The sequence below is a fragment of the Sebastes fasciatus genome, chromosome 1, assembly GCF_043250625.1.
Source record: "Sebastes fasciatus isolate fSebFas1 chromosome 1, fSebFas1.pri, whole genome shotgun sequence".
Taxonomy (NCBI): Eukaryota; Metazoa; Chordata; class Actinopteri; order Perciformes; family Sebastidae; genus Sebastes; species Sebastes fasciatus.
The window spans coordinates 25,186,100-25,251,777 of record NC_133795.1 but is presented as its reverse complement, the minus strand read 5'-3'; the positions used below and the strand labels follow the sequence as shown (position 1 = coordinate 25,251,777).

The window sequence follows — 65,678 nt, the reverse complement described above, 5'->3', positions numbered from 1 at the left end:
GTGCCATCAAAGCGTCGCTCGCCCTGACACCACCGACATCAAGTTGCTCATCAAACACATCACTTCAACCTCTCTGAGCGGCGTGCTGTGACAGCTCGATGCTTTCCATTTCACCCCGTCTTTTTCTCCACCCCCCCCCCCCTTTGATTTGGCCACTTTTACTTTGAGTGATGATGTTTTATATCAATCAATCTCTCTATTTTTATCAGGGCCCCTTGCTTCAATCTGTGTCATGATATCCAGCTCTTTGATTCACTGTGGGCATGGCTGAATAACTGGAGGGGGAAAAAAAAGAAAAGAAGTGTGTTGGAATTCAGAGCCTCAGACAGATCAAACTAAGAAAGCAAGGCATGGCTGACAGCTACGGGGCTGCTGTATAAAAGGAGCAGTGAGGCTGCAAGAAGATGCTAATTCTCCCCTTTTCAAAGCACAGATCCTTCTCTGGGCAAAAATGGAGTCGATGACCCTCCTCCTTTGGGTTATCTAGTTCAGCTTTAATAACACACACAATGATCCACAGCCTGATTCACTGAGCTCATACCTCATTTTGATGAATTTGGATCAAATGTTTGGTATTCGTTTCACTCGCTATACATTGGATGCTATGCTGAATACTTTTGTCATTCCCTCTGCATATTTCTGGACCTGTTCATAATCTCATAGTCTCATTGTCTTAATCGCCTTTCTCTATACACCCCCGAGCTCCCATCAGCCCACCGAGGGCAGCCAGCATGAGGGCTAATCCCTCTGCAGCTAATGAGGGCCGACTGCACATATTTCCATTTGGTTTCTCCAATTCTCCTCTGCACAGCCTCGCAGTCATGAATGTAAGAGCCTGAAATGCCCCCCAAAATGTGCAGGGACTGAAGACTGCAGGAAATGAGAGAACTTGAGAGTGCGACCAGCCATTGTGGACAATTTTATGGAAGGTGAAAATTTGACGTCAGGGAGGGATGTGCAGGATAAATGGGCACACTAATTCAAAGCAAGGGCAACCAAGCATTTAACTTTACACCAAAAAATCCCACATTATCCATAACAGTTTGAATCCTTTTAAGGTAATGACATAAGCCATAATGACTGTCATTACAAATTAGACACACATGAGTGTTTTAGGTTGCGGCATTTAGTGATACAAAGCCAGAAGTCTTTGGTTTGTTGGCGTGCTGGGAAATACATGATGGAGCAGGTCGATGAGTCAGTGATCGGGGACTAGATTTCCACTCTGTAAATGTTAAGAGTGACTTCTTCGTGTTGTCTGCGTGTCAGCCAAATTCGCTTCACTCGCTGTGTTCACCAACTGATAGCCACTGATGAGGTAACGCCTTTATTTTCTGCTCTGCTGTCTCTTATCGTTCTGTCACAGGATGCACATAACAAGATGGATGGCTTCCTGATGGATGGCATCAAAGATTACTGTTTCCAACTCTGAGATAGACTTTTGCATGTACATAAACATCAGTAATAAAGGAGAGTATGTTCTCTGCTTCACATTCTTTTGGACCCACGAGAACAGCTGTAGATTTCAGGTAATGGGTTTTTGATCTGCCAGCCTCCCTAAGTGGCGTTGTGTTGCTCTTTATACTTCCTGGTTCACAATTACATTACATACATCATTACATACGAAATGATTTTGTGGAATATATACGAATTACAGTGCAATACTTTTTGTAGGTATACAGTAGCTACGAACAGTTCGTGAGAACAGCCTGGACAGGATGTGCATAGTCGTCTCTTTTCAGACATTAATACACAATCGTCTACCAGTTGGAGTTAACCTTGGTGAATATGGAGAAGTTTCTTTTTCCCACCAAAAGTTATAGGTGTTATACACATTCTTTCAGCCTGCACTTCAACCTGCTGCCACAGAACGTATCCCCTCTCTATAATGCACAGTCTCTGCCCCACCATCAAGTATTTTATTTGGTATATACTTCAGATCACACCATCGTGATGGCAGTGCAGCACCTGTGAATTACAGATAGGAGATACATTTTTTGGCAGACAGAAAATGCAATCTGAGGAAATGTGTATTCCATTATAACTTTTGCTGTGAAGGAAGAAACTTCTCCATATTAACCAAGGTTACGAGGTATGATCTGAATATACAGAATAAAACACTTGAAGGTGGGCAGAGACTGTGCAATATAGAGAGGGGGCTACATATTTTGGTATAATGCATGTCCAGCCTGTTAGGACAAGTACCTGTTCAATTTTGCCTGTTCTGTTCTGTGTTTATTTTTTAGATGTGCTAAATGCGAGATTGGGAGTACTTCTCTCAACATGGCAACGGTCGAGCCGGCGGCTTGTAGCTAACGTTGCTAACAGCACTAACAGTGGAAACAAAGGCAAAAGTGCTGACAGAGATAACAGTGTTTTCCTGAGGGGGAACCGGAGGGTGGGCGCTAGCTTCTGCGATGACGCCATTGGTAGGGATGGTGTCATCAGCTGTAATCGCCTATGAGAGCAATGCAGAGTGGCGGCTATGAGCAAGCCAGTGGGGCACGCTCACATGCACGAACATGCACTAAAAGGCAGGCACGGCCGGGCCCAGCTACGTCAACAAAGCATGGAGAAGCTCTGATTACAACACACACAGAGGGAGAGCTACTTCATTCTCTGCTCAGGTAGACATTACTCCTCTATATCTTTACATAGCAAATAGTTGTTTGCTGCTATATTAATGCTCTGGATATCGTATAGAGAATCTTTGAGTTTATTCGGAAAGTTTAGGAGGCTTGCACTGCTTGCCCCAACATATGTTGTTTTGCCAGAGTCCATATTCTCCCAATCCTTCCAATGGAGATGGCGAGTGGGATGGGTTAGGTATGCAGGTATTGCATGTTTACAACTTGCAAGCATTCATCTCATCGAACAACTCAAGGCGGTATTATGATTAAAAGGTTGGTCGGCTGAAGGTTAAACATACTGTGTATGATAGCAAGATTGCAGTATATGCATTAAATATGGGTTTAAATACCCAGAATGACTGACTGGTGTGGGGCGTCCCTGTTTGCTGACCTTTCCAGTTGCTTCTGTATTGCTAAGCAACAAGTTGGATACTGTAAATAATGACGCTTTCAGAAAAATTTGAGTTACTAATTTGTATTTACGACTTGATTTACGTTTTACAAGCTTGAAACTGATGATTGTAATGACTCCAATGTGACATGAATGAACATGTTGCATTCTGGTTTACTGGCTGCTGATGTAGAAACTGATATCTCTGCCTCTTCATCAAAGTATTCTCCCAACTTTGATGCCAAATTGTGAGTGTAGAAATCAGGTTCCTCGCTGTGTTACAGTAAATGTTGATTAAGCCATAAACAATAAAAGGAATGAGGGGTAGCTTTCACTTAAAGGCACAGTGCATTCAGGGACATTTTGTTCAGAACTGACTGTTTATTATGGGAAATACAATACCAGGGCAAAACCCAAAAAATTTGGAATTATTGTTCCAGTAAAAAATATAAAAAGGAAATGAACATCTGATAAAACATATGGCTGGATGAAGTTAATGTCCTCTTGGTCTCTATCAACTGGCCCTGAATGTCTCTTAGGGAATATGTGCATTGGCCAAAAACAACTTTTTCCAAGTATAAGATGGACAGAGTATATTTGGAGGTTGGGCTAGTGACTGGTGCCGTCATCACCAGAAACTCCAGAAAATCTTGGCTGTTTTCCTGATATACATGGTGTTGTGGGAATAATGATTTGAAATAGGAAAGGTGGGAGCAGCACAACATTGTTATATGGCCACAAAATGAGGGCTGGATGGATGTGTGACTTTGACAGTGGAAATTGGGGTTTGCATCCCGTCTCTCACTAACTAACTTTTTTTTTTTTTTATCAACATTGTATTAGTTGCCTAACTTTAAACATAACCAGTGTAGAAGGAGCACTTGAGAAAATACACATATGAGGCATTTTGGGTCATATTAGAGCAGTGGGAAACCTCCGGGTCTGAAAAGTTAAGCCAATACAAAAGTGCCTTAAACTTGCATTCTTTCTAACAGCCAGCAGGGGGCGACTCCTCTGGTTGCAAAAAGAAGTCTAATTGTATAGAAGTCTATGAGAAAATGAACCTACTTCTCACTTGATTTATTACCTCAGTAAACATTGTAAACATGAGTTTATGGTCTCAATCACTAGTTTCAAGTCTTCTTCAATACAGCCTGATGTTCATTTAGTAAATTATGGTCCCATTTAGAGTCAAATAGACCATAAAGCAGGGGATGCTTTAGGACGTGACTACCTTGTGATTGATAGGTCGCTACCACGGTGTTGTCTGTGTTTTCGTCATAGAACTTTTAACTTTTTCACAGTGTGTTTTCTGTTCATGAAAGTTAATTATAACCTTTTTGGTCACCTAAAAATGTCTTTTTCAGTGTTCGATTATTCTTAGCTCCACCCTCTCGTGTTACTTCTGGTTGCAAAAGACCAAGATGGCGACGGCCAAAATGCTGAATTTGAGTCTACAAAACAGCAGTCCACAAACCAGTGGGTGACGTCATAGTGACTACGTCCACTTCTAATATACAGTCTATGGTCTCAAGTACTCGCTGCCTTGATAACCCAGATGCACACGGACCACAGAGAGATGTGCCGAGGCTTTTCAGATCAGGTAGAACTCAACGTTAACGTTGTCTCTGTTGATCCAGTTCGCTTGCTTGCTTCCATGGCTGCAGAAGGCTGTTTACGTGCCAATTTGTTTCATATGTGGCAAAGGGGTGTTGCTGCGCCGCTGCCCAATAAAGACAGAAGCGTTGCGGCTACATTTAGTACAAGCGCAAGTTCAGGAGTGTTGAACATTTATTACCACTAATTGTAATAATCAGAACATATTATAAAGGCATGCACCACCTTTTCAAGACCATGAAAGGAAATACTTTACTTTTAAGATGGTGACTGGCTAGTAAATCTTCACTATCCTTTAGTGCAATGTGTTGAGCAGCTGTGAGCAGAACGTCAATGAAATTTTTCTGCATTTAAAAAAAAAGTTTTCTTTAGATTCCTTTTGACAAAGATGGAAATAAAAAAATGGAAAATGAATAGTTTATGTATAAAATAAAAAAAAAAAGACAGAATGGATAGACGCAGTTAAAATTTGGATTAATGAGAATACCAAAGCTGTAACAAGATTACCAAAGTCACCCATGTCAAATTGAAAACAACTGCTCAACAAAACTTGTTAGCTCCTCCAAGACTTCTTTCTGTTTGGTTTGTATGCTTTATGCCTGCGCCGACTTTCTTTCCTCTTACGTTTCCTGAAAGCAAAGCTTTGAATGAGAGCAGATCTCTTTTCTAGTCTCCTGGCTCACACACATCCCCTCTGCCCTCTCTTTTATAGCGGTCCCTCACCTCCCCCACCCAGCATCTTGACTCCTCCACAGCACCACAGCTGCATGCATAAGTTGATCCACACAGTGAGCTAAGTGCTATTCCCTTCCCTGTACCTTGAAAAACCCAGTGGGAGAGAGGATGCCAAGTTAACCTTTAATGAGCTTTTTAAGCCGGATAGTGGTCACTGCAATACATTAACCAGGACAGATAGAAATCTAATGAGACTTGTTAGAGTCTTGTGTATGAGCTCAGGGAATATCTATCACATGTGCAGGAAGAAGGATTTCCTGCTGGAAGGAGTTCACATTCCCAGGAAAGCCTGGCGATTTATACTAAATTCACAAAGATCATTACCATTCTGTTGCATACACCATCAGTACAATAACATACCATGTAATTACACACTGTAACACAAGGCACAATGTAATAAAGCCAGCCTGGTCTCCTAAAAATTACATTACCTTACAACTAAACTGCATTGTGAGGGAAACGTATTTTGCGTATTACGTTTGTTTTTGACGTATCACAAATATGTTTGTAATGATTGTCCGCGAAGGAACTCCGCGTAGACACCCAATGCGACTGTTATCAGGCCATTAAATAGGCGTTATCAGTCGCTATAAGCACCATAGATGTGGGTCATTGGGGGCCTATTACGCTGTAAAAGTGAAAGCGAAACTTAAAAGCAGCACGTTCTAACATGTTATAAAACTGCATAGGCTTCTTTAGGTTTAGGCAACAAAACCACTTAGTTAAGTTTAGGGTGAAACATTGTGTTTTGGCTTCAAATAACTACGTTTCAAAAGTGAAACTTAACGCTTGTGAAGACAAAGACAACTACACGTTATTGGTTTCCCATGTGTTTTGTGTCCCATCCATCGTTCCCAACCTCCAGCCCATAGTGTTTCATACTGTCTATACTACAGCGCCTCACTTCCACTTCTGCTTCTGTCATAATTACTACAGTCGCTATAGAGGTCGCTGTCGTGTTCTATTTCTTCTTTTGGTGATGTACCATATCAATAGATGATAAAACCTATTATTGTGTGTAGAAGGCCCGTACTGGCTCACATCTATGGGAGTGATAGCGACTGATAACGCCTATTTAATAGCCTGACAACAGTCTAGTCGGCTGGCATAGGGAAGAGGTCGGGGTGGTGCATGGGTTAACAAACACCGGGCTTTCGCCCAGGAAACCGCTGTTCATGTCCCGTGTGAAACTAAAAGTCAACGTTCACTTTTTTAAGTCAAGATGTTTTTTACCAACCAACCTAACCAAGTAGTTTTTTGCCTAAACCTAACAAAGTAGTTTTGGTGCCTAAGCAATGAAGTCATTTTGTTGCATGTTTTGTTTCACTTTACGACATTAACCATGTGTTTAAAACTGTTTAAAAGTGTGACTGTAATCCAGAAGAAAATATGTTTCTCTCGAAACGTAATTAAGAATGCAATGTAGTTGCTGGGAACAGCATTTTGTAGGAGACAGGGTTGAATAAAGCAGTTTAATCTAATGAAACAGCAATACTAGGGTTTGCATCATCACTTTGGTAATCTAAACCGTGTAAACTATTAGAATGGAAATGAAAAACTAAACCTATAAATCACTGTCTCCACTGTTTAGGTGAATCAACATGTTTTTCCACTACACCTATCCTACATGAGTCAATGCCTGCTGGCAACACTCTGTTGTTAATCAATGATTTTATTATTGAGCACAAGCTTGATTTTATGTTTTTAACTGAAACTTGGTTAGACCAAAATAACAGTGCAGCTGTTCTTATCGAGTCAACTCCTCCCAACTTTAGTTTTATGAGCGAAGCTAGAATGCATAAGAAAGGAGGTGGAGTTGCCATATTGTTTAATGATTCTCTCCAATGCAAACAGATATCTTATGGACATTTTGCTTCTTTTGAATATGTCGCTCTTCAGCTGAACTCCTCTTCTCGAGCTTTGTTTCTCAATATCTACAGGCCACCTAAATACTGTGCAAACTTTTTTGATGATTTTACTGAACTGCTGTCTGTAATTTGTGTTGACTTTGACTGTGTAGTCATTGTTGGTGATTTTAACATCCATGTTGACAACCAACAGGACAGAGGGGCCAAAGAACTGTGTCAGGTTCTTGATAACTATGGAATGAGTCAGCATGTGACAGAGCCCACACACAATAGGGGACACACTTTGGACTTAATCATATCAAAGGGCCTGAACATTTCCAAGGTTGTAGTGATGGATGTTGCTCTGTCTGATCATTCATGTGTATTCTTTGAGAGTACTCTTCCTGTGCACAGAAATGATAAGACAGAGGTAATCACAAAAAGGTATATCACTGAAAATACCAGTGATCAATTTGTTCAGGCTTTCTCTTCCACACCCACCCTCCCCTGGACCTCTGTCAATGAGCTTGTAGATAATTTCAATTCTAAAATGACAAATGTTATTGATACCATTGCACCCAAAACGGTGAAGATTGTCTCTGGTAAGAAAAAATCTCCATGGAGAAATACCATGTTGGTAAGAAATGAAAAAAGAGAGTGTCGAAAAGCTGAACGCCAGTGGCGGAAAACAAATCTACAAGTTCATTATGACATCTATAAAGAGAGACTTTGCATTTATAATTCAGAACTGAAAAATGCAAGGCGGTCCTTCTTCTCTGACATCATCACCAAAAACAATAACAATGCACGTGCCCTGTTTGCTACTGTCGACAGGCTAACAAACCCTCCTGTGTCAGTAGCCTCTGAACTTTTATCCTCCAGGGCCTGCAATGAATTTGCTTCCTTTTTTACAGAAAAAATTCACAAAATCAGACAAGCAGTCACTTCCTCCATAGCAGGTACAGGATGTTTGTTTCCCCTGCGTCCACTTAAACCTGGCGCAAATACCATGACACAGTTTTATCCAATAAATCAGACATACCTGGAGGAAATCATACAACATCTAAAATCCTCCTCATGCTGCCTTGACATTCTGCCAACAGGCCTTTTCAAAAAAGTATCAGATTGTATGGTCTCAGAGCTTTTACAGATTGTTAATGCATCTCTTGTTTCAGGAGTCTTCCCACAGGCCCTGAAAACTGCTGTCATCAAACCACTCCTCAAAAAGAACAATCTGGACTCATCAGTAGTAAATAATTACAGACCGATATCAAATCTTCCATTCTTGTCTAAAATAATTGAAAAAACAGTTTTTCAAAAATTAAATAGCTTTCTGGCACTAAACAACTCTTTTGATGTCTTCCAGTCAGGTTTTCGACGAAACCACAGCACTGAGACTGCTCTTGTTAAGGTCTTCAATGACATCCGATTGAACACAGACAGTGGTAGAACTACGGTTTTAGTTTTACTGGATCTCAGTGCTGCATTCGACACGGTTGACCATAATATATTACTAGACCGACTGGAAAACTGGGTGGGTATTTCTGGCATAGCACTCAGCTGGTTTAAATCCTACCTAAAAGACAGGGACTTCTTTGTGTCTATAGGTAATTGCAAATCTGAGCTGAACAAAATCACATGCGGAGTTCCCCAAGGCTCCATCTTGGGGCCTCTTTTGTTTAACATCTACATGCTCCCACTGGGTCAGATTTTTGAGAACAACAAAATAAATTACCATAACTATGCAGACGACACACAAATTTATATAACTCTATCACCAGGAGACTACAGTCCAATACAAGCACTGAGTGAGTGCATTGAACAAGTCAATAATTGGATGTGCCAGAATTTTCTTCAGCTGAACAAAGACAAAACTGAGGTCGTAGTTTTTGGAGCCAAAAAAGAAAGATTAAAGGTTAGTGCTCACCTACAATCTGTGATGTTAAAAAGCTCAGACCAAGCCAGAAACCTTGGTGTAGTCATGGACTCAGACCTGAGCTTTAACAGCCATATTAAGACAATTACAAAGACAGCCTTCTATCACCTGAAGAATATAAGAAGAATTAGAGGACTGATGTCTCAGCAGGATTTGGAAAAACTAGTCCATGCATTTATCTTCAGCCGACTTGACTACTGTAACGGCGTCTTTACCGGTCTTCCTAAAAAATCGATCAGACAGCTGCAGCTGATTCAGAACGCTGCTGCTAGAGTCCTCACTAAGACCAAGAAAGTGGATCAAATCAGTCCAGTTCTGAAGTCTCTACACTGGCTGCCTGTCTCTCAGAGAATTGATTTCAAAATACTGCTGCTGGTTTACAAAGCACTAAATGGTTTAGGGCCAAAATACATTTCTGATCTTCTGCTGTGTTATGAACCATCCAGACCTCTCAAGTCATCTGGATCAGGTCTGCTTAGTGTCCCCAGAGTCAGAACTAAACATGCAGAAGCAGCGTTCAGTTTTTATGCACCAAATATCTGGAACAAGCTCCCAGAAACCTGCAGGACCGCTCCAACTCTCACTTCTTTTAAAACAAAGCTTAAAACTTTCCTGTTTGCGGGTGCCTTTTATTCTGACACTGCACTATAACTTTTACTCTTTTGAGTTTTATGCAATTTTAGCTTCTATCCTAGCTTTTATTTTTAGCTTGTTTTTATTTTCTAATCTTTAATGTTTTAATATTTTTATGTTTTTATAACTGTTTTAATTATTTCTTGAATGTTTCTGTAAAGCACTTTGAATTGCCCTGTTGTTGAAATGTGCTATACAAATAAAGCTGCCTTGCCTTGCCTTGTTGTTTTCTTCTTCAGCCCTTGTATGTAACAATCAAGTGAACATACCGCAGGTTGTGGCTTAGTGGTTTTATCCGGTATAGATGAAGTGACCTTTTGGTCTCATCCAGCTTTACCGTAACAATCCTTTAGGGGTTTCTAGAGAGGATAAACTAAAACAGGACAGCATCTTTTTTAATTTTGCACATGACATTTTCTGGCAGTTTGTCAGATGGGACCGCCGGATCTGGCTTCAACCAGCAGCAAGGTGGTCACAGAATGAAGAGTTGTTCATCATGACCCAACATTGATGTGTCCTATGAACTGATAAAACATAGCAATTCCCTTGAGACAGGCAGGGCTAAAAAACAATCATATAAGCGCCCCCTCAACACCTCTGTTTTCCTCTTGAGTAATCACACGTCACAATCCGGATCGCTGGCTTTTAGATTTGTTTTGTGGCAGAGCCGACTTCAGCTGAGCGTCATACTACGGCTGATGTCTCAAAACTGCCGCATTCATCTGATGATCGCAGAAGAGAATTACTTGCCAAGTACAGTTAATATCCAATTAACCTGATTGCTGAACCCAAATCCCTTCGCCAACAAGCTGCTACAGTTGATAATGCCCCCAATTAAAACGCAATATTTGGGGCCTTTGCCTCGTTACATGGCAATTAACAGAAGGTCTGGTTACTCTTCGTTAGAGCAGATAGCTTGTTGTCATGCTTATTCACGATTGCAGCATATGAATGGCTGCTTGGTATCTTCTGAAACACAGGACTCTTTGATGTGTGGTAATGAATGACTGTTGTGATCCACTTATTCTGGAAAAAACCTTGAGGGTTAATAATTACGTATATCCTTCCCTTCAACTGACTGGCTCCATCAACGACAGCATAGAAACTCAATAACCTCTGGCAGACATCTGCTCGTAATTAACCACTCGGCCCCTGAAGATTTCATTTTTTTGGACACTGCAAGATTATGGTTTTACAGACTTCATCAAGTCTGTGTCTCTCTCATCAACTTAATTTCCTACAAACTATTGTGTCTTCGTCTTCTTCTCATCCAGCTCGTCAAAGCAAGAGTGCGTTGGAAAATAAGAGGCCATTATTAAAGGTGCTATACGCAAAATTGAGAGCATATCTATTGCCTCTCAACGGCTCTCAAGATGGTGACGGCTGAGCCGGTTGCTCACAGGTAACGGTGCTCACAGCGCTAAGAGTGCAAACAACGGCAACAGTGTTTACCTGAGGGGGGAACCGGAGGGTGGGTGCTACGCTTTTGCGAAGCTGCCGTTATCAGTGTTAACTGCTGTATGAGAGCAGTGCAGAACGTAGCCAGTGGGGCACGCTCACATGCATGAACATGTACTAAAAGGCACGCACGGCTGGCCCGGCTATGTAAACAAAGCGCAGAGAAACTCAGATTACAACACAAATAGAGGGAGAGTGACTTCAATCTTTGCTCAGATAGACATTACTCCTCTATATATTTACATAGACAATAGTTTTTAGCTGCGATATTAATGCTCTGGATAATGTATAGAGAACCTTTAAGTATCAGTTACAAAACATGTTTCTGATCAGAAGGTAATCTAATCAGAAGGTAATCCCACGCTGCTGAACCCAAGACCTCCTATCTCTCCATCTGACTACAGTGAAAAATAGGGGTGGAGGGAAACAGAGCCAGAAACGGTGAGATATAGAGATAGTAAATATACAGAAAGAAAGAAGCGATTTCTTTGAATTCCTTTCTTTAAATTGTTTATATTTTTACGTTTTCAAAGATTAGAACCATGGGAACCAAATTTGTAGCAAATAGCTAATTCAGCATATTATTAATGATGCCAATTTGCCAAAATAAAAACAAATATAGGCTTCAAAACAGGGCTCAAAAGAGAATACCAGAATGAGGTATATCTACTGACATTATTACAGCCCATTTATGAGCTTTTATGGGTCTTGCTCTCCTGATGGCTTTAAGTTATTCTGTCATCATATTGGTTCCAAAACAGGCATATGTGTTTGTGATGTCAACATGTTTATGTCTGTGAGGTTAGCACTTTTTTTTCACACCATTTTCACACAAAAATCTAATTTCAAAAGACTTCCACTTTAAAATACAAGGACGTCGCTACGGATGGGAATTAAATTACAGGAGGACCAGCGATTTTGCTGAAAAGCAGTGCGGCTGTAAACATTACCCCATCTCGCTAATGTAGCTAAAAACGAAAGAAAGAAAATGGAAAGTCATTCAGAGATATTACCTCAGTTTCTACCTCAAACTGATACTTGTTTGTCTGACTGGTGGGTTCACCTCATGTTAAACACAAAAGAGCTCTCTCTGTCTCACTTTGTGTCCTTATGTCATCTCAGATGTCTTCCCAGTCACATCATGTTCTGGGAAGAAAATCCCCTGTTATTGAAACCTCTGCCGGAAAAGAGAACAACTGTTTATACTGGGAGAATTTGGGTGGTACTGATTCCAGCGTATGCAGATGCTTATGTTTCCTTTTCTTGTGTTATGTCCTTGAAACTTGTGTACTGTAGCAGTACGTTTCAGCCGGCCAAACGAAACAAGGGTTTAAAGGTTGCTCATGACGATCATTGCCAGGGTGAAGTTTGTTTGTCTGTCATGTCTGTTGACCTGACACATTATGTGGATGAACTGGGTTCAATTTCTAACTTAAAGAAACATGTTATTTAATGTCTCCAAAGCAAGGACAATCTAGTACGTGTACATCTTTTTATTCGAACAGGGAGCAACATTACAAAGTGCAATAAGCTGTATTGATTTTGTGTAATTAATATGTATTCACAGATAGAGTCCTCCAAACAAGGTGATCCAGCAGGATAGAATTTCTTTAAAAGGCTTATTTGCTATGATTTAATCAGTGGATGTTAAAAGTCAAATTTTTTTATCTTAAGCTGTAAACTGTCACTTTCTCACCTTCACTGCTTTTATTCATGACTTCATTTTTCAGAGTCACAATACATCAAGGAGAGATCTCTGTGTTGTGTTTTGTTATACCTTGGGAACCGATAGGAACAAATGTCTTTTTGAGGATTATGCTGCTGCTCTAGTAATAAACAACCTTCATGTCAGTTAACATTTCCAACACGGCTAGACATGTCAGATGAATGTGATAGCAGCATTTGTCAGACAGCTCTGATTATTATTCAAGACACAAACATCCTCCTCCAGACTGGGTGGTGGTTCTGTTGCAAAACTTTCCTTTGGATAAATCTATTAAGAGCGAGGTACGCTCCCAAAGAACAAAGTTGGCGCTTATTTACTATGTAATAGAGGTTTGAAATTTCAGTGTTAAACCTGCAGTCGGTAACTTATGATAAAAACTTATTTTTATAAAACGGTCACTATATCCTGACAGTAGTGCATGAGACAGATAATCTGTGAAAATAAATCATGTTCCTCTGTGTCCTCCTAGCTCTCCTAATGGTATCTGCAAGTTTCCATCTCACCCGAACAAAAACAACCAATCAGAGCCGAGCATTGTCTAACGCATTTGTCAATCACTGCCCACAAAAAACTGATTAAACGGTCAAACTAGGCAGCGCTGATCAAATATGAATCAATATTCTGTTACTGTTATGTCTACTTCTTGCCTCAAATATATTCAGAAACATATTTTAGTGTACTGTTTAGCTGTAAAATGAGAAAACAGTTGCGCCATAACCAAACCCCGCCCACCGGCCGGAACAAACTTTCTCATTTAATCGATTTCTATCTTTAATCAGCAGATTAATTGATAATGAAAAGTAGCAGTAGCAGCCCTATCGACATCAGACTCAGAGCTGAAGGGTTAACGACTGAAGCTTAGAACAATAATTTCACATTGAGTTCCCTGGAAAGTAATGTGGTGAGTACGCTTGACTGATTCACTTTTTCTTTGGAACACTTAACTGTGCCTAAGTTCACCGCAAACCCTTAAACTCCCTAAAAAACTTATATGGCAAGAAAAACAAAAAGAAAACCTTCAATACCAAAACGTGGCAGTTGAGCATAAATGGAATTTAAACACTAAAGAACTAGAATCTTCTGTTATTTGATTTAGACAATTTGAAATTGAAGAGTGTAGACGCTGGCCTATTGGTGATGACCACCAGAGTAAATCATTGAAATGATTTGAAGGCTGCTGTGTAGAGGCAAAGTTTACACTGGGAGGTATACAGTATGTAGTCTCGCTCAGTCAAACTGTCAGGCAGCATTCAGGTGGAAGGCGATTTAGTAATTGCATGGCCCATATAATTCACACTCTGAATTTGACATTTCCAGAACAGCATGTTTTTCCAGTTTGTAATTCAGAAACAGAAATCAATGAGCGCTCAGTGAGTGGTGCTTTCATCCAGTCAGGTTTAGGTTTGTTTTGATATCTAAGTGAAGAAGAGAAATCTCTATCATCTATTTCAACAACCTACTTGAAATTAAGCCTGTCAAGATAATTCATCCATGACCACAACGGGTGCCAAGGTAAGAAAGACGTTGATCAGGCCTGTCACTGTGGATTTCTAAACACCTTGAAGCTGTGAAAACTCAGGAGCAAAAGTGTAAAGAGGGTGTGTTTATCTGCTCTGATTTAAGATGCAATTGTTAGCATGTCTGCTCCAGTAATTGTTACTTCCAATGGCAAAGTACATTTCATTACCTAACTGTATTAGTGTATGAGTGTATGTGTGATTACCATAAACTGTATCAAAGAAGTGGACGTAGTCACCGTGACGTCACCCTTTGGTTTGTGGACTGCCGTCCTGAAGCCTCAAGTTCTGCATTTTGGTCGTCGTCATCTTGGTATTTGGCTGTCACCATCTTGGTTATTTGCAACCCGAAGTGACACAAGAGGGTGGAGGTGAAGTACAAGTGAACGCTGAATAACTTTCATGAACTGAAAACACCCTGTGACAGGGTTAAGGTTCTAAGACGAAAACACGGATAACTCCCAGACCGAACAACGCCGTGGTAGCGACCTGACAATCACAAGGTAGCACCGCTCTAAAGCATACCCTGCTTTATGGTCTATTTGACTCTAAATGGGACCATAATTTACTAAATGAACATCATGCTGTATTGAAGAAGACTTGAAACTAGCGATTGAGATCATAAACTCATGTTTACAATGTTTAAGGCACTTCAGCACTGACTTCACTATTCACACCCGGAGGTTTCCACTGGTGATTAAACAGGCTACGTTTTTTCTGATACCTTAATAGATGAGAACTGTCAATAAAGATACTGGAACAATAAATGTCTTTGTCTTATTTATTGTTGCAAGAATGGTTGTTCACACAGAGCATATACAGTCTGCAAGTCTGTTCAGAGAACAACACCCGCAAATAACGGTGACGCTTCTATTTATCCAAACAAAGCAGGATGCGGTTACTTAGCTTACAGAAGTGAGTCGTACGTTTTTAAGAACACTTATGCGTACAGAAACTAGTCTAGACCCGTCTGCAAGACAGGTGTGAAAGCAAAAATACACATACATGATAAAAATGGCGAAGTGTGCTTTCGGGGTGAGCTCACCACATTTCCATTACAGAGGAACAAGGTCGACATGTCACACATGCCAGTATATTTTCCATTACAATTGGATCAGTGCAAGTTTACACTCCAGCAACATCTGCCAACGTTGTCCGAGATAGCATTACATTCACAAAACACATTGGTTAGTCCTCATCCTGAGAGTCTTTTCTCTTGTAAAGTGAAAGTCTACACAGTAAGACTGACAGTCTGATCTACATTCTTCCTTTCCTATGATATTATGACTCACTACATGGATAATCAACTGGTGAGGATGCTGACTTTTTGCTTGAGACATGCAGCTTTAGCCTCAGTCTCACTTTTTTTTAGCACAATACCATACTGTATGTAGCCATTAAGAGCATATTTAAGAGCCCTTTTACAGGATTTGTATTTTAAAATTAGTCTAGTAACATTACTAGTAACAATATGAATACATCACCTTGGGCTCTAGCAAATGCTGATGAGAATTTTTCACTGACATTTCTGACATGTTATAAACCAAACAGTTAATCGAGAAAGTAATAAACACATTAGCCGATAATGAAAAGTTGCTAGAAATGAGAAGCCTGCTTTATCCACCTCTGTCTGAAATCAAGAACCCATTCAGGACTCAACAAGAAGGATTGCCCACTTTCCCGGGGCAAGTCAAATGCCACGTTGGGCTGGTAAATCTATGACGATGGAAATAGCTAAGCTCATCAACCCATCATGTCCTCATGTCCCCGCCTCAACCAGAGCCTGCAAGAAACAAAAGAGACCAGCGAGCCAACACACACCTAGTGGTGGGGAGGGGTCGTCACACAAGATTGACTTTCAGTTTTGATGGATTTGGTGCAAATGAGTGACATCAGTTTATGAGTAAATCCTGGGAAACAATAAAACATAACTCTATCAATGGATGTACAGTAAGTCCTTCAAAGGAGATAAGCGGGGGTGACGGAAGTGGGGGTCCAGGCGTTCAGGGCTGTGTAAATCAAAAGACTTCACACAGGATTTCACTTGATCTCCCTTATCGCCTTACAACAAAAAGTCTGTGGGTTTGAACCCACCGGGCCTTTCTGTGTTGACTTTACATGTTCTCCCACAGTCCAAAGACATGCACGTTGGGTGACGCTGGAACTAAATCTTCGGTGTGAATGTGATTGTCCGTCTATATGTTTGTTGGCCCTAACATAGACTGTCAACATACTTCTCTGAAAGTGCGTACTGGGATAAGCTCCAGCAGCTGAACCCTGAACAGGATAAGTAGCCAAACAAGGGATGGAGGGACGGTTTCCCTGCAGACAAACTGTAAAAACAAATTACTCCTCTTTCAGAAGAAGAAGAGATTAGTTTAGGAAATGTGTCCCAGGGAATCTCACTATTTATCATAGCTTCTTGGGGAAGGGAGCAGGACAAGGGTTGTCATGAACTTTGCAAGTATGCATTGTCAAGTTATACGCTTCTCAAGATGAATACATCATAAGTTAAATCTTTGCAACATTACATGAAAATAATATATTTATGCAGAGGGTATATCCATATGCTACCAGCATGCCATGAAGTCTGCAGAATGTAGAAAAAATGGTTTAGTGAATTGTGCCCTCTGGTGGGTATTGAGAGGAATGAGCACACTGGACTGAAGTACACAAGTATTAAAATGTATCAAGGTGTCAAAAGTACTCATTTTGGAATAATGATCGTTCTCATATAGGTATATTAGTATATATGTCATTGTATTATGATTATAAAGGGCTTAAGGGAGATTTCAATGTTGGAGCTGGTAAAGGTGCCCTATTTTAACTACTTTATATAGTGCTGGTTAATACAACATATGACAATGCATCATATTTCATTTAACGGCAGATCATGTGTTTTGTATTAGAAAGTCTTAATCTGCAAAGTAACTATTGCTATCAAATAAATATATAAAAAAGTACAATATTTTCCTCTGAAATATATGAAAATATACGGTAAGTACCCTACTTAACTGTAACTGTACTTATTTGTTTTCCACAAAGTCATTTTAGGGCAATGATTACTTTTGTCATTAATAAATCTGTGTAGTATTTTTCCGATTTACAGCTTAATCATGTATTCTATAAAATGTCAGAAATGTGAAAATCTTCACATTGAGGAGCTGAAAAATTAATGTTTTGCATTTTTGCTTGATAAACGACTTTAATTTACTATCAGAACTGTTGTTAATTGAATAATCAATTTATCGCCGGGGCCACCACTGTAAAGAATCTTAATGAGTTGCCTGGTTAAAAAAAAAAAAAAAAAAAGAATCGACTAATCATTTCAGAAACTTTCTTTTCTTTATTGTTTGTATTCATGTACCTTACTTCCTATTTTAGGTATATTTTTGGATGCATTGGGCAAAATGCCATAATAACCTTTCAGCATATTGTAACAAATATGGAACAAATACTGGAACAAATATACATGAGATACTGCTTCACAGCATGCTTTTAGCAAAGTTAAAGCTACTTAATGGGAAATACCAGGGGAAATCTTATGGGATTAACAACAATTTTACCATGGGCTTTAGCATTAACGGTCAATTAACACATCTGTTGGCGATTTCACTAACCTGTTGAAATGTATGAAGATTGGCACACAATGGAGAGAATTGGGGAAGTGTAAGAGGTTGAACGCAACATGTTGAAATCAAGATTAACTTTCAGTTTTGTGATGATGGATTTGGTGCAAATGAGTGACATCAGTTTATGAGTAAATCCTGGGACAGGCATGCATACAATAAAACATAACTCTATCAATGGATGTACAGTAAGTGATTGTCTTGTGTCTGGGGTTTGAATATTTCACTCAAACATCATAACTTCAATGAAGAGCTGGAACAAATATACATGAGATACTGCTTCACAGCATGCTTTTAGCAAAGTTAAAGCTACTTAATGGGAAATAACAGGGGAAATCTTATGGGATTAACAACAATTTTGGGATTAACAACAATTTTACCTGTATACTCAGATTAGTTTACCTACCTTTACATTCATACTATATGTTTGCTTTGGCACTGCATATGAGTATGTTGGTTTTGAGAGTTAATTTATCGCCAATCTGCACCATTCCCTTGTTTGAGCAAACATAATTTTTTTTTTTAAACAATATTTGTATTGAATTTTACATAGACATATATACATATATATATATACACATACAGTCAGACTAACAATATTCATAATTAAATTATACAATGAAATGTTTAGTCAGAATTTTAAAGAAAGAGACATGACATTTCATGTATTTCACATATCTAACAAAGAAAACAAATAAAATAAAAGATAAGACAAAATGAATGAATGACTTTATTTCGAACATAAAATAAATAAAAACAGATAAAAAATAATAACAAACAAAACAAGAGTAATAGTGTCCAAAAAATAGTAGGTAGAAGTAAAACTTATGTTTCCCTACCCCTTTCTCACTTCTCCTCTAATAACTCATATATCATAGAATGATAATATAATATAATATATAAGCTATCCCAGATTTATTTACATCCCAAATTAAATATATTTAATTTGGGACAAATGATGGAGAAGACATAATCTGGCAGAAGGAAAACTTCTCTCTTGTGCACACAGACACACAACGTTTCCTGTCTGTCCACAAGAATAACATGTATATCCCTGTGATATGTAATCAACCATACAACAGACCTTGGTATTGCGTGTGAAGAATTTTCTAAGTGTACTTGAAGGCACCGCGTGGCTCGTTGGTCTAGGGGTATGATTCTCGCTTAGGGTGCGAGAGGTCCCGGGTTCAAATCCCGGACGAGCCCAAGCTGGCTTTTTCAGAAAAAAAAGTTAGTTTTTTTCTTCAAGCATGCTTGCTCAGTGTTGCTGAGTGCTGTTGTTGAAATTGTTGTGTTTTTTTTTTGTTTTTTTTTGTTCTTCCTCTTTGAGGTGTTTATTTATTTTGTGACAGGAAGGGGGGGTTATAATTTAAGAGGATAATTTAATTTTAAAAAGCCTTTTGTTCGTACAACAAAGAAGAGTATGTGTATTTCAGTCTATGGGGTGAATTTGTGGAATGGGTTTAAGCGGAGCACAAATATAAATCACTTTAAAAAGCTATACAAGAAAGATATTTTTGGGAGGTATATGGTTAAGGAAGAGTTGTGATTAGTTGTGTTAAGGGTTATGTGGGTTGTAAATAAACTTGGGATGCTGTTCATATGAACAGCATCCCAAGTTTATTTACAACCCACATATCCATCCGGAGTTAAAAAGTAGATATAAACCAACCCTTAACACAACTAATCACAACTCTTCCTTAACCATATACCTCCCAAAAATATCTTTCTTGTATAGCTTTTTAAAGTGATTTATATTTGTGCTCCGCTTAAACCCATTCCACAAATTCACCCCATAGACTGAAATACACATACTCTTCTTTGTTGTACGAACAAAAGGCTTTTTAAAATTAAATTTTCCTCTTAAATTATAAACCCCCTTCCTGTCACAAAATAAATAAACACCTCAAAGAGGAAGAACAAAAAAAACTCAAAAAAACCCAACAATTTCAACAACAGCACTCAGCAACACTGAGCAAGCATGCTTGAAGAAAAAAACTAACTTTTTTTTCCTGAAAAAGCCAGGTGGGCTCGTCCGGGATTTGAACCCGGGACCTCTCGCACCCTAAGCGAGAATCATACCCCTAGACCAACGAGCCACGTGGTGCCTTCACGTACACTTAGAAAATTCTTCACACGCAATACCAAGGTCTGTTGTATGGTTGATTACATATCACATGTGGACAGACAGGAAACGTTGTGTGTCTGTGTGTCTGTGTGCACAAGAGAGACGTTTTCCTTCTGCCAGATTATGTCTTCTCCATCATTTGTCTCATTTAAAGTTATACTGCAGTAGGACACCCTGAATGAATGGACCAAACTGTCTTTAAACTGCAGGCTGAATGGAAACAACAATTAACATGAAAACATTTGAGCAAAATTACTGTCCGTCTTGCCACAACTTAATTTATTTACTTGCCTGACGTTGACTCACATCGAGCCTGTTGGTCTAGGTCAGGGGTCAGCAACCTTTATTATCAAAAGAGCCATTTTAGACAAAAAAATAAATAAAAAATCTGTCTGGAGCCGTAAAAACATTTAAGCATTGTGATGAAGGTAACACAGTTTATAGTCTAAGTATATAGTATTTAAGTCTAATGCAGAGAGGGCCAAAGAGCAAATGTACGACCGAGTATTAGAGTCACATTGAGGGAAAAAACATCTAGATTTACAGAATAAAGTCATAATATTACGAGAAAAAATTCGTAACATTACGAGATTAAAGTCATAACTTTACAAGAAAAAAATAAAATAACACATAAAATCTAAGACTTTGTTCTCGTAATATTACGACTTTATTCTCTAAATCTCTGATTTATTTTTCCCCCTCAATGTGACCCTAATACTCCGTCATCGTACCATAGACCTACAACAATGATAGATAAAAATGAAAATGTAAACAAAAAAAGAGTTATTCATTTCATTTTTATAAATCCACAGGGAGCCACTGGAGAGGAGCTAGAGAGCCGCATGTTGCAGACCCCTGCTTTAGGTACATATTTACCTGTAATGTATGAAATCCTTCGACAGTTCATTAACGGTGGCGTTGGACACCTGGTTGTTACGTCACTTGACAACCACCAGAGGTCGTCATCCGTTGTCAAGAAGAGTCTGAGTCAAGAGGTCTCCCTCCCTCTACTGCAGCCTTCGTTTTAATGCTGTTGTGTCTCTCTGTCACTGTTTCTCTGTTTCTGTTTAGAAAATTTCATCTTTTTAAACATAGAATTGTTTCACCATTTTTTGTTATTGTGCTTCATCCAATTTGTCCTTAGTTGTTGTTTTTTTTATTGTGTTTTGTTCAAGGATTTTTTAACTACTCACTTTTTTTTTTTAAACTTTGTTTATTGAAATTTTTGGTTGCACTTACATACTTTATTTTTCCCCTTTTTTCAAGGTTGTTTTCATATATGCAATTTGCAGTTCGTAATAACAATAGTTTATAAACCAATTTTTAAGTAGAGGAGCTTATAGACAAACTCATTAAGTACACTAGAGAAAACAACTTCAACATTCAAAATTGAAATAAAATTAAGAAAATAAATAATAATAATAATAATAATAATGATGAAAAGAAAGAATAGTGTTAAAAAAACAAAACAAACAAAAACACACATAACAAAAAAAAAACAATAATAATAAAATAAAATAGTTGCACTTGTTAAGTATTTAGTAGGAGTATAGAACAACACATCAAAACAATAAAACAAAACAGGGTAGTAACAGAGGGGGAAAAGTTAAAACAGAAAAGTGAATAAATATGTTGGCCTATATACATATATAGCATATACAAATATATAATAGTAATTATAAAAAGAAAAGGAAATTATTGTTTTATTTCTAATTATGTTAATGCACATCATGGAGGGGAAACACACACATCAGCCACCAAGGATTAGTGTTTGTTGAGTTTGTGCCCTTTCATTAGACCAGTCCATTAACTGATTCATTAAACTCACATCATTTAGGGTTTATAGATAAACACAATGCAGGCAGTAGAGCAATGAGTGATGACCATATCTGCTACCTGATGGCTGTGAAGTACAGAGGGTAGGAAAGCAGGTCACTGACGTCATGCATATTGATGTCTGATGTCAGTAATGCACATTCCTGATGGCTCTTCCATAAATTAGCTGCTCTGTTTGACAGTCCTGCCAGATGACATTTTCCTACATATCATATTAGAGCCATGTGAAAGGTTACTGAATATAGCCATCGTCACTACACTGGCAACACAAACAACCCCCTCCCGCTCTGCCACTACAGATCAGAGCTGGTTCATTTGAATCATTATAATGAATCGGATGTATTGAGTGTAGCCTACACAGATGGGTTGTCGGCTTTGCAGCCCAGTGTGTGAACCTTTTTTTTTTTAATTCAGTGATTCATCTTCTTAATAGACAATATTTTATTTGAATAATGACAAAAACGTTGACTTTTAAGTGGGCTATTTCAATTATATGTAGTCTACATTTTCCATCTAATTTAATTGCTTGAGTTCAATGTAAAAGGTCACATTTAATGGAATCATGTTGAGTCAGAGTGAATAAATTAAAGGTGCTATATTCGATATTGTGAGCCGAGGGATTGCCTCCCCATGGCTCTCAACATGGAGACAGCTGGGCTGATGGCTAACGGTGCTAACAGCGCTGACAGGTAAACACTGTTAGCTCTGTCAGCACTGTTGCTGTTGTTTGCACTGAGGGGAAACCGGACGGTGAGATCAGTCGGGTCGCGCTATCAGCTGTAATCGTTGTATGAGGGCAAAGAGCTAGCCAGTGGGGCACGCTCACATGCACGAACATGTGCTGCCAGTCTTATGTAAACAAACCACAGAGAAGCTCTGTTAGGACACATCCAGATGGAGAGTGACTTCATTCTCTGCTCAGGTAGACATTACTCCTCTATATCTTTACATAGCAAATAGTTGTTTGCTGCTATATTAACGCTCTGGATATCAAATTTAGCACCTTTAAATAACTGTCAGATTTACTCTTGCACATACAAATAGCCCACTTTTAGGATCTAGTAAAATAAAGTTTACTCGATTTGTTTACATTCAGTTCATGATAAGCATATTTACGTTATGTTTAATATTTTGAATAAATCAACTTTTGATATCATATATTTTAGTTACATTTGACTTAAAAATGTTGATTCTCATTCATTTGTTATAGACTCAATGTCCTTTACTTTATTTATTTATTTTCCCATTCAGTAGCTTTGAAACAGCATACTCCGTTTGTGTGTGTGTGTATGTGTATGTGTGTGTGTGTGTGTGTGTATTCTTAGAACTACAAGAAAAAACTGCTTTCAAGGATGCAAAGGATTCATATTTTTATTATCAAGAAGCTGCATCAGACGCAATAAATTAAAACTTCAATATGAAAGAAAGTTGAAGACAACAAAGTAATATTCAAACACGACAGAACTTCTGCTTTGACCCTTTACTGACAAAGGGACTACGTAGCCTACAGCCTCTACCAAAACGTATAATAACCAGTGAATAAGTTTTATGTATCTATTAAAATGTACATGAGTATGTTGACCTCTAAGCCTTGAGACCTGTGTGGCTTGGTTGCTAGGTGACAGGATGTATTTTGCCAGTGTCCATAGATGCCTCATACATATAAATGTGGAAGAACTATGGAGTACGACGGCCCCAGAGGCTCTCAGTCGATGTGTTTGTGTGTTTAGCAGATGGCAGCCTCAGTTCAGACACCCAGAACAGGAGGGGTTGGCACATATTTCACAGGGATCCGAAGACGTGATGATAAACACTGGAAAATGCAAGGAAAAAAAAGAAACATAAATATTCATCTGACCTAAAATGTGTTTTTGTACCACCCACGGGCCAGCCTTTCAGTTTCATGAAATGCTGCTAATACTGATAATGGGATCTGTATCCGTATCCGTCTCAGTACAGCAACAAGGGTGCCGTCTGTGTCTAATGAGCTTTAATGGCCCCTAAAGACTATTTGAACAGCCTTTCATAGGCCTCTTGTCTGGCATTATCATTCCAGAGCCACTTTATGGTGCAGCAATAGCAGGACGTGTATAATACAATGTGTACACAGTGGATGTGAGGAATCCATTTGAGCAAAAGAACTGAAGCCTGCGTCTGTTGTTAGTTTGTCTTTAATCTCGAGTCAGAGAGCAAGCGCATGTTCTGAATAATAAAACTGTTGATTACATAGCGTCTCTGAGAGCCCGTCTGAGATTGTTTGCTGTTTGGATTTGACAAAAGCCAAATGTTGACATTGATGCTCACTGAACAGGCAGTTCAGTAGGTGGTAGAGCAGGTTGGTCATCAAAAGAATATAAGACATTTGCTTATTTGCTTTCTTGCTGAAAGTTCTCCGATCCGACTCACATGTCAGTATGGATTGTTGGCAAATTAAACAAATGAGATATAACTCATTGATAAGCGAGCTTTAAGGGTGTTTTTTGGGCACATTGTATGACCTTTGAGAAGATCCAGGCTAACAGTTTCCCCTGTTTCAATGCCTTTACACACCGTGGGCGTGACGAATAAACAACACGAAAATGCAAAATACTCGCCTGCGAATATTTTGCAACAAACATATTCATACCGGCAGCGACGCGAATTTGCGACAGTTGCAACACTTTCAGTAAAAGGTCTGAATAGATTCGGTTCCTTTTAGCGAAATGCTCGGAGTGAATTTGCACACAACAGTTACGCAGTGTATATGTCTAGGACTTTTATTGTGAAAGGTAAGAACGGAAGGAGTGGATCTGGTATGCTCTGCCTTTGTCAAGGTTGAAAGGAGTAATAAAGTTTGCTGTCTTGGTTCGGATTACAGAGCCTCCTTGTTGTTGAAGTCTTTATTGTACGTATTGAATATATCCATACAATGTGATTGGTTGAAGCCTTTGTTTGTGGTGTGAAAGCTCAGAGCAAAATGGCGGTGCTTTTTAGCCGCAGCTTCTTAGTTAAAAGATATGATTGGTGATATTCTATGTTTTATTATTATTGAATCCGATTAAAAGACCAAAACCAACAATTAATTGACACAAGTTTATACACCAATGGACTGTGTGACATGTTCCTTCATTATAACGAACATAATAAGTATTGCACCAAATGTGTATTAATCCACCTGAAAATAGGCCCAAACAAAAGCACTATTTACTCCGGCTTGGGTTTGAACGTTTCCTAAAAACTACAGAGCCCAGCTGTTTTAAGAAATTATTTAGCCCTTTTAAAAAATTAAAATTCATATTTTTGACCTGTTTGTAAAGATGTATGTCTTCATTAGGAACCAATGTCTTTGGGGCTTAGTGCAGTTGGAAAATATTACAAGTTGTTGTTGTTGTGTTTGATGTTTTCAACTTAATAGAAGGAGATGTGAGAGGACCACACTGTGATATGATGCCTTAATGTGTTGGTGCGGAAATAAACCTGATGTCCTACAACATTTTCATATTTGTCCTTTGCTAATTTGTCCTTTGCTCAGTCTTACCCAGTTTGGAGAAAACAACGCCCGCTCCTCTCCCTTGACACACTGGCCGAAAGACCTGCGGCAGGACAGGGTCGGCGCAGATGGCTACAGCGCTGGTCTCAGCGAGGCGTGGGTTAACGGTGTGGTCTAAATCCATCAGCTCCTTCAGCTGCTTCACGGCCTCCAAGGGGAAGCTCCTGTCTCCAACCTGGTGGAAGAGGAACAAGAAGAGCTGTTAGGAAAGACAACAATCCACAATCAAGTGGCGGTGCTCCAGACTGAGAAAGAGAGCGTGTCGCACTAGTCATGTAATGGAAATGGAGAGGTACAATGCACTTGAATCAGAAGAGTATAAGTAGTGTTGAAATGCATCTTTTAAAGGCCTTATTGATAACATTTTATTTTTATTTTTTTAAATAAAGCATCAGACTTGGCTTTTCCTGAAAAAAAATATTATGATTGTGAATTAATCATTTTTAAAAATTTGGCGGGTCCAAAATTAATGTTTTGTTTATCTCTTTAGAAGATATCTGCCGTTCAGTTCCCACTTCTAACAAGACTTGTGAGCCAATAGTAAAATGGCGTTGGTATATCTCTGGGTCATCAGTTAGTGTGGAATAAAACGCATAAATGGCTGAGATTGACGGAGAGTGCCTGGCAACCACTTGTTGTGAAGTAAATGCAATGGAACGGGGAAGGAGAATGTGACATTTAGTGGCTGAATGTTAATAATGTTACCAGTAGCACCTTTAAGATAGAGGAGGTGAAACACATCCTCAGATCAGTCTGACAACATGCAGATTTTCCCTCCAAAAATGATCCCTTGGTGCCTGTTACTACTATTTCTAAGATGCATTTAGAAAATACAAAAAAAGAGAGTGAAAAGACAGAAACAAAAGAAGCAGTCTGGTTTGAAAAGACAAACACATGTAAGCAGTATTTCCAAGAGCAAGTGATACTCACTTTAACCTGCACACCCAGAGCTCCTCTGCACACACACAGCACCACGACAAGGACACTGACTCCGAGCACTCTCATTTTCAGACGATGCAAGATGCTTCTCGTTTTAGAGGAGAGTTTCTTCTGTGGTCGCTGTATATCTGCTCTGCCTCTTATAAGGTGTCTGGACAACTTAGTGAGTGATTTATTAACAAAGGCAGCTGGAGAGTAAAGGTAGGGGGTACACTGACCAGTCAAAGATAACCAAAGGCTTGCACTGTAAGTGCCCTCTAAGATCCTCTTTTTTAGTTTATAGCCACTCTCCTCTAAATTTGTTTATTACCTCTATCTCTGTTGTTTCCCCCGTCAGCGCGATATTTCATTATTGACTTTGGGTTTCATACTAACGCATCCGATGCCTCAGTGCCACCTAATAAATCTCACCCCTTGTTTCTCTCCCACAGATATTCGTCACAGGGCTGCCTGATAAGGAAGAGGCCATATACGTGCAGAGCGGATCCGTGTAGGTCACTTGTTTCCACGGCTGTGATATTCGCAAGTTATGACGCTTTCCAGATGCCAATGGAAACTTATTTATTTGATTACACAGTCAGAAATATGCACCTTATTGCACCTTAATGCAAACCCTTTTTTTCCCATAAACTTGAAATGCGGAAACAGTCAGGTATCACTTCAATTCAAAAGATACTTTACTTTATTTAAAATGTACAATTTCAAATCAATGAAATAGGAAGTTAGATATTAAGGGATAGTTCAGGTGTTTTGAAGTGGGGTTGTATGAGGTACTTATCCATAGTCAGCGTATTACCTTAAGTAGATGAGTGTCGGCACGCCCCCAGTTTGGAGAAACAGACAGGAGTTACCACACGGAAGCAAAGCAATGTACTGCTGTGGACGGGGGCAACAACAAAATGTATTTTAGCCACCTAAAAGAAAGGCCCATCTAAAAAAAATCATTATCAGTTTAATTGTACGCTATATTTAGAATATTTTAGCTGGTTTATCTTGCCGTGAGGCAGCTATACAGTCTATGTTTCTGACGGGGAACTGAAGCCGTTATCTATGCTCTTGCAAAAGCAACCAGACTCCATTAAAAGAAACAGTAATTTTACCTCGCAGAACCGCTGCCTCGATCGGTAAGTTTGTTTGTGTTATTGTGTGACTTTGGTTAGTTCGGATTCCCTAAAGTCACTCAATAGCACAAACAAACTAACCATTCAAGTCCATGGTAGACCAGCAACTCCCATGTTCTGCGAAGTAAAATTACAGTTTTTTTCAATGGAGTCTGGTGGCTTTGGAGAGAGCATATGGATACAATGGCTTCAGTTCCCCATCAGAAAGGACTACCTAAAGGCGATGTAAAGCGGTGAAAAAAAATTCTAAATATAGTGTACACTTAAACTGATATTGATTTTTTTAGGTGAGCCTTTCTTTTAGGTGGCTAAAATACATTTTGTTGCCGGCCCCGTCCACAGCAGTACATTGCTTTGGTTTCGTGCAGTAACTCAAACTGAGGGCGTGCCGACACTCATCTACTGAAGGTAATACACTGACTATGGATAAGTACCTCATACAACCCCACTTCAGAACACCTGAACTATCCCTTCGTTGAGAAGGAGCAGCTCTTTCCCAAAGTTTTACAACAGATAAGAGTCAAATGTGTGACGTCATTGTGAGTCACAGTCTGGAGCTCCTTTATCAACAATGAGTTGTAGCCTGACTGTGTGAACTCAGGGACATTGTTTCAGGCGCCAAATCAAAGTCACAATATCAAACAATTTTAGCAGGTTTTACTCTGCTGAGTTAAAATAGGAAATCAAGGCTTCAACTTTCTTGTTTATGTCTTTTTTATAGCTTTGAGACTGACTTTGTTTGTTGGTATTTTGGGCCAAACTGTCTGGCTAAAGAGACAGGAGATGAAATGAACTATTGGTACCAAAGAAACAAAGCATGAAAACATTTACTTGTAGACTCTCAAAATATAAATATAAACCTAGAGAAGTGCATAATATCTGAGCTTTAACTTTAAAGTACAATTTGTAGCATTACAATATTCTGCTTGTAATAAAGAAATGTCACTCAAAAACACAAAAAAGACACAAACAATAGCTGTTAATGAGAAACTATAAAGTAACTACAGTTGTATTGTTTGGAAAATCAATAAAGACTAGAAGATTTTCATTGATTTTCATTGAATATGCATCATATAACGCTTATCTTTTATGAAGGTCCAGGAGGACATGTAAGTGAAGCTTAACTGATGTTGTCTCAGGGAAACAATTGGGTTTAAAAAGATCAATGGCACAAAAGAAACGTCTGTTCTATGTTTCCCAGACACTGAGTGATATAACATGGAATTTGAACTTACCAAACTGGTGTATGGAAAATAAATATTAAAAGTGGAAGTGTAAAAAGGAGAATGAGAGCACTATTTGGACCGTTGCAAGTCCCAAACTAGACAATTAAAGGATGTGCAGGATATAAATCTATATATAATCTTAATCATCACTAAAGGAAAGGTCCAGTGTGGTTTGTGACACACAAATTTCCCCAAATTTAGCTCTTCTGACGTTTTGAGCGTGTATGAAACTAGAATTATTGTCTGCCTCCGCCAACCAGTAAAGTTGCAGTTTACATCCATGTCTGTCCAAAATGTCATCACTTCATCATTTCATCCTATTGGGAGATTGTAATAATTGTAATAATAATTAGCTGATGAATTCTTGAGTTATGGCCAAAAATGTGTTTTGTGAGGTCACAGTGACCTTCGACCACCAAAATCGAATCAGTTCATCTTTGAGCCCAAATAGACGTTTGTGCCAAATTTGAAGAAATTCCCTCCATGCGTTCATGAGATATCGCATTCACGAGAATGGTACGGACAGACAGACCTACAGACGGACAATCTGGAAGCGTGATTGTCCGTCTGTAGGCATAATGGCATAATGAAATTATAGACTCGACTATCTAGCACTGCATCATTGGTTAGTAGACTAAAAAACAATGATTTGGGACTTAAAAGCTTAGTTCACTTGGTGCATTGAGCTCAGTAATGTTAGTCACTGATCCCCACTGATCATTCAGCCTCCAGTCAGCAAGACCCACATGTAGGCTGTAACATTACCGTTAGATACAGTGCCTAACATTTACTGCCAGCTTGCTGACACTGTTAGCTCACGCACCAGACCAAAGACATTTGAAAGTAGGATTAGGATATTGACCTAAAATGGTAAATATATATTTCTTTCAAAATCCCTTGATCACAGGTTTTAGGGGCATTATGGGATTTCTTGGGGCACTTTTGCCCTTTGCCCCCCTTAATTTCTTGCTACCTCCTTATTGCTTCAGGATGTATGTATGAGTATGGATGTTTACTTTAAAATGCATGTGAGTGGTTCTACACTTCTTCTCTTGTTTGGTAAATCTCTTATTTATTTAACCTTTATTTATACAGGGTAACTTGACTGAACATACGTGTTCTTTTACGGCAATGCCCTTCAACAGTTTAGTTGAAAAATACAACCACAACAGCCAGAGCAGATGGAGTCAGGTAATAAAACAGAAATGTAACTGAAGTGCAGGCTCAGTCTTCCTGGAGCATCAACAACTCACTGGTTAATATTGGCCAATGCATAAAGATGATATATATGGTAATTTACTAACAAGAGATTTGTAGATAAATAAATTTAGTACCAGTAGTTATTATGTCACTCAGACGGGAGACGCCAACCAACTTTACCATATACAAATGTGTGTGGTGACCTGATATGACACTGAGTGCAGAGTGAGTCAAGTCAGGTCAAACTTTATTTATATAGCACATTCAAAAAACAACTGCAGTTGACCAAAGTGCTGAACAGGCACAAAATAAAAAGTCTATAGGAGCATCAGATTGGAGACAGCAGCATGTCAATAATACATTTATCCCCATAATCCAGAACCACAGCTCACGGAAGCCGCTTCTGTTGTTATACAACCATACAAAGACATTTTTAACAAGCCACACTAAAGGTCTGTATTTTCTGACATCATTCTATCATTTATTTATTATATTATTATTATCATATTTATTTAATATTATTTTTTTATTGCCTAAAGCTGGTCAAATTTAAACATATTCTAATTGTTCATAGTTTAAAAAAATATTTTTTTGTAAACAATGAAAAGAGGAAATGCAATGATTTGAATTTCCCTATAAAGCAAGAAAAGAAGTACCAGGATTGACCTTTTTGTCTTCGCTCATACATACTGTATAGCATGTACTGAACATATATATTCATGTGCACTCATATCACTTCAGATATGCACACTCATAATTACATTAATGATCTAACTTCATCAAGGCCGGGAGTACATTGCAGGTGTCGGATTGGATTTGCAGAGAAAGAATCCACTGGTGCCCTGAACTGACAGTATAAATGTATAACGAGGTGGTACGGCCGAGTTCAGATACGATGCATAGAATAAATTATTCAGCACATCGAACATGGACATATATACTGTACATCTGAGGTTAAAATAACACAGCACATTTCCGCTTTCACTCCGCCAAACAAGCTCTGATGAACCCCTCGTGCCACCTGCCTACTGTAGCAACAAACCACAGAAAGAAAAGTTAGCGATTGATGAGCTCATGAAGAAAGTTGAGCATCTAGTACCTATGATGTGTGAATTTTAATGTTATAAACCAGTGAAATGTTGGTGGTCTTGTATCTGTCAGCTTTTGTTTGTTTGTTTTCGGCCCCCTAGTGGCCAAAACTCTATTAAATCAGCTTTAAGTATATTTTTGAAAACTCAACTTTTTCCACAACTGGGATTAGACTGCAAATAGTAATAGTAATAATAATAATAATAATAATAATAATAACAGTAATAACAGTAATAGAGTGTTCTAATTTGCAGGAAAGAGCACAATGGGCACATGATCTATCAATGAAAGCTTTTTATTCAAAACAATGTTAATAAAAAAGAAGAAACATGAAAAAAAGAAAGTTCTCTTTTAAATATGTATACAGTACAAAGCTTGATAAGATAGAAATGTAACAAACTAACCAAGAAAATAAAATGCATGATAAAGAAATGTCAGCAGAAAAATATAGTGGTAGATATGCTACAAAGTAACAGTTTGCAAAAAAAATATACCTCAGTTTGTCTGAAATTAGTTTTTTTTTGGGGCTTTAAAACTTTAAAAGTGCCCGATGGGCCAGAGTCAGAGCCTCTGTGTTCAGGGAACATAAAGTCTTCATCTCATCATTGCAGGCAAACATTTTTTAGAAATTCCCTGAAATAGTTTTGAGGGGGAGGAAAAAAAAATAAATCACAAGTCTTAAAGCTGGGCAAGATGGTTGAGGCATGCTGGGTTTGTTTAGCAGCCGGTGCAGGCAGCGAAGGCGCAGATCTCACAGACGTCCATGGGAACCATGGCTGGAAAAAAGACAAAAAAGACACACCGTTGAATCAGCTGTACCTCAATGTTCATGACACACTTAAAATTCCATCCACAAAGACTCTTCAATATATAATGGTGGTCTCACTTAGTCTGGCGAGGGATGCGGATGCTCCTCTCTGCTTACAGAGGGGCAGGAACTCCTGTGGGAGCAAGGGGTCGGCACAGAGAGACACGGGGCTCGCCCTGAGACGTGGGCTCTGTCGCCCCGTCGCACCGCTGCTCTCTGTCAGCTCCTGGAGCCTCTTGACGGCTTCCAGAGAGAAAGTCAATCCATTCTCCTGAAAAGAAAATGCAGATGTTGGTGTTAAAGAACTGCAATTAAACCAAAGGCCCAGTTTGTACGTGACAGAAGTTTGCACAGCTTTAGTATCTTTTGTAATCCATGAGAGTACAAAATGCAGGTTTGTAGTAACATACATGAACAATGTCCACGCAGAAAAATGTTAAGCGATGCACTTACTTCAACCTGCACGGCCTCAGAGGTGCAGCTGAGAGCCAGGACGAGGACGGCGATGGTGGCGAGTGCGGCCTTCATGTTGACAGATGACAGTGGTTGCTCTTGCAGTGTCTTTGTGTCTTTGCTCAGCCGGTGTTCAGCTCAGTGTCTGCTCTCCCTCTGTCCACAAGCCTCCTCTTAAGTACTTCTGCCCCACAGCCCGGCGGTCATGTGACCACAGGTGCTACAAATGGGAGCAAAGTTTTTCTCACGGGTTAATGAGTAGCGGTGGGGGTTTTACAGGGCTGTAAAGGGGAATTCATAAATCCTTCTTTGGCCTCATCGCCTGTCTGATTATTTTTTATGGATCCTTGGATCCCCTGGCAGCTCCGTCTTGCAGAATTGATCACACCTCTGGTTAGTTAAACAGTTACCATTTTTCTCCATTGATGACGACCAAGCCGCACCAGCGCCCATTGTTAGAAAGTCCTGTTACTCACACCTATGCAAATTATTGAACTTTGTTTTATGTGCTGGCATGTCTGACTAACATCCTATCATATTTAAAAGAAAGTCCCATGTTTTTATATATAAAAGCATTGTTTTTATTTAGTATATTGCAAACAAATATAGAAAATATATGTTGTTAAATCTCATGCCAAAACACTTTTCTGTTCTTACAGTCTGAGTGAGAGGAATCACACCCATTTGCATCCAACTAGTATAAAACAAACCATTAAATCTATATGCAAATGTTATTTTATCCCGTGTGAGCTGCCTGCCGAGCTCTCATTAGATCGTAGTGTGGAATAATCAGATGGTATTTACTGTAAGCTGCAGGATGAGTTGACTGCTGTTTCTGCTTCCGCTGCAGAAAACATCAAGTACAGTTTATTTATTTAGCCCTTGAGGCCGTCCAAATCTGAATACATTATCGGTAACAAATTTAAGATATGGGTATACTTCCAACTAAACACTGAGTGTGTAGAACAACAGCTGTAAAAGCTTTCAGGAAGCAGGACTAAGAAAGGAGTTTATAGATCACTCTGCAAACAGCATTAATATCTATATACGATATGCATTCCCCTCGATGCTAAAGAGTTGTTCTTTTAGTAGGAGACTCCTCGGTAATGAGGTCGAGAACGCTGCAGGAATCAAACCTGTGACCTTCCAGTAGAGGCAAGACTATCTAATCGCTATGCCTCTGAAGGACAGGATGGAGGCTGCGAAAAAATCAATTGACGACGCTTATGAGTGGCACCAAGCGCGCACCCACATACACAGTAGTGCATGGGTGTGACAGGCCAGCGAGGTTTTTAATGAGCTCATTAAACACAATTCATCACGCGGAGCATGAAGGTTCGATCTATCAGACCCGAGGTGACACGTTACATCGCAACAGTCGTCATCAAACTCTAATTTCTGTCATATAGAAATGGCGTTTGAAACAGAAAAATATTATATATAAATATAAGTTATTTAATTGGTAAGTTGGGATTTATGAGGTGCCAACGAAGGATAAGGATGGTGTTATTTTATCTGTTTTTAATTATCAACAGTTCCTGAAGAAACCTCAACTTAACAATTAATATATTCTTCCAATAAGTATTTAATTAATTGCTAATTTGTTTTGCTAAAGGGCCTGTGTGTAGGATTTAGAGGGATCTATTAGCAGAAATGGAATATAATACTAACTATGTTTTCATTAGTGTCTAATCACCTTTCCTCAGGATGCTCTGGTATCAACCAAGTGGCAACCTCTGGTGCTCATGGTACATGTCCACAGGGGTGTTTTATATCGCGAGGGAATCTGTCTTTATTTCGGATTGACAAGGGCTAGTTTAAAAGTTTCTCGGGAATTTCCAGAGGTGGTGAGTCATGCCAGATGCACATGATCGCAGATGCTACCAGAATGCATTGCACGGCTGCTTACATAGACAATGAGTGTGGAAGTGTGGAAAGGATAGAGGCTGTGGACATGTACCATAAGAAATTAAGCCAACACGCAAATGCCAAAAACTGCAGTTCCTCAAATGGCCACTTGAGGCTGACTCCAAAAGCGAGTCAATCTCCATAGACCCCCATGTTAAAATGCCCAACTTTACAGAAGAAAAAAACATGTTCACAGCCTGGTACAAAAAACAGTTTTGGTCTCTGTAGCTAATTTCCCCGTTCATGACAACTGTACGGGGGTGATTTTTTATATAACTCACCATTAAGGCTAAATATATTATATCATATTAAAGTAAGCCATCTCAGGTCGCTAGCCGCTAGCTATCTCCTCTTTTTCGTCACCCGGGTCAGCCACAGGTCCACCAATGATCTACCTCTTTGTCACTGCCAAGATGGTGACGGCTGGAGTCACCCACTTTGAGCTTCACAATGGCTCTTCAGAAACCTATGGGTGACGTCATGGTGACTACATCCATATTTCATACAGTCTATGGTTTCCGCCCACAGTCCACCTACATGCATGTTGGGTGTGTGAATGGTAATCTGTCTATATTACTGATGCCTCTCGCCCCCAATGTATGATGGGATAGGCTCTCGCCCCCAGTGACCCCACACAGGATAAGAAAGAAAGAGATAATGGACTAATAAATAATGAAAAACGAAAACAACGGCAGCATTATTGTCTGTATAGTCATCATCAGTTGCACTGTATTCATCACACAGTGCAAAGCGGACATGTGGGAGTGGTATATTGCGCTGAGATTGCTTTGCTAATCAGTAACCTTTACTTCAGACAGGTGAGGCTTTACCCAATCAAGTCTTTTGAAATCAGTCCAACAGGCCGCCACGAAAGCAGGGTGGCTGCCCTGTCGGAAATGTGTGGGTGGTACAGCGTGACGTAAAAGACATTAGGGTGAGGTGATCCACCTTAATTATTTAAGTTTCTTGAAATATTAAACATTTTCATGCTCTTATGTAATGGGAAAAAGTGTTTGTGTGAAGCTTACAGATGATGGATTGGACTCAGTCTGACATTTCACTGCACTCAGTAACCCCTGTTCACCTCAACGGTAACAGTTGAGCTGCTCCTAGAAGATGTTGCCGTGTGACTTCATAATTCAACCGAGGTATTGATTTCAAGTCACTGTTTGTCTACGCTTGTCAAAAAGATTCTCTGTTGATCCAAGAAGTGAAAAATAGTCCCCGAGTCATGTGAAAAGGCAATTATTCAGACAGGTTAGACTAATGATGACCATTTAAGCTGGAGGGCAGTAAATCATCAGCCTGAGTGTGAATAGAATATTTTGGAGTATTTAACTAACCTCTTCTCACCGCAGACATCTCATAGTCAAGTGGGTCAGCAAGCAATGTTTCCCACTTCATCAGACCCTCTTTATGTCTTCATGTCTAAAGTCTTTAAACCTTCTCTAATTGATGTTTTCAGCCACTTGGAGGCCACAAAGCAAGCTCTAAACACAACATTGACATACTAGCACCTTTTCAAGTTGCTGTAGTAAACAGTGTTAGCAAACTGTTGCATATTTACTAGGGCTGTCAATCGATTAAAATATTTAATCTTGATTAATCACATGATTGTCCATAGTTAATAATGGTTCAAAGTGCAAATGAATGGCACATTTTCTATCTGTTCAAAATGTACCTTAAAGGGAGATTTGTCAAGTATTTAATACTGTTATCAACATGGGAGTGGGCAAATATGCTGCTTTATGCAAATTAATTTATATATTTATTATTGGAAATCAATTAACACAAAACAATGACAAATATTGTCCAGAAACCCTCATAGGTACTGCATTTAGCATAAAAAAATATGCTCAAATCATAACATGGCAAACTGAAGCCCAACAGGCAACAACAGCTGTCAGTGTGTCAGTGTGCTGACTTGACTATGACTTGCCCCAAACTGCATGTGATTATCATAAAGTGGGCATGTCTGTGAAGGGGAGACTCGTGGGTACCCATAGAACCCATTTTCATTCACATATCTTGAGGTCAGAGGTCGAGGGACCCCTTTGAAAATGGTCATGCCAGTTTTTCCTAGTTTTCAAGTGTTGCAGCATTATTTAGCCTCCGTCGTGACAAGCTAGTATGACATGGTTGGTACCAATGGATTTTCTAGTTTCATATGATACCAGTATCTTCACTCTAGCTTTAAAACTGAGCCCACTACAACCTAAAAATTGCAAGTTGCGTTAATGTGTTAATGCGTTAACTTTGACAGCCCTACTATTTACACAAGCAACATTAGCATTCATTTTAAATCATGTCTCTGGCCACCTCATTAATGTCAATGTATCCTCATACAACGGTTCATATGATATCTTGCGAAAAGTTATTCATAATTTTTCATGCGTTTTCCTACAAATGTTGAGCAACACGTGACAATTTACGCCTGTTACATGCATACAGTATTTTTAAAATAAACTTCCGTCTTCACATGACACAACTTGGTTAGGTTTAGGAAAAGATCATGGTTTGGGACCTAGCCTCCTTCAATAGGCCTTGGTTCATGATTACATGGATTACATACAAATTGATTTTGTGGGATATATACAAATTACAGTGTATCATTTTTCGTAGGTTTAGCTACGAACATTGTATTAGAACAGCCTGCTAATGTAACTCCAATATTCACTCTCTTTTAGCTCCGTTTAGCATTGCACAAACTCCTGAAGGAAGTATCGGGCTCTTTCGCAGCTAAATGTGCCACAACACTAGCACCGGCTAGTTGATAACTTTGTCCGTCTGCTATTTGGTGCTGTGCAAGGGAGCATAGAGTCAGAGCTGAAAATGTCTGCGTAAAATGTCTGGGAAAGCTGAAAGACACTAACAACCCTTCGTAGAGCTGACGGGACCTGCAGAGTCTGGTAATGATTCTCTCCTTTCACATTGCACGTATACTCATCTGACCCATTGTTCATATATAAATATGAATTAGTGGAGCTTTAAGTCATACAAATGTACGTGACCTGGCTTATTTAGCAGTCTTATGTTTCCATATTAAGAAATAGTTGGAGTCCATTCTCAAAATAGATGGAAAAAAAAGCAAAAATATTTGGAGGCTTATAATTTAAAACAGACATTTGTCAGTAAAAAAAGTGATTACCTGTCCTAGGCTTGATTTATGGTCTTAACCGTATGCTGTAGATCATTTTGACAAGATGTCATCCAAATAGATGTTCACTGAGAAAACTATATCTCACAGAGAAATACCTGCACATGTAAAACTCCTCACGTGTCTGTTTTTGTGAATTGTCTGAAATGTGTCAAAGTCATATATTTTAATATTAAGCCTTCACATGAGATAAATTCACACTTTCTTTGCAAGAATGAAATCATACCTAAAACTGTAAAGCAGCCCAGGCTTGATATCAAATGTGCCTCCTCACTTCTAATACCTTTGGCCCTCCTTGTCATCATATTCTTGCTACTACAGAGGAAGTCAGTGTGAGTCATACATCCTTTGTGATAAATCCTGAAATGAGCAGCCTTATTGTCTGTGGGATAAAAGTAGACACTGATATCAGTCAAAGTGGGAGTGACTGAAGCAGAGACATTATTAATGTGAAAAATAATGAACCTCTGTTCTTGAAAAGGCCCGATGGTTTCATTGTTTATATTCTACTCTCCTACAAGTTTATTACTGTCAGTGCTCAACACCTGCTGTAATGCACGAAGGCCAAAGGTGTCTGTGTAATCATTACCTGCTCTCAGTGATTAAGTACATGATTTGAAAACTGATACAAATTGCAGGACTGTAAACTTTATTAGTTTCAGTTTCCTCAGTGTGTTTCTCCGTATTATGTAAATACTGTAAACACACACACACACACAGCTTAATGAAACTATATATTTGCATTTAATATATTGTTTATTTCAATCATTGTGGACATGTGAAAACCATGTAACTTATTATCTCGTGATTATCGCGTGCAAATGTGGTTAAACTGCAAGATAAACAAAAAAATGAACAATGGTTATAGGAATAGTTTGTTTTCTTGCCGAGTGTTTGATGAGATGATCAATAACTCTCTCATGTCTGTAGCTTAAATATGAAGCTGCAGCCAGCAGCTGGTTAGCTTAGCATAAAGACTGGAAACTGGAAAGTGTAAAAGCGACACTTACACAACATAAAACACGTTCATTTTGAGCTTTAGGAGGTGCATGTTGTTCTCATACATCGTTCGTAGCTATACCTACAAAAAGTAATGCACTGTAATTCATATATATCCAGCAAAATCAATTCTCATATACAGTAATCTACGTAATCATGAATCAGGAAGTAAAAAGAGCAACAAACCCTGTGTAGGGAGGACGTCGGAGTGGACGTGGGAGTCTAAAATCACTGGTGTTCGTACCCCGTGTGAAACCAGAAGTCAACCTTGATTTGTCACGTAACTTCTGTACTTAAGTTAAACCACTTCCAGAGTATTTTATAGATCTTTCCCTAAACCTAACTACGTAGTTTTGTTGCCTAAACCTAACCACGTTGTTTCCTGTGAAGACGGAAGTTTATTTTGAAAAGATTGGAGCGGAAATTGACATGTGCGTCAACAAATTTGGAATAACTTTTCGTAAGATATCAGACGAACCGTTGTATGAGGATACATTGAGAGGTGCTGTATAGGCAGATTGTGTTACCTTTGGGCAGAGCCAGGCTGTTTCCCTGTTTCCAGTCTTTATGCTAAGCTAACCGGCTGCAGGCTGAAGCTTTATATTAATCGTACAGACATGAGAGTGGTATTGATCTTCTCATCTAATTCTCGGGAAGAAAGCAAACAAAGCATATATCCCAAAATGTGGAACTATTATCTCTGAGTTATTACATGATCCTCGAATCTGTGTGTTTGATGTATAAACTCAATGAATGTCAGGCACATCACAATTTATTGTGACCTCTTCTTATCTGAGCCTTTGAGGTTGTAAAACAGACACTTAACTGTCACGTCCAAAGCTGTTCACTCAACAAATCATGTTGTGTCATAGCACGGCCAATAGAGAGACACTGACGTGTTCTCAACCAGCGTCTATACACACTGAACGAGCACAAACACTTGAAAAATGCATGAAGTGTATATTTTATCCTTTGGCTTGATTATAGAAACATAGAAACGTCAAATGAATACAGAATATTTTTGTGACTGACAAGACCAGGTTTCAGCTGATCGGGAAGAAGCCTGAGAACCAGTTCCCAACAACATAATACAGAAATATTTACTTATAGAGAAACAAATCTCACAAGTGCCTTCACGATGAGAAAAATGCCTCCTGAATAATAATGAAAAAATGTCTCTTCAATTATAATAAAAATGCCTCTTCGATAATAAGGAAATGTGTAGAAAGGGGGTTTCAATGAAATAAACTAGGACTGTCAATCAATACAAATTATTTGCTTGCAATTAATCGCATGATTTTCCATAGTTAATTGAGATTAATCACAAATTAATCTCACATTTTTTAATCTGTTCAAAATGCCTTAAAGGAAATTTGTCATGTATTTAATACTGTTATCGACATGGTAGTGGGCAAATATAATTGCTTTATGCAAACATATGAATATATTTATTATTGGAAATCAATTAACATAAAACAATGGTGCTGGAGGGCAGTAAATCATCAGCCTGAGTGTGAATAGAATATTTTGGAGTATTTAACTAACCTCTTCTCACCGCAGACATCTCATAGTCAAGTGGGTCAGCAAGCAATGTTTCCCACTTCATCAGACCCTCTTTATGTCTTCATGTCTAAAGTCTTTAAACCTTCTCTAATTGATGTTTTCAGCCACTTGGAGGCCACAAAGCAAGCTCTAAACACAACATTGACATACTAGCACCTTTTCAAGTTGCTGTAGTAAAAAGTGTTAGCAAACTGTTGCATATTTACTAGGGCTGTCAATCGATTAAAATATTTAATCTTGATTAATCACATGATTGTCCATAGTTAATAATGGTTCAAAGTGCAAATGAATGGCACATTTTCTATCTGTTCAAAATGTACCTTAAAGGGAGATTTGTCAAGTATTTAATACTCTTATCAACATGGGAGTGGGCAAATATGCTGCTTTATGCAAATTAATTTATATATTTATTATTGGAAATCAATTAACAACACAAAACAATGACAGATATTGTCCAAAAACCCTCACAGGTACTGCATTTAGCATAAAAAATGCTCAAATCACAACATGGCAAACTGCAGCCCAACAACAGCTGTCAGTGTGTCAGTGTGCTGACTTGACTATGACTTGCCCCAAACTGCATGAGATTATCATAAAGTGTGCATATCTGTAAAGGGGAGACTTGTGGGTACCCATAGAACCCATTTTCATTCACATATCTTGAGGTCAGAGGTCAAGGGACCTCTTTGAAAATGGCCATGCCAGTGTTTCCACACCAAAATTTTGCGCAAGTTTGGAGCGTTATTTAGCCTCCTTGACAAGCTAGTATGACATGGTTGGTACCGATAGATTCCTTAGTCCTTTAGTTTCATATGATACCAGTATTTTGTCTAGCTTTAAAACTGAGCCCGCTATAACCTCCGAAAGATCGATTGTGCGTTAAAGAAATTAGTGGTGTTAAAACAAATTTGCATTAACTTTGACAGCCCTAAAATAAACCAACAAACAAAATAAAGCCTGCAGGCATTAAGTTATCGTTAGGAAAGCACAAACTCTTGCATGAATAGCACTAAGATCTGCTCTGATGCAGGTAACCTAGTGGAAAAGGTTTCTTTAATATATATATAGGTTTCAGAATGGAAAAAAAAACCACTCAATCAAAAAAAGGCAAAGAAGTCTCAAAAGCACCTTAAGACCAAAGTTTCTGGTTGAAACTGCTAAAACTAGGTCTGCATTATGTCAAGGAAGGATCAGAATACCCTGAGTGTTTGTTTCCACACCTCTCTTAAGCCCTACAGAAAAAGTGTCATCACATCCTGATTGGCCAAGAGGGTAAATGCACCAAGCTGCTCTCAGTTCTTAATCAGGAGCCAGTCCTCACACCCTGCACAACAGGTGATCTGAATAACCGTCCAATCAACTGTGACAGTCAGCTAAAATGAATGTCCTAGCAGGGTAAACACAGGTGTAATTAATTTAATTAATTATGGTCCCGTTCTCTTTAGTGTGTCACAGCCGTTCCAGTGAGCCAGCGTGCACAATACCAGGGCCCTGGCCCACCCAAATAAAACAGGGCCATAATTAATTTTATTAATCGAACCTGTGTTTATCCTGTTATGACATGTTAGAATGGCTGCTGTGAAAAGGGCCTATTGGGGAAAAGGGAAATGCCAGTGAGTACCACAGAATGAGGGACTGCTACAATATGATGTTAAATATTAATGAATGTCTAGTATTTTCCTGTTATTGTCTACTGCCGTACCACCTTGTTTGGTCAAGTACGTTTGAAGATACAGTGCAGGGAATATGGTTTGGTGGGCTGCACCCACAGGTCACACAACACTTAAAGCGGTGATTACACAGTATAAACTTTGAGATTCAGGGAATACGTTTATTTAACCTGTAAAGCCCTAGTCCTTGGAACAAAAAACAAATATAAAAAACGCCTACAATAACTACCCAAAATTAAGCAGGACTAACTCCTCAACCATAAGACTTAGATCCATATATCTGGTCACATTTAAATGGTAATCTAAGAAATATGAATCCATTGTGAGTAAACAAAATTATATTACCATTTTATATTACAATGGAGAAGCAAAAAAAAGAAGAGATTTTTAGTATAAAATCTTAATTTCAAAGGCAATATGCAACTGAATGTAATAGTCCTTACTACAACTGAGGCTGTAAATTTGATGAAAATACATATATTTACCATGATGTATCATATGAAAAGTACAAAACCACTATTGCTATTACTGCATAAATTCGGCTCAACAAATGAACAAATGTTTATGGATTTTTGTCTATGTGTACAATACTTTAAAGTTTGGTGACGGAGTAAAACAATTTATCATGTTGTGGAGAATCTCATCACTGACCATCAGTCTCACGCTGTAGTTTACATCTTTTACGAGGGCCAACAGTGGCAGCTTTACTACGAAGTCATAAATTGAAACAGATGGCTCATCCAGCTCCTGTGAACTGAAACTGTGGAGATTTATCAGGAGTGTCAGATTTACGCCCGGCTGATTTAACCCTCACTCATAAATCAGCGTTATTTATTTCATGTGCAGGCTGGACGTCATACTCATTAGTGTTGTATCTACGTCCACTGTTCCCATCACTTCGCCCTCCTCTGGACTGAGGTCTGCTTATTGTGCTTTCTTCATATAAAGAAAAGTATACTGTCATAATGTGTCTTATTTTGATGATTCACAACAGTCATAATACTTTATATCAATGCTGCCTTTGGAGCCAACTGTCTAATGATAATAATAAAAGTTATTGTGACGTCTTTGAAATATAATAAAAGTTACAGTAAGACTGTATGCCGCCTTCACATTGTAATAAAAATAGGATCTAGTCCTGTGGTTTCTCATCTTTGGACACCCACAAGGGGCGGTGAGACAGATCTGAGGGGATGGGGACATTTGGGCCATTGGGACATTTGAGCAAGTATTCCAATAAAACAGAAAAAAAGAAAAATAATTACTCTTTGGTTGAACTGGTTACAAGCGGTATTGGATTGCAAAGTAAAAATTGCCTAATTTTAAGATGTTATAAGTTCAAAACTTTGGGAACCGCTGCTCTAATAAATTCAACCCGGTATCACCAAAGCATGCAATATACCCACCTGTCCACCAGAGGACAGCGTGTCGCGTTGTGTTTTGCCTCGCTGAGCCATGAATATTACATGCGTGTATTAAGGTGCAGCAACAGCAGGGAGAACCACTTAGTTATGTTTAGGAAAAACATCATGGTTTGGCTTAAAATAAGTACGTAAACAACATATAATAGTACGTACAGAAATAACATGAGTGCAGAAAACACGTCACAAACGTAACTGTAAGGTTTTGAGAGCACACACGCACACAGGCCAGCACGCAGGCACGCAGGCACGCAGGCACGCAGGCACGCAGGCACGCAGGCACGCAGGCACGCAGGCACGCAGGCACGCAGGCACGCAGGCACGCAGGCACGCAGGCCAGCACGCAGGCACGCAGGCACGCAGGCACGCAGGCACGCAGGCACGCAGGCACGCAGGCAGGCAGGCAGACGAATCTGACAAAACTTCCGGTTGCATTTTAGTAGGCGTTGGCGTTATCTTATCTGTTATGGAAATTGAGTTGTGTCAGTACACGCCTCGCACAAAACAATCACAGCAGTGTTTATCTGACCAAGTGAAGTAACTTATTATCTAGCTGCATTGATTAGAAGTGTCCAGCTCAACTGCAGCTACACGTGCATCATGGTGGGACTGATACACACTGTGTTTTTGTTTGTTTATTTATTTATTTGTTGATGCTAGGATGACCTACATGTGCAGGCATGATTTAGGGATGATATGAAATTATATGATAACCAGACATTGCTGGGGCTCTGAGTAAGATTTTGCTTTGGGTGCCCCCCAACATCTTAAGCACCGAGTAGTTTATAGTTTTCTTTTTTCTTTTTTTAATGATAAAATAAATCATTTTTTACTCATAACCATTCACAAAGGGCAATACCTGTATTCAAATGTTGCTCTGTTGTGGTGTGAAGTAGCCAGAGGACAGAAAACACTCACAGGATGGAGGAGCTGGAGGAAAAGTTTTGTGGTCTTGGCACACATTTCATTTACAGCTTAATAATGTTCAAGAAGTTATTACTCCAATAATTCGGTACAAAAGTCAGTCTATTGTTACCACAGCTGTTTGATTTGAGCGACCCAAACAAGTTGTAAAACATGAACAAAACTGATACTGAGCAATAACAACATGATAATATATTGAAGCAACATTTCCGTAACGGTCCTGCAAGTGAAATCTTGCATGCAATATTTGATATAATGTACTGACATTTGGACAGACTGCAACGGAGTTGAAATGAGTGGAGGAATCTGATTGTGAAATTAGCGAGAGAGATTTGATATGTACCCATCAGTGTTTTAAAAGGGAACTGCTGCAAGAGTATCTCAGGTACATATTATTTTAGGGAACAAAGAGAAGAAGAAGAAGAAGAAGAAGAAGAAGAAGAAGAAGAAGAAGAAGAAGAAGACGAAAAGGAGGTAGAGGTTTTCAGATCCAATTAAAATCATTTGCAATGTTTGCAGTTTCAAAAACACATTTACAGCAAAAAGCCAATCAAAGTGAACAAAAGTCTTTGCAGCCTTTATCCGTTTCAAGCTGTTTTCAACCATTTAAATGAAGTTTCATTAGTTTCATTAACCTGTAATTATTTTCTCTTTCTCTGACTTGACAAAACTGTAATTGGCTATCTTTAAGCGTTATTATTTTGTCACTTGTAAGCTTGTATTTGCTAGTGGCATTTCCAAGCTATAGTTTAAATTAGCTTACTGCATGATGGGAGTCTGTGGTGATATATTCATTATTCCAGCCAATTTGCTGCCACGCACCATTTCTTCTGTCCTCGTCTAACCTTATCAGCTCTGACATGTTGCTTTAATCTCCTGTTCGCTGCCTGAATAACTGTTTCTAGTTGAAATTTGTCCAATAAATAAGTACAAACAGCTATTTCAAATATGGGTTAAAATGGACAGTGTGTAGGTTTCGACAGCATCTAGTGGTGTGGTTGCAGATCGCAACCAACTGAGTACCACTCCGCTCACTCCTCCCTTTCCAAGACTGTCCATCCTTACCATAATACAGCCAAGTCGCACAGCAGTTCGTGAAATAGTCACGAAATGTAATGTATTGATTTGTGTACATAGACACAAATTTACCTTTTTTTCGTTAAGGTCAGCACAAAATCAATTCGTATGTAATCAACGTAATTGTGAACCAGGAAGTATAAAGAGTGATGAATGCCATGTAGCGAGGAGGTTGGTGAGGAGTAACACAAGTAGTTTTGTTGCCTAAACCTAACCAAGTCGATCTTTTCCTAAACTTAACTAAGTAGTTTTATTTTGAAAAGACTGTAACGGAAATTGACACATGCGTCAAGTGAAGCATGAAAAATACATTGTTGAAAGTCGTGCTGAGCGTCATGAAAAAAAAGGGAAATTCATGTCTACGTATATACAAATCAAAAAGATTACATTTTGTGACTATTTCACAAATTGCCGTGAGACTGTGTTGCATAATAACACTACTTTAGGAACAATGCAAGCCAGATGACAGCTGGAGGGTAACGCAGTTTTACACTCTTTTGACATGCTTGTGAACTGCGGCTCACGTTACCGCAGTTCACAAGCGTGTCAGAGAACTATGGTGGCCTTCAAGTAACGTAAAAACGCGAAAGGCTCTCTCTAGAGCCAGGGTTTGGTTTGTCCGTTCTGGGCTACTGTAGAAACATGATGGAGCAACATGCCGGACTCCGTGAAGAGGACCTGCTCCCTATGTAGATATGAAGGGCTCATTCTAAGCTAACGAAAACACAAGGATTCTTAGTTTCAGGTGATTATACACTAATGAAAACGTAGTTGTGTGTATTATATTCCAAATACTACACCCTGGCCCTTTAAGTGGATCATAATTTCATATTTTATGTGGCTATTATCTAAACCCATAAAAAAACCTGTCGGTTATGGTCAAGCAGTGTGTCCTGTGTTGCCTTGGTTACCGACCACACAAAATAAAATAACAGCCACAAAAGTTTATCTGATATTGTTGGCCTTTTAAAGAGTTGTTTAAGCCTCTGTTATGCCGGTCAAAGTATAATGTGAAGGCTGCACCACTCTGCATAAACTGTGCCCCATTCTCATATCATTCAATCAAAGCAGCGTTTTATTGAGGGAACAAAACGTACTTTATGCCATGCAGGTCTGTGCGTACACCTTATTTTATATTCAAGCAGACCATCCTGCATGTTGTTCTGTAAATCATCACCTCAAAGCAAAGAGCACAGCCCTGTTGATTTATGTCTCTGGAGTACGTTTCAGACCCTTTTCAAGGACACCTGTGAAAACAGTCGAGCAGCTAAACATGTCCGTATGATAAAGATAAGAGGAGCTGCTGCAAGATGTAGATGCATTATGCAAGACGAATAGCCCTGCTGTGTCTTCAGTACACTGGGTTGAATGAAGTCATTTACATTTATTACACTTTCTTCAGCTCAATTGTAAGTTTGAACTTGATGTCACATGTTGCACTTCTTTGCCTGCCACTGCTTGTTAACCAAGCATGGCCCAAGGAGAAGGACATTTACCACACTAGTATACTTAAAAGTACTTCTAAAAAGTGGGCCAATTTAGTCCCAAGAAGTATTTAAGTAGTACACTTACAAGTATACTACAAGTACATTGATATTAGTATCCTTACTACGTAAAGTATACTTGGGAAATACTTGACTTAACTATACGTCATAAAATAAATTTGAAGTATACTGCTTTTTTCGTAGGGGTAGTAATTGATTTCATAGGATATATACGAATTATTGTGCATTACTTTTCACAGGTATATATGAATGGTGTATGAGAACAGCCTGGTATGGTAAACAGACGTCTTTTGCTTAACAAATAGCATTTTATGGCCCAAATTACATCATCTGGTTCCAATAAAAGTAGGTTACATCCGGCATTAGTACCTTAAATATTATTAGTTAAACTTCACATACTAGTTTGGAGGACCCCAAGTCAGTCACAGATTATGTGGATACCTGAACATTGCAGTCACATGTGATTATTAAATATCTCATTCCATTAATGTTCTGCTACAACAGCCTCCACTCATCTGGGAAGACTTTTCACAGGATTTTAGAGCCCAGCTGCAGGGATTAGCTCTCATTCAGCCACAAAGAGCATTAGTGAGGTTGGCCACTGGTGTTGGGTGATAAGGCCTGGCTCACAGTCTATGTTTCATTTCATCCAAAAGGTGTTTGATGGCCAAACAACTTCTTTCTACACCAAACTGGGAAAACCATTTCTTTATGGACTTGTCTTTGTGCCTGTGGGCATTGAAACAGGAAAGAGCCCTCTTGCCACAAAGTTGGAACCACGCTATAATCTAAACTATCATTGCATTTCCTCTCCAACAGATTTGGATTAACATTCATTTGGAGTCATATTTTTGTCCATTTCATGAATGTAAGTCTAATGTTCACTCTCCTCAAGCTGTGTTTTACTCTCCACCAACTGCTGAGGGGAAATATCTGGCTCTTTATTGGTTAATGCTCCACTATGTTCACAAGCTAGCTACTGTCTGTCTGCCGTTTGGTAAGCAGGTAGCATGTGGTGAGTAGGGCCGTGCAATTATCAAATTTTAATTTCAATTGCCTACAGTGAGTGAGTCGTTGCCCCAAGCGAGGGAGTTTAAGTATCTCTAGGACGGCTTGAAATGTTGCTCTCAAAGTGCACCAGATTGATGCATTTAACTTTAAAATGTAGGCTACAAAATCTTCTAAATGCATGATGTTTCTAAAAGTCAATTAACAATCATGTTAAATAATCGTGATCTCAGTGTTGACCAGAATAATCGTGATTATAATTTTTGCCATAATCGAACAGCCCTAATAGTGAGTTTATCTGAGCTTCTCTTTTGCTTAAAACAGCTGGTGCTGCAGCTGGAAACAAGGCTGGTGAGAGCAGTGAGAGTGAACTAAAACAGTGAAGCTGTGAGTCAGAAAACAAAAACAAACAATCAAGTCAAACTGGAGGTTCCAGGAAATAGCCTTTATAAATACAATTTTATGAATGAGTATTATAAATAAAGAGCATAGAAAATAAATAAATCAGTAAAGTAATTGGTAAAGTAATGAATCCACTAGCAAGCGGAGTGTTCAGGAAGGGAACCGGATGGAACCAATCTCCCAAATTGTGCCTGGACCATTAGAAAAGCACACAGTGAAGAGGGTCCGGAAAAGGAAAGCACAGCGCTAACAAACAAGGCTGTTTCTCAAACGGACTGTGCAGAACTGACATCTACAAAGTCCACAGAGGCAGCCAGTAAGGATGCTGAACTATGCTGAACCACAAATTGAGAGACTGTGTCCTCGGCGAAGATCAGCAACATTAGAGCACCACAAACCGTGAAAAACAGCCCCAGACCAAAAGTACACAACAGTGTGTAAACACTAGTGTCCATAGACTTTTGGCAATGTGGTAAATTTTTTAAATGGAAATGTGTCGGGCAACATTTCTCCAGCAGTTGCCAGACTTTCCACTGATATGTTGTATCTACATCTCTGTAGTGTATTATGATTAATTAATCTGATCATAAAATAACACAGCAGTCATGTCATACACACACACACACACACACACACACGCACACACACACACACACACACACACACACACTGTCTTCACTCTGGAGGTGTGTACAGTCAGTGACACAACCTGAACGGACTGTGCCCTCTGTTGGCGACCTCAGGTGTCAGGGGTTTGTAAAGCATGAAGAACGCCTGCCTATTCTATAAACCGCTGCATTCAACAAAACAAACACGCTTTTTGAAATGAGATATTGTAGGTTGATGATATCTGTGACTGTGACCATGAAGTGTTCATAACATTGAAAAATATTGATCCCTTTGGTAAATATTTGAAAGTAAATGCCGTATCTTACAGGGAGCGATGGATTTTGTTTTGTTTCTTTTGTATTGTTGCTTTCCACTTTGCAGGTAAACACATCAATAGCATTGATTCAGTGCTTTCTCAAACGCTAATACATGAATTCCTCTGTCTCCTTGTACCACAATGAATGTGTTCAACATTCCAACTGTTAAGATTTGTCAAGGTTGAAAGTTGTGGTTGAGACAAATAAACAGCGAACAAAGTTAGTGACTATAGCTGGTGAACATAGTGGAGCATTTAGCGGCTAAATGGCCAGATATTCCCTGAGGAGTTTTTGGGAGACCGAAAACAGAGCCAAGAGGAGATTGAATATTGGATTAGCCTACATTTGCCAGGTTGCCAGAAAGAAAACTCCAAATGACTTCTAATGTTGCTCTGCTTAGTTGTGCATATTCCCAAAAGTTATCATTTGGGGGGCTTGGCTATGGGGCAGCTGCTCAAACACTCCCACATCACCCATTTTCTGTGCTCCCTTCCACATTACTGTTCAATACAGAGCTGGCCCGAGGCATAATCGAACTCTGGCTACCAGAGGGTTACGCAAAGGCACAGCTTCCCCCTCGTCTCAAAGCGGGTGTCAATGTTTACAATTTCAATGAGAGGATTCTGGTCACGAAAAAAGAAAAAAAAAGTGAGACCATTAGAGTGAATTGCAGGAGCAGGAATCAGGTAAACTTGTGTTCTCTCCTCTCCACATTTGATGCTGGTGTCGTATCTTGTCTGCGACAGTGCTGTTGAAGTGATGATGAAGGATGCTCCGAGGACACTGTTCTTGCTGGTAAAATAGAGTTTATTACAAACAAGCCACACATGTCATACGGACGTCTCGAGCAGTCCGGAGGCTTCAAGTCGAATCTGAAAGTCCTGCCCTTTGGGGCTCTCGTACCTCCTTATATTGGGTTCAATTCAGGCAACTTGCTGAGCTAAGCGTATGCTTAGGTATGTGACCTTTGACCTACATGTTTATCTTTCAGCCCCTGGATCCACCTCATGACCCCAGGTCTCCCCGTCCGCTTCCTGCACATATGTTTACAACTGGGGGCCTCTCTGTCCGGTACAAGACCTGAAAATATACCACATATTCCCCCCTTCGAGACTTAAACAAAGTCTCGAAAACATAAAAGAAGAAACATACAGGTGTATAAACATGACAAATTTAACAACCTGTCCTTATTACCATTGAAACAACTGTATGGAGTATAAAAGTGAGAGTGAAAAACCTGTCAGGCAGCTAATCTTTCTTGAACAATGTATTAAACAATGTATACAGGAAAATTCTCTCACGGTCCCTCTGCCAAGGCGACCATACGTCGTACTCCATAACACTGAAATGAGGAATTTTAGCAATTTGTATATGGAATGATTTAAGCAAATGCATATGGAACTCTCAGCAAATTAAAACAAAACAATGTCCAAAGTCAGGCTGGTCGACCCATCGCACCTTTCTATGGACCTTTTCCTGCCTACCCCACTGTCCCTAAACATCGAGAAAAAGAAAAAGAAAACATCTGAGGTCCCATTACATTTAGAAACCATCATTTCTCAAGCATGTAATACACAAAAAAGAAAATTCCTTTTCAATAACACTAAGGTAACATCTCAGAGAAGACATAAGACTGTATAACGCTGTAGTTTCTCAGCAGCCTTGACGCCGGTGTAGTATCGATGACGTCTTGACTCTGGATGTTGTATCGACAGTCCACGTTCAGAGTTCTTCAAGCCATTCGTATTTTCATGTTTGAAGTGTCTGAATCCATTCAGCCCCTCGGAGTCCCTGACAATCCACCACCCTCACAGTGTTCTTCCCCCAGTATGTTCTAGAATGAAAGAAAAGAAAACCAGTATCTTTTGCATACATAACAGATACAAATTAAAACATCAAACACAGAATAAGAACACTTTTATAAGTAAAAAATGTGAACTTAGAAATCATATTATCCATTAATCATCTTGTGAAATTAGAAATCATATTGTTCATAAATGTCCATTAATCATATTGTTCATTTGTTGCCATATCCCCCCTTCGAGACTAAACAAAGTCCCGAAAGAGCAACACAACATCAACACTACAAACTACACAAGCAAAAACAGAGGTAAATAATATGATTATAATCATATGAGATATTTAAAATGGATATTCCTCCACCAATTCGATCTTTATGGCGTCATCCTCATCCACGTCCGAGTCAGCTTCGTGTAATAATGGCATCAGCGTTTGATCGCCGGGCAGCACAACTCCAACCCATTTAATTATCATGGCCTTTGCAAAGGTCAACAACAGCGTGCAAAAACAAAACATCACGCACAACGACATAACGAGCGCTACCAAAACCTGAACTAACACTGCTCCTAGTGGCCCCAATTTATCCTGCAACCAAGCGTTTGCAGACCATCCCGCGTCTTCTGATGGGCCAAACGCATCTCTTATGTGCTTTAATGCCTCTATGACACTAGTCATATTGTCAGAACTATCAGGAATCAACGTATAGCAAGCATCCCCTGTTAAGTTCCAAGTCATACAAAGGCCCCCCTGTTTGGCCAAAATATAGTCAAGAGCCATGTCATGTTTCAGCAACGTCAGTCTGTGACTTCTCTGAGTGTTTGACAAAAATTCGAAACCTCTTATAGTTTCGTTTGCAAAGCCCTGTAAGGTGTATGTAATGTTATCAATATGATCTGCCAAAAATCCCACTTTTCTCCTATACTTATTCTCCAATGGTAGGACTCCAGATTATGAAATTGCGCTAATTCTCTTTTATTCCTACTTCCAGAAGCAACATTAGATTGAGCCTCATCAGATGCTTCTCCCTTCTGGACAGAAAAAACTTCATATGGGAGTTTCAGTGTTGCCATATAGCAACATCCTGTCCACCCATAAGGTAGAAATAGATAAGCATTTTCACCACAAATCCACCAAATATCCCTGAAATTGCCTATAGTCACATTACCAGGCAACACTTGATGTTCTACCATCAAAGTTCTACTCGGACGCTTTGACACTTGAAAAATCACTTCATACAACTTATTCACATCCTCCTCCTCACGCTTTCCTAAATCCATCATATAGCCATCACACTCTGATATTCCCATAAACATTCCAGACCCCTTATTAGTTTCATTTGAGCAAAAACAGTACTTTGCCCTCACAGGTGTCACTTCCATCGGATCAGGTACCGCTGTCATCACATTTTCATGTTGTTCAAGCAAATTCTCATATGGTAAATCTGCTAACCAAGAACAATTCATTCTAGGTTTAAAAAGGTTCACTGATAAAGCCATCACTTTATCCACTGATGACTGCTGTTGATACAAGAGCCATGACAGTACAGAAGATTGACATGCCATAGTTAATGGTTCCGGTACCGCCTCCAAAATTGAAGGCCATGTACCTGGTGTTGGTACTTTCAACACACATGGACCCTTCAATTTCTTGATTGATCTCACTGAGTGTGTTAACTGCTGAAACCATAAATTTCTACCTGCCCATGGGTCTACAATTCCCAACGCTAAAGCATCAAATCCATACGCTTTCCACTTAGCTTCTCTCTTCTGCATTACATGGTTCTGTTCAAACATCTCCTGTGATATCCGATCCGAGTCAACAAACTCCTTTCCCTCATCTACAATATTCCTCTGAACAGTCTCAAATGAATTTCCAACCTTCACTTCCTCAATCTCCTTCCTACTACTCACACTAATCCCCATCTCTAACATAGACTTCCGGCTCTTATTTACCATCTCTTTCACTTTCAAGGATACTTTGTCACGTGTCTGTGTCACATTCTTCAATTTCTTAGGCGTCAATGTTGTCGCCAAGGTAGTACTCTGATCGAAAGCATTATCATTATTTATTGATTTCAAATTTAAAGTAGCAGCCTCTATACGTGTGTTATTTACCTTTGCAGTGGTTACTTCAACAGGTCTTAGATTTGTTATCATAAGTCTCACCTTACGACTTATGTACCTTCCAATCCAAGAGTGGCTAGATGGAACAAATTTAAACTCTGGCTCCCGATATGTACACATATATTCCCCTTCATCTTCCCGAGTAACGTTGCGCACTGCAAGTGAACAATCATCTACAATTTTCGTATACCTCATATCATTGTACAAGAAGTACTTCCTTTGATTATAAGGCGGACCGTGTTGTCCAGGAAGTATCAACTCCACATCCTCTCCACGACTATTTTCCCACTTGGGAAAATCGTGAATACGGCTATTCCCTATTCCACATTTACAAGGAAGAATAACCATTTTTCCAAGCTTGGCTCTGACCACTATCTCTTCAGGTTTTTGCGTCGTATAAATCTTATTAGGTACCTCTGTTGTTAGCTGCGACACATTCTCTACCATCCTAAGTTTCATAACGGAGAGGTTTGACCCTCCTCCGGACTGGCCTGGGACTCCTTTTCCCAACTGAACCTCCGAGTTTTCTCGCAATGGAGTCAGATCTCTTTGCATCCTCTGGTGTGTCACTCTCCACTGAAACATGCTCTGTTGTTTCTGGGACATATTGGAATTTGATGTCCCCAAATACATTTCCTTGTCCATCATCAACATTATCATTACTGACATCATCAAAAATATGCTCAGCATCATCGACATTTTCCACAATCTGGACAGTCCCCCCTTCTTGATTTTGACTTGGGAGATTCTCATGCATCTGCCCTTCGGCTGCCTGTTCTCCCTCATTTTGTTCCACAGAGTCATCTCGACTCTGTGTGGGTTGTACCTCTTCTCTGGGTGCTTTGACGCAGTGCGATAAATGATACCAAGTTGGAGATCCCTTAACCTGGACCGCGGTTCCAGTACTGCGATTTGTAACACTGAAGGATCAAACCCAAATGCCTTACATTTAGTGTCTCTCTTTTGTATTGTATGGTATTGATCCATCCTGTACTCTGGTGTCTGATCAGAGTCAACAAAGTTATTATCTATGTTTAAAATAGTCCTCTGAGCTGTCATAGATGACTCTACATACTTCTCTTCTATCCTCTGTTCTCTAACTTCAACAATGTCATTACTGCTGTTCACGCTAGGCTCTATTTTTTACATTTGCTTCTGGATTACATTAATCACATCCTTAAAGGTCCAAGATGTCATATTAGATGTCTGCGTTGTATTTATAAATGTCGTAGATGCCACGGATGTCGTCACTGTTGTAGCATTCATCCCCTTTGAAGTCATAACTAGAGTAGTAGCCTGAGTAGGTGTATGAACATTCTTAGTTGTTTCCGGAACTAACGTAACAAGCTTTATCTGTGTACTAATCACCTTTGGAGTGGTTACTGTAGTAAATTGTACGCTGTTTAATTCCTAGTTTTTGCAAAATCAATTTCACCGTCTTATCCACAAACTCTTTCCCATTGTCTGAGGATATTCGATCTGGAAGTCCCCACCTGCTTATGACCTCTCTGCATAAGAACTTGGCAACCGATTGAGCATCCTTTCGTTTTGTTGGACAGGCCTCAGGCCATCGTGAAAATCTGTCTACTACGACTAGCATGTACCTTTTCCCTTCAATCGGTTTTATCATGTCAACATAGTCTACAACTAGTTACACCTGCCTATGACATAATCAATCTGTTCAAGCAACATGGTGCCCAAAAACCATACTCTTTGGTAATCTTTCTCTTAACTTCCCCCCTTACAACGTGAGCTAAGCCATGCGCCTCCTGAATCATCAGACCCAACAGGTCTGGAGGTGATAGTATCAGCCCCTCATGATTTCTCCAAAGTCCAGTAGAATCTCGGGTGGCACCTCGGTCTAGCCACAACTGTTTGACCATTTCAGGAGCAGCTTCCTGCGTTAAAATCACATCTTTGAGTGTAATTTTGTCTTCCAAGTTCACTTCATGCGTGACGAGGAGAACTTTGCCCAATTTATCTGCTCCAGTGACTGCTTTTGCAGCTTCATCAGCCGCTCTGTTCCCTTGTGAAACCCTTGACGCATCCTTCTTATGTGCCGCACATTTAGCTATTGCTATTTCTTTAGGCTTCATCATAGCATGCAACAATTTCATGATCTGGGCGTGATGCTGTATCGGCGAACCATCCGTTTTCTTAAACCCTCGGTTCTTCCACACTGCTCCAAACAAGTGGCACACATTATGTGCATATGCAGAGTCAGTATATATCGTCACTCGCTTCCCTTCTGCCAACAAACACGCTTCAGTTAACCCCACCAGCTCAGCAAGTTGTGCAGATGCAGGCTGTGGTATCTCTTCAGCCTTCTCCACTGTAAATCCAGTTCCTTGGGCTTTTACTATCGCATAGCCGGCCCTTAATTTATCGCCCACACGATAGCAAGACCCATCCGTCCAATACTCCAGGTCTACCACATGCAATGGGAGAGCTTGTAAATCTGATCTAAGCCTAGAGTATTTCTCTGCTTCTTGAACACAATCGTGTGGCTCACCGTCTTCTGGAGTTGGCAAATTCTCCGCTGGATTTACCGTAACACACCTTGCTAGGGTAACATCTTCCTGCTCTAAGAGCCTATGATAGTCTCTGAGCCTAGACATGGTCAAGTTGTTTTTACCATAGTTCAAAAGATTCCTTAGACTATGATGTGTAAGAATTGTCACTGGATAACCCATTGTTACAGATGATGCTTTATTGTACATTAGAGAAACTCCCACCATAGCTCTGTAACACAATGGTAACCCTAGCTCTACTTCTGAATAAGCCGTGGAGTAATACGAAATAGGTTGAGGACTCGTACCCGTACCCGTTGGTTGACAAAGAACTGCACATGCATATTTACCCCCAATGGAAGTAGATACATATAACACAAAATTCTTAGAGTAGTCTGGAATTGCTAGCGCCGGAGCCTCTTGCAACTTCTTTTTTGTCGTTTCAAATGCCAAAAGGCCATCATGTGTCCAGGACAGATTACAGTGTAGCTTAGCATTCCCAGTATCTTTGATCATAGCTCTTAAAGGCCCCGTCAAGCTAGCATAATCCTCAACCCATGCTGAGGAATATCCTGCAATACCAAGGAATGTCATCATCTCTCGGACTGTTCTGGGTTTTGGAGCCTTACGAATAGCCTCCACGTGAATATCAGAGATGCTTCTGCGTCCCTGCGTTATTGTTTGACCCAAATAGATTACCTTCTCCTGACAATACTGCAGTTTCTTCAGAGAGGCCTTGTGGCCCTTCTCTGCCAGTATTTGTAGCAATTTAATTGAGTCCTTATGACATGTCTCCTCATCTGGTGAACAAATGATGAACGATGAATTGGTGTCTTTCCTTAGTTTTTCTGTTTGTTCTGTATTTTGTTTTATTTCTTCTGCAACTTTATCCCTCTTATCGTTTGCAGCTTTGATCAGTTTCTGTCCCTCATCTTCAAATAACTGGAGAATGCCAAGCTCCACTTGCCTCTTCTCTTTGCGTTTTATCCCCTTTTTTCCCTTCTTTTGCTCAGCTTTGTATGTCGATACAAGTACTAGCATTATTTTAATTACATCTGGGTTAAGCGTCCCCTCCATTGGCCATGGTTGGTCAATTTCAGGCCAGCGTTTGTGCCATTTTTCCGATATTTTTGCAATGTTTGCGATGCCCCTAATTAAAGGATTATTCTTCTGTACTATCTCAACAGGAGTGATTACTTTCGGATTTTTATTGTTCTTCTTCCCCATTATAACGGCTTCCTTATGTTCCGTTATTGTACTTTAAGAAGTAATTGCTGAAATTAAAACTACTCAAGGCTTATTTAGATTACTTCCCCCCTTTTTTTTTTTTTTTTTTTAAATCCAATTACCCAATTAATCAATTAACCAATTAACCAATTAATCAATTAACCAATTAACCAATTAACCAATTAACCAATTATCAAATCAACCAATTAACCAATTAATCAACTAACCAATCAGTCAATCAACAATTTATCCAATTATCCAACTAATCAGTTAACCAATTATCCAATTAACCAATTAACCAATTAATCAACTAGCCAATCAGTCAATCAACAATTTATCCAATTATCCAACTACTCAATTAATCAACAAATTAACCAGTCATCTAATCAATCAATCAATAAACAACCAGTTATCTAATCAATCAATATTCAGCTCAAATCTTCAAACAGTCACCACCTTGAATGTCCACCACATCACAGATCAGACAAACTACGCACCATAACATACATGAACTTCTGTAATTGTCAGCAGAGGTTAGACTCAACAATCATATGCCATTAATTAATCAAATGCATTAACTGATCAATCCGTTGCCAAGTTTTTTATTAATTCATTTATTTATTTCTCCTAGCTGAGCAGGTCAGTTTCCTCTTAGGCTTAATAAATGAAAGCAGGTCTATATGTGTACCATCAATATTGCTTATGACTGAGAACACATACACATATGGAAATGCAGGTTTTGTTTTTGTTAAAGAGTTTGTGTATAAATTGTACCGGCCTTTTTAGTAGATTGACCTGGAAAGCCTTCCAAGTTGACGTCAGCAATCCACCCTCCGTGATGTGCCGGCCCTCTGCCTTGCCTCCCGTCTCAATTCTCACTCACCATAAATGACATAACAGACAAGGAACAGGCAATGATTTAGTCTCTTGTGAACCCATAGGTCCCTTTAACAGCATCATACATTATATTCCTAAGTTAAACCCCTTATCTAAACATTAAAGAACCCCACTGGACCAAACAGTTCAAATGGCAAAGGAATTTTCTGTATCTCCCAAGAAAGGGTCATCGAAAGGAATTTTGGGAAGAGAGAAAGAGAGAGAGAGAGAGAGAGGGGGGGGTGGGGGGGTTTCAATCACTACCCTTCTTAGAGAAGTTCATTTTGTGCTTTAACAGCTTTAATTATTATATAACGTCCCTTTTAAGAAGAGCTCATGTTTTAGTCTTTTATAAGAAGCTCATGGTTTTATACACTACATTATTCAATTCATCAGTCTTCTTAGAAAAAGGCAAGAAGCTCATTGGTTTATACAATATATCATTCAATTCATTTAGTCTTCTAACCATTTTATGGCCCACATCTGGACTCCATCAGCAGCCAAATGTCACACACATTTACGCACCCACATTTTTCCCTTCTGCTCCTCCCAAAGTAAACACACACCCACATTTTCTTCACTCCAAACTCCAACGCACACACATCCAGCACACACATCCTTCCCTTTTACGCACACACATTTTTCTCAACTGCACCCTTCCATCCCAAAGTAAACACGCACCCACATTTTCTTCACTTGAACTTTTAGATATATTCCTATGCATGCTTTCTGCCGCTATTTCCTTACTTTTTCTCGTAAAATTTCTGCTACCGATGAGGTGTAAAATCTTCGACGAGAGGCTGCTTCTTGAACACCGTTCGTCAACAGCGTCAGAGTGGTAACTGTCAATCGAATTGTGATTCTACACTCTCCAGTTATTAACTGACCATCAGATGTTGTTTCAGGTTTTAATGGCCCATGCTACAATGCTCCTACACATGAGGGCTCTATCCTATCCGATTTGCGGCTTGTCATATGATCATTTCCTTTATTTCCTTTATTTCCTTTATTTCCTTATCTCTCTTAACACTCTTTACATTTATTTATTCAAATTACCTGGATCCAGGTTTCCCAATTTTGTCTTTCTAAGTTAATTCCGGACTATGTCAGAGCCATCGTTACGCAGTGGCTAATATGCATGCGTCTTACCGTTAAGAAGTTGAGGGCCCCTCTTCATTAATCTTGCACGATACTTTTTAACTCACCTTATCGTTACCATAAAGCTATTCTAAACTATTCCTTGTATTTCTCATACTTCTTTTCTTCCCTTTATATCTTTTCTCTATTCATTCCCCCTTTTTTCATTAAATTTATCACGGAGCCTCACTTTAAACATCAAATCAACAGTACATGTCCGTAACAAGAAGGTTCTTAATTTACGGTGTGTCCACACAACTCCACATAACAGCCCCAATTTATGACCAGCATTTAATCGAGTGCGCTTTACCGTTTTGTGAAGTTGTCGCTGAGGCCACTTCCGATCCTGTTCGTGACGCCAAATTATGTCGTATCTTGTCTGCGACAGTGCTGTTGAAGTGATGATGAAGGATGCTCCGAGGACACTGTTCTTGCTGGTAAAATAGAGTTTATTACAAACAAGCCACACATGTCATACGGACGTCTCGAGCAGTCCGGAGGCTTCAAGTCGAATCTGAAAGTCCTGCCCTTTGGGGCTCTCGTACCTCCTTATATTGGGTTCAATTCAGGCAACTTGCTGAGCTAAGCGTATGCTTAGGTATGTGACCTTTGACCTACATGTTTATCTTTCAGCCCCTGGATCCACCTCATGACCCCAGGTCTCCCCGTCCGCTTCCTGCACATATGTTTACAACTGGGGGCCTCTCTGTCCGGTACAAGACCTGAAAATATACCACACTGGCAAATACCAGTAAAGTTAAAGCTGCAGTGGGTAGAAATGGAGCAAATATGATTAAAAAAAGTTATTTTTATAAAACGGTCACTATATCCTGACAGCAGTGCATGAGACAGGTAATGTGGAAAAAATCATGTGCCTCTGTGTCCTCCGGCATCTGCAAAATTTCACACACCGGAGGAAAACAACCAATCAGAGCTGATCTGGAGTCTGCTGTCCAGCTTCCTTTTATGACAGCCGGCTGTCAATCACTCGCAAACTCCGACCAAACGGTCAAACTAGGCAGCGCTTATCAAATATGAATCAATATTCTGTTAATGTAATGCCTATTTCTGTCCTCAAATGTTTTTCAGAAACATCTTGTAGTGTTCTGTTTAGCTGTAAAATTAGAAAGTTTGTGACCCGGCAGCCATGTTGAGAACAGTTGAGGAAATACCAAGCACCGCCCACAGCCAATATGACTTGATTGGTCAATGTCTTCCGTCACGGGCTAGATTTTTTAAAGCCTGAAAACAGAGCCATGAGGAGGTGCAGAAGTCTAGCTTCTCTCAGAACACTTGAATTGCAATATGCTGAAAGGTTATTATGGAATTTTTGCCCAATGATGATGAAATGGATTTGTGCTCAGTGCATCTCAGCCCTAATCTGGTCAGCATATCTTGGTCTGTCTTTGTCTTCCTTGCTCACCAGCCACTTCCAGGGCTGTTCTGTGCCTTTGTGCCTTATACAAAAGTGAGAGTGAAATACAAATATTTATTATGTTTGATAAATGCCAACGGGGTTTGTAAACTGTAGCTCGGAAAAGACAACTGCGTCGCACGTTCATATGCGCGTGCATGAAATGAAACTCCAGCAGCAGCGTCTGTGGGGAGCATTCCAGACAATATATTGACGTGATGGCTCTCCTCACACTTCATTTTAAAACAAAACAATGATGATCTAGTCTCTCGGTCAAGGTTAATTACAACTCCGGACTAATGCAAATTGGAAAAGCAATGAAATTAACTATTGATTAAATATTGAATTTAAAATGTGGATTAGATGGGCATACTGGGCAATATATATGCATATCTCTCAGTAATTATTAACCATCAAGTATCCAGCCAAGCCACAGTATTCTGGGGGAGTCAGTTTGAATGGGCAGCTGATAAAATAAATAAATGTATTGTTATCTATAATTTAACAGGAGCTTACATTTGTCAGGAGATGCTGGATCATCAGTACAAGCATAGATTTTGCACAATATGATTAGTTATTTGTAAATTAAATGTATGTTCTTCCCCATATGGTTGCCTTGTGCATCATATCTTTCTGGTTGCATTTCTTCATCCAACACATGAAGATAGGTGAGATTCAGCCCCTTTCCAGTGAGAACATAACACTAAAATATGCATCAAATTTAGAACAAGCAAAAGGCTCTGAGAAGGACCATTCATAGGTTTAGGAGGTAATAGACAAATACTGTTTACTGTCGTCTATTTAAAGATAGTGTTGCTCTTAAGGGGTCCCACTTTAGTCGTTACATGCTTATTTGTACATTATGTGTGCGTAGACTAATATTTACAATACACAAGTGGGTTCAGTGCCATGTGAAGTGGCAGCACATTACAATGAGGGGGCAGTTTGTAGCAATATGTGGAGTCCCTTTTCTACACCAACGTGCACTTAGGCCTTTCTCCTGCATTTTTTTTATAGTAAGGAAAGGAAAGTGTTGATCTTCAGACTCTCCTTTACTACTTAACAGAAGTCGGTTCTACAAAATGAGTTGAAACTTGAGAATTCAGCACACAAGTTGAGTAACTCTGGCACACGTGGGCAACCAGTAACTGGACTGATCAACACATTCGGTTATCAATTATCATTTGAGTTGATGGTGTCGACTTCATCATGAACTCTCAGCAGGATTGTAAGTCAGCCTGGAGAAGAACATCTGCCAAAATATATTTGTTTCCAGCTGGGATTTTAAGGATTACACACAAAAAAAGGCCAAAATGTATCATTACAAATGTTTCCTCTCCATTAAATAGGTTAGCAGGGCTCTTAATTGGCATTCATTTATGCAAATTAAAAGGAGAAGTAAACAAACAAGACAAATATCTTACTGATAATGACTAAGCTAATTAATAAAAACAGCAGGCGGTGTTATGGATTAAAAAAATGGCATAGACTGGCACTAAAACAGGCAGTGGATAAGAAGGGAGTTATAGTATTTATAACACTGTATGGGAAGAGCCACACCAGCACTGAATACTAATAAGAATCACAACTTCCTGTATCACTTAAAAAAGTAATAGTCTTTGAGGAGAGAATGGATTTGAAGTAAGTAGGTCATTCTCTCTTTGCAGGATAAAGACAGAATAATTGCACACGCACAGAAATGCTGCAGTTAGTCTGTTTGAAATGGACAATAAACTGTTGACGGAGCAGATTAGAGCATGCACGCAATGCATTGACGGAAAAAGTACTTTTTCCGCCAAGCTTATAAGACAAAAGATGAGGACTACAGCAATGTTTTTATTATGTGAACACACTCTGGAAAGTAAAACTGCAAATTGAACCTCTTTAAAAAAGTTTTCCGGAAAGCACAATTAAACATCTCTGTGCTCGGTAGAAAGTCTCAGCAGGTACACGCACAGTACTGCAGGAGTCTATTTATATTATTTGTTACCTCTGCCAAGGCCGAAGGCCTAGGAAGGAGGTTATGTTTTCACCGGCAGTGGTTTGTTTGTTGGTTTGTCCGTTTGGATGATTACTCCAAAAGTCCGGATTTGAATACATTTTTTTGGAGGGGTGGGGTGTGGCACAATGAATAATCCATTCGATTTTGGTGGCGATCCGGATCATTATCCGGCTTCGGGAATTTCTTTTAATAACTCCGCTCAGGTCTGCGCTCTCCGAGTGCCATTCTAGTTATTGTTATGTTGTACTTTTATATTTGCACTCTTCCCACTTTGTATTGCAGCTGCTGCACAGCAATTTCCCTCAGGACAAATACAGTTTTATCTTATCTCATCTCTCTGATCCTAATGTCTGGTTGTTTCAGGATTAAGCCTCCCGCTCTCAGTACCAAGTGTTTTTTAACCAGGGGTGAGTTACTCATTTTAATTATGGTGCAGAAAGGCCGGGCTAAAGTTGCCCGGGCAACAGTCCATTTTTCCTCTTTAGCTGAGCTGCCCCTCTGGAGGAAAAAAAAGTTGTATTATTGCTGTTGTGGTTGCATACTGTAGGCTAAACACAAGTAGCACATAATGTTAGACCAAATTAAAACACCATATCATTCAAACTTTTTTTACTTTTTTTGATGATAGGCATGCCTCCGCAGACACACTGCAGGACACACACACACACACACACACACACACACACACACACACACAGTTGCAATTTAAGATGGGGCGAGTGTGTCCCGCGAAGGGCATGCCTATCATCAAATGGAGGGGTGGGGGGTCTGACGGTCAGCGCGGAAAGACTCAGGAGGACAGGAGTTTCAATCTGTTCCAAAAGAGAAGGAAGAGTAAGAAGTTGACCTATCTAGTAGCCTATGATTTATGATATAAAATATGTCTCTTCATCATGGTGGTGTAGGTGTTTTATTTTATTATTTTCACAAATCTCACATTGCACAACATGACTTTACGGCGTGGTTCTCGTTACACAGAATGGCCCATTTCAGAATAATACATATTATACTATTGGATTATAATTTTTGATGACTTAAAGCTGCAATGAGTAGAAATGAAGCAAATATGATTAAAAAAGGTTATTTATATAAAATGGTCAATATATCCTGACAGTAGTGCACGAGACAGTGTCCTCCGGTGCTCCTAATGGTATCTGCAAGATGTCACAGACTAGAGGAAAACAACCAATCAGAGCCGAGCTGGAGCTTTGCCGTCTCTGAGCAGCTGTCAATCACTTGCGAACTCCGATCAAACGGTCAAACTAGGCAGCGCTGATCAAATATGACTCAATATTTTGTTACTTTAATGCCTATGTCTCTCCTCAAATGTTTTCAGAAAACATCTTGTAGTGTACTGTTTAGCTGTAAAATGAGAAAGTTTGTGACCCGGCAGCCATGTTGAGAACAGTTGAGGAAATACAAAGCACCGCCCACCAGCCGGAGCACAGCCAATAGGAACGCTCTCTCTGAAATTACCTGTGATTGGCCAAAGTCTCCCATCACGGGCTAGATTTTTTGAAGCGTGAAAACAGAGCCACAAGGAGGTGCAGTAGTCTAGTTTTCTTTCAGAACACTTGAATTACAATTTGCTGAAAGGTTATTATGACATTTTTGTCCAATGATGCCAATAATATTCTGCCTACTGCAGGTTTAATGTGTTCATTACTTTAATGTTGCAGCTTGTAAAGGTGAAGCTGATTGTAATTAGGGTTGGCTGTAGCTCAGTGGGTAGAGCGGTTCGTCCTTCAACTGCAACGTTGGCTGTTTGATCCCCATCTCCCTGCTTGCATCATGTGTCCTTGAGCGAGACATTGAACCTCTAGTTGCTCCCCGAGAGCATTACAGCAGCTCACTGATACTAAATGCATAGGATGGGTTAAATGAAGATGGCAAATTTCATGTATGTACCTGTATGTATATGACAAATATAATAAAGTTTAATTACTTTACATGCTGCCGGGGATTTCATTCTATAATAATACATAATAATTTATTAGTTGATTGTATTTTATATTATTATTCTGAACCGGCAAGGTAATAAAAGTTATTAAATAAATAAAGTGGAGTAAAAAGTACAATATTTACTTTTGAGATGTAGTGAAGTAGAAGTATAAAGTAGCATAAAATGAAAATACTTCAGTACAAGTACCACAAAATTGCACTTAAATGCACTAAGTAAATGTGCTTGGCTACATTCCACCACTGTTAACATAAAAACATTTAATAACTAATTTCTCAACTCTAGTCTATAAATATGATGGCAGACCCAGTTGTGAAGTGTTCTGCTTCTACTCTCAATACTAATTACTAACAACTACTAATATTTTAATATCACAATTCATAATTAATCTGCAAAGTAAACAGTTTTTTGTGGTGGCCTACATATTTCACTTCAGACATGTGCTTTGAATGTAAATAAGGTGCCAGACTGCATATTTACTAGTTGTTGGAGGGAAAGATGATGATCCTTGTGCTGTTTATTTAAATCTATGAGATACTACTGTACTTATGCTTCATTGTGATGCATGAAAACACAAACATGGTGTGAAATTTGTCTCTTCCAGTGTGATGGTTCTGTTTAAAAAAAGCTTTGGCGACATTGTCCATGACAATGTGACCGACATTTCTCATCATCATACAGGGAGGTCCAGCCATAGTATTTGTGCACAAAACTTCCCCAGACAGATGGGTTCATTAAGAATTGATTAATTACAAATCATAAAGAGATCCAGTATAATCGTGGTTTGTTTGGTTTAATTGCAGATACACGTTACAGATTAGCCTGTTTTTGGCACACAGAATTTTGCAGCTTCCATTAAATGGCTGCTGTAGTGTGACATTTTGATGTTACACGTTTAATGCTCAGATGGAAATCTAGGAAATGTATTGTGATGTTCTCTATCGTATCGAGACTATCTCTCCAGCCTACATATTCCATATGTATGGGGGGGAATGACCTGTCCTGGGTCAGGTGACGTGGATACTTATTTAAGACACAACGGCACTGCCGGCCACGCCGAGACGCAAGTCTATAAAGCACATGCGTTGGCGTGGGATCATTGTCATTTTGATCTCCACTTTGGAGCAGGTGCAGTACGTGTGATAGAGAAGAGAAAAAAGAGGAGAAAGAAGAAAGAGAAAAAGCTAACGTTAATCCAAACCAGAATACTAGATCAGGGTTACAGCATCAAGTCCATTTACTTAGTGTAAGGAGCGGGAGTCTGTCTTTGGCAGCCTCCCCGGACTGCTGTTGTTCCTGTCTGGTAAACGTGTCTCCGGTGTGTTGCGTGGCGGCTAATCCGGTTGACCGGGGTACGGGGCTTCCAGTACGCTGCTGGCAGTGGCGGCCAACATTGTGTAAACAATCTCATGTGCCGCTTCCGGGTTCCATGTATCACGGCACTGGATACCTAAAATAAAATAAAGAAAAAGAACAGAGTGCGAAAGAGAGGCATTCTTTGGATTTAAAAAAAAAAATAAAAAATCTTTTGTTCAGTCAGTATGGCGGATACTGCCGGCCATTCCTGTTTTAGTTGTAACGTAAATTTGCCAATGGAGGATGGGCATGACAGGTTTGTTTC

General features: G+C 39.4%; 2 protein-coding genes and 2 non-coding genes across 4 annotated transcripts; 1 reads left to right on the top strand and 3 right to left on the bottom strand.

The window, feature by feature from the left end:
- The first annotated feature begins 19,253 nt into the window (after window positions 1-19,253).
- trnap-agg (transfer RNA proline (anticodon AGG)) lies at window positions 19,254-19,325 on the top strand. The gene has a single exon. It is a non-coding gene; the product is annotated as a tRNA-Pro (tRNA).
- An 821-nt stretch (window positions 19,326-20,146) lies between these two features.
- On the bottom strand, window positions 20,147-20,218 carry trnap-agg (transfer RNA proline (anticodon AGG)). The gene has a single exon. It is a non-coding gene; the product is annotated as a tRNA-Pro (tRNA).
- A 3,209-nt stretch (window positions 20,219-23,427) lies between these two features.
- On the bottom strand, window positions 23,428-26,676 carry LOC141769903 (guanylin-like). Its single transcript, XM_074639420.1, has 3 exons — window positions 26,543-26,676; window positions 25,601-25,787; window positions 23,428-23,896 (listed from the first exon to the last, which is right to left on the bottom strand). Exons 1-3 carry the CDS (start codon window positions 26,615-26,617, stop codon window positions 23,826-23,828), a joined length of 333 nt encoding a protein of 110 aa, XP_074495521.1. The 5' UTR covers window positions 26,618-26,676; the 3' UTR covers window positions 23,428-23,825.
- Window positions 26,677-31,466: 4,790 nt separating this feature from the next.
- Window positions 31,467-32,614, bottom strand: LOC141769909 (guanylin-like). Its single transcript, XM_074639432.1, has 3 exons — window positions 32,449-32,614; window positions 32,074-32,266; window positions 31,467-31,963 (listed from the first exon to the last, which is right to left on the bottom strand). Exons 1-3 carry the CDS (start codon window positions 32,521-32,523, stop codon window positions 31,905-31,907), a joined length of 327 nt encoding a protein of 108 aa, XP_074495533.1. The 5' UTR covers window positions 32,524-32,614; the 3' UTR covers window positions 31,467-31,904.
- Window positions 32,615-65,678: the final 33,064 nt, after the last annotated feature.

Excerpts from the sequence above, each read along its gene's own strand:
- LOC141769903 (XM_074639420.1), bottom strand. The coding sequence starts at position 26,617 with ATGAGAGTGCTCGGAGTCAGTGTCCTTGTCGTGGTGCTGTGTGTGTGC. Across the intron at positions 25,788-26,542 it reads CTCTGGGTGTGCAGGTTAAA|GTTGGAGACAGGAGCTTCCC; the intron begins GTGAGTATCACT and ends CTCTTCCACCAG. Across the intron at positions 23,897-25,600 it reads CGTTGTTTTCTCCAAACTGG|TGTTTATCATCACGTCTTCG; the intron begins GTAAGACTGAGC and ends TGCATTTTCCAG.
- LOC141769909 (XM_074639432.1), bottom strand. The coding sequence starts at position 32,523 with ATGAAGGCCGCACTCGCCACCATCGCCGTCCTCGTCCTGGCTCTCAGC. Across the intron at positions 32,267-32,448 it reads CTGAGGCCGTGCAGGTTGAA|GAGAATGGATTGACTTTCTC; the intron begins GTAAGTGCATCG and ends TTTTCTTTTCAG. Across the intron at positions 31,964-32,073 it reads CGCATCCCTCGCCAGACTAA|CCATGGTTCCCATGGACGTC; the intron begins GTGAGACCACCA and ends TCTTTTTTCCAG.